The following is a 72,089-nucleotide window of genomic DNA, read 5'->3' as shown; positions in this document are numbered from 1 at the left end:
GACGAATCTCAATTCTCTCTCGTCACTATGCCCTCCGGTAAAAGGATTTTTACTACGGCTTCCGAATTTGTGAACTCGATTCTGAAAAGAACATGATGATTATGACCTCCATCATTCACGGCGAAGCTAATCCTTGCAATTCCCAAGGTATGTGAACGCTTTTGATTTTATATTTTGTCTTTATGTGTTTGTGCTTTGTTGATGGAGAAGCCTACATGCCATCTCAAAAAATTCAGATCTATGCTTGTTAGGTCCTCTTCCTCGACGAAGTCGGAGTTTAATTTCCATCATTTGTTGATGATTTTTTTCTGCTTTTTTGGCCGCTGTTTCTTCTCTTAGGAGGTCTGTTCTGATTATCCTTGAAAGTTTGTTAATTTCCGTGTAAAACAACAAAAAGTTGTCTCTGTAACTAGTAATCTTAAGTTATGTTTGATTCATTAATTTGGGTAAGATAACGAAATAGTAGTCAAGTGGGTTTATGTATCACTCAAATTAGAGGTTAATGCATTACTGCTGCAGATTTGCTTTTACGAACTCTTAATCTGAATTCTTTTGTATTGAGTTTTAAGTGAGGTTAATGCAATGAAGTTTAGCTTACTGCATTACTGCTGAAGATGATGATCTAATTCAGGTATGAACTCTGCCTTTGAAACAAGACTTCTTTTTCTTGTTAAGCATGTTTATTAAGAATTATGTTCGTTCGTATATCAGCTTCTCACATCAGTTTTCTTTATAATGTGTGTTTCATTTGGTGTTTGGGTTCCTTTAGTTGTGTAACCTTAGGGTTTAGTGTTCTATTTAGAGTGCTTTTATTTTTTTTTCTTGAGCTCTTCTACTAATACTCCTTAGGGTATAGCTTTTTCCTTGATACATGTGTGTTTCATCTGGTCCTTGGGTTCCCTTGCATACAATCTTTAGGGTATAGTTTTTTCTTAGTACATTTGTGTTTCATTTGGTCTTTGGGTTCTCTTAGTTACAATCCTTAGGGTATAGTTTTGTCTTAATACATGTGTGTTTCATTTGGTCCTTGGGTTCCCTTAGTTACAATCCTTAGGGTATAGTTTTGTCTTAATACATGTGTGTTTCATTTGGTCCTTGGGTTCCCTTAGTTACAATCCTTAGGGTATAGTTTTCCTTGATACATATGTTATTCTCTTTTGCGTTCTTTATGGCTTATTGGTTTACTTTAACCCATGTATGTTGTAAGTAAAATGGCTTCTAGCCGTAGTCAAACTCCTCATTTAGTCGCATGGGTTAATATATACATTCATGCTCTAGTTCATTACTTTCTTAATTAATCTATGATTGCTTCTTATATGTTAACTTATATGAAATGTTTATTTCAGGGTTTTATTGATGGTAAGTATGATGATCTTCTTGAACAATTGTCTCACATGGTTTTTGTCATAGATGAGATGGTTGGAAAGTCAAAGAAGATCTTGAAGGAGTTAGTAGCTTAAGGAACTGATTCTTGTTTTTCATGTTCATAATTGATATATCGTTGTCTTATAAGATTGAGAATGTGGTAAGAGAAATCTACGGCATAAGCTCTGCAAAAACTTTCTCCAAGCATCACCATCTGAATCACATAATGTTAAAATTCCCAAAGCACCAGCACCATTAACATCTGAAGCAAACTTTCTCAAAGCACCATAACAGTATTTGTGAATCAAACTCCCCCAAAGCAAACCAACTCTCCGACTCGTCTAAGAAATTCAAGCGCCATAAATCACCCTCGTTTTGATAGGGTTAGTTTCGGCAGTTTGCGTCATCCAAAATGCCTAGTTTTATAAGCATGGAAAGAAATGCCTTATTTCAAAGTTTTGACACACAAAATGCCTATTTTAACAATAACCCCGTAATTTTTAGCATATGTAAAATTGTTGTTGAACGATTTTTACTTCATGGGCTGACTAACGAAAGTTGTTAAACGATTTTTTGAAGTAATTCTCGATTAGGGTCATTGGGCCTTACAGACCAAATAATCAAACGCCAGATTTATATAAGAAATACTTAAATTAGTTACCCCATACAAAGTGACAGATCTTTTAAATGGCAGCCCAATCGAAAACAATATTAAATGAATGAAAGATCGTTTTGTACCTGGATCGAACGCCGCTTGCGTGTGAAACAAATAATCTGGTGCTGACGCGCGGGTTACGTTAAACCGGGTCGGAGCATTTGAAATTTTTCCCAGAAATGACTAAAAATTCCTTCCTCAATTTTTAAAACTATTTTTCCTTGCAACTAATTAAGGGTAACTGAAGGAATTGTAAATATTTCTAAGCCATGATTATATCTGTACTTTTCTTTTAATAGTAGTAAGATAACACAAATCTAATTCATAACACAACTAAGATCATATCAATTAAAACTAAAAAATAATCGAATTCACCTATCAATTATCAACTAAAAGCTTTTACATTTACTATCCAGATACTATAAATAATACTATAACTAGCTAAGAACAATCTTGCACATAATCGAATTACAGAAAGTATAAGAGATTGTACTACGAACCTGCGATTAAATTGTAGACTGTAGAGATTAGAGACGGAGGAGACGATGGAGAATACAAATCGAGAAATTTGGATATGGTTCTCTGAGAGAACTTCTCTCCATGGGGAATAATGGGTTTATATAAAGCTTCCATGGAGAAACACGAATCGAAAAGGTGGTAGATGCCTAGATGGTACTTGATTGCACTAGACAAAGCATGCAATCGAGTGAAGAAGACGAAGAGAAAAGCAAAATTGGCGACCTTCGTATTTGGTTCAGTCATGAGAACATGAGGAGTCGCCAACTCATGGGAAAAAGAGAACTCGTGGGTAGCAAAACTTAAAAGGCCAAAGCCTAAAAGGCCTAATGCTTAGAGGATCGGTGCAAATGGAGGCCTAAAGTAACGTATGGTAAAACCCGGCCCGAACCGATACCCATTTTACTTTGAGCTCGAGGCCCAATCGGTAATTTTCATAGATCCAAAGCAGAACCGATACCACCCTAACCGGGTGTCAACCAGAGCGGTTCTTCGGTACCCATAACTTTTTCCCAAGGCTAGTGACACGTGTCAATTATATTAATGAGATGCTAACATGTGTGAAAATTTTAATTAACCAGATCGTGGCACATGTTAATTATATGAATGAAATGCTCATATGTGTAAAAACTTGATTAACTAAACCGTGACACGTGTCAATTATATTACTCAGCTGCTGTAACTCCTTGACCTTCATCCATCAAGCGGGCTTCATGTTCACCACCAGCCCATGAGCCCACTTCTCTTAATGGGCCTCATGTCCTCTCACTAGGCTCGTGAGCATATTCATATCCGACGATCGATTTGCTACGCCCAGGAGGCTTAAATACTTGTTTACCGATCCTACAAATCACCACATGATCTTTTCCTGTATTTTGGTCTCACTCACACAGTTCCGACAACCACTTCATAGAAGGTCACCCATCATTTGACTGCTCCGGCATAAGCACGCTTAACTGTAGAGTTCTCCTAAGACCTTTGACTGAAACAATAAATGCACTTTGATGAAATATGTGACCAGATCAATTCATTTAAGCATCTAAGCAAACTAGGGTTCCAAAACTGCGGACATGCGTAAAAAATATATTTATTTTTTTCTAATGTAGTAAAAAACTAATTACGAAAAATTGTATCTACATATAATTTGACGTTTTTATCTATTCCTACCCTAAATCGAAAAGAATTATTTACAAAAAAATATATATATATTTAGTAAATTTTCCATTGTATGATTGTATGTAAAAACATAAAAACTTGAAAAAAATAATGACCTTATAAAATAATTTTTTGAATACGAGATGAGAATATGTATTAGTATAGGTTTATATATTTTAATTGAAATATTTTAATGCATGTAATTTATGTGAAAACAAAAAAAAATTGGAAAATTTAAGCACAACTGAATGAATTTTATTATTCCTTGATCAAAATTGATGAGAATGTTAGTTAAATAAATTCTTGGGGTGGACTCCTCTTATTCCTGATTGGCTAATTAAGAGAAGGTGAATAAAATCGGTAATTAGCCAATCAAAGGTGTGATTATTAGCCAATATTAAATATATTATTATATTGAAGAAATATAAATTAAAATATGAAAAACAAAGCAAATTAAGAAAACGAAATCAGTAGATTTTTAATTAAGGATTATATGTCGATTTGAGTTTATAAAAAATGATTAGGGTTTACATTTTGCAATTAAACAAAATTATATGTCGTTTTGGGTTTACAAATGAGGATTATAGTTCATATTTTATAATTATATATTTTTATATGTTGATTTTGGTTTCTAAAAGAGTGGTTAGGGTTTGGGTTAAAATTCACAATAATTTTTTTAATGGTTTGAGTTTATAAAGGAAGATATATAAGGGTTTGGATTTTATAAATTAAAGGCAATTATTTTTTGGTTTGAGTTTATAAAACAATGGTTAAGGTTTAGATTTTATAAACCTATACTAATACATATTATTCGTCGCTTTGGGTTTATAAAAGAGTAGTTAGGGTTTACAAAAAAATACCCTTATTAAATCTGAAATTTTGAAGTTTTGTAAATTTTAGAAGTTATTTTTGGTTAGTAACTACTATTCACAGTCTCGATCCAGTCCGAAATTTTACCTTTTAAAACCATAAATGTTTTGATGACGTTAGGGGGCACAGTAGTGGTGGTAACGGAAGACTTCGACGGGTAAGGATTCCACAATTATTTAACTATTGAACAGTTTCGGAAGTTTGGAAGTTGATATTGATGGTGCGGAGTTAAGGCAAGAGCACGAGAACCTAGGGGAATGAGAATTATCTCATTCAATGGAGAAATGGAATGAGTGGCAAACAAGATACATTCGTGGTGTTTGATGCAATGAATTTGGTTAAGAGTGATAGATCGTGAGATGGGCTTACGGAGATGAGGCCTGGGAAAAGAAGAAGGGTGTAATTAATGGGCCAAAGCCTAACTCCCTAAAAATAACAAGAACGATAAGAGGCTTAGTTTTTGGCCCAGTACGAGGGGAGACTCAGATGTCTCAAACTGGGAAGAGGATGAGAATTGAGAAAGGAAATTGGGAGTCCTGGTGGATTCCGTACGGTGGAGGATAGAGAGAGGAGCTGGAATATGTTGGTAAGTAGTCGAGTGTGAAAGGATGCGAATGTGGTGGATTGATCGATCAATGTGCACTGCTGGGTACATGGGCACTGCTGATGACAGACCAAAGGATTCGAAGTGGAAACTCGGTCTGATTAGCAACGTTTCCCGGTAGTTCTCTTTACTTTTGTGGATTGAGAATGAATAGCATGTTGTGGAATTTTCGGAGGGTAAGGAATGGGGCAAATAAACCCAATTTCAGACTTTAAATTCCATATCTTTTAAGAAAATCTGTTGAGAGGAGCGATACTATGTTGGTAAGTAGTGGAGTGTGAAAGGATGTGAATATGTACATAGTCAAGACTATGTACGGCGGAGGACGAAGATAGGAGCGAGACTCTGTTGGTAAGTAGTTGAGGGTGAAAGGATGCGAATGTGGTGGACTGGGTATCGAGTTAGTCAGGCATAAGGGCACTGCTGATGACATACCAAAGGAATCGAAGTGGAAAGTCGATCTGATTAGTAACGATTCCCAGTACTTCATGTGAAGCCAATATAAAGGGAGAAGGCTTATTATAAAGTGAGATGAAATTTTTTTGGAGGATACTCTCAAGGAAGTAGGCTTGTCTCATGTGTGGGTAAAATGGATTATGCAGTGTGTGGTGGGACCATCTATGAGTTTTCTATGGAATGGTGAGAGGTAAATTCTTTCTCACCTTTAAGAGGTTTCGGACAGGGCGAGCCTTTTTCCTTATACTTATTTGTGTTGTGCTTTGAGCGTTTGTGCCATTTGATCGAAGTCTCGGTAGTGATGAACAAGTGGAAGCGGATTAAATTATCTCAAACGAGATCACAGTTACTTCGGCTTATAAGCTTGTGACATGAGATACAACACTAAAACATAACATGAATCATTTTTTGGACGACTTTGGAGAGTTATTGCACTAGAAATATTGAAGCTTTACATTTGGTAAGTTGTGCAACAAGTGATTACGAAGAACGTAGTGAGGAAGAAGAGATATCTTTGTGATTCTTATGTTCGTCAAGTTGTAAGGGAGAAATTGGAACCACCGTACATGTTCTTTGCGACTGTCAAGCCGTAGCCGGTTTAAGGGTTCAAATATGTCCCTCAACTTTAGGGCTAGTTTTCTTTAATACATCCTTACTTGAATGGGTTTATGCAAATTTGGCGAGTAAGATAGTAACGAAGGAAGGGGAATGGTCCACGACGATGTTCCATAAGGCCTTATGGTGGGGTTGGAAATGGCGATATTGTAATGTGTTTGGGAAGAAGGGTACTTGCTCTGATAGTGTTCGGTTCATAAGAGATCTTGCGGTTGAGATGACACGGGCAAACGCAGAGAGATGAGAACAAATGACTAAGTATTCGAGAGTGGAATTAGAGATTGGTGGGAGGTCCCATTGCAGGGATGGTTTAAACTTTATACTGATGGAGCGATTAAATAGAATTCGACTTTAGCTACTATAAAAGGTGTGTTGCGAGATAATGGAGGAAATTGGTGTAGAGGTTTTACAGTGAATATTAGTTGGTGTAGAGGTTTTACAATGAATATTAGTGGTGTAGAGGTTTATAGTGAATATTTAGCTGGTGTTCGGCTGAGTTAGCCGAGCTATGGGGTGTTTACTATGGCCTCTATATGACTTGGGAGAAGCGAGTCACAAGGTTGGAATTGGTAGTGGACTCGGAAGTGGTGGTTGGTTTCTTAAACTAGGTATAAGTATGAATGATGAAATGATCTTTCATGAGATAAATACTTGAAGGGTTCAAGATATTAATGAATAGATTATAAAAATATTAATAACGAAGCATGATGGTGTCTTGGTGAGACGACTTGTGGATGCAGGGAATGATTTTTTGTAGTCTCTTAAATATTTTAAGTTTTTGGAACGCCGCCGTTTTGATTGTTAATATTAATGGGTCGAATTCAACTAGGCTCAAATTGCTAGATTTTCTAACCCTAGGCTACAAGTTACGAAAACGCAACGTTTTCTAGGAAATGTGTTTGATAATATTCTCCTTTGAAAATGGAAAGACGCAGCGTTTCTAAGAGTCACTGGAATGTTCCCTTAACATTTTTATACATTCCTCTCTTAAACCCTTAGAGCAAGGGCAACGGCGGCTTATTCGTCCGTCTCCCGTATTTCAATGTTTTAATTTAAATGGGTAAGTGAAGAAATACGAAGAAACGTTCGTTGAAACGTGACGATTTATTCCGTCCCTCTTGCCACGTGTCACGTCCAGATTGGATGTGGGATAAGTGAAGGAAGAAATTTTTCGGGGGTCTGGTCGATTTGTTCTTTCTCTTCTTCTCTGTCTGTGGCGTCTGTAGCTGTCGAGAGAAGGCGAGTGGAAGGGCGATTTGAATCGATAGCGAGCTTCCGTCGGTGGTGAGTCTAAATCGTGTTCCGGACCGGCTTAGATTTCTTCCGGCGGACGAAGCCCCAATCGGAAAGGCTTTATGAAACCCTAATCAGTAAGTTTTTGAAATCGGAAAAGTTTATGGGTTCTAGGTTTGTATAAACATCGATTTTATTTGGGGATTTGGTTAATATAAGCATGGATTTTGAAAGGGATTTGGTTTGTATAAGCAAGGACTTTGTATGGTTGGTTGTAATAAATCGATTAGGGTTTAGTAGCAGCGAATCGATATTTGGATCTAGATCAGTGTTATTGATATCGGTTTGTTTCCAAATTCCGATTTACTTAATTACATGATGATTGTTGTTAATTGTTGTTAATTACATGACAGAGTTTGATTGTTGTTAATAGTATGACAGAGTTTTACATATTATTTGGCTGTGATTGATCTTTCTGTGCTTCGTTTAACTCACCAAGGTTTAAATTTCATGGATATGATTTAGTTTGATAATTGTCCCACGATTTATAATCTGTTATTGTTGTCTGTATGCATTGGATATAGGTGAGGACTGAAAAGCATAAATAAGGAGTGGAAGAAGCAGCAATTTCATATAACATTCGAAGGTAATTCTTGATTCCTTTGCAGCATTTGAAAACTGAGATGATTGTTGCTAATTAGTTGATAAAGATGAAAATTCTTCGAATGGTTGGTGAAATAGAGATACTTAGGATTGATTGAGTATCATTACCTGTGTTAGTTCACTGACTGTTGAGATGCTATTCAATGTAAACACCTTTGTTAGCTCAAGTACTGAAATAAATGGCATGTCTAGTAGCTATTTTTAGCTCACTGTATGAGTAAGTTACATGTGTACTAGGTAGTTATGATTGTGGTAGATTTTTTAGATTGCTTGACCTTTGTTTTTGGCTGTTATTAATAGAGTGTATTATGAATGTTAGGATTTAGTTGAAATCAAATTTGTTCTGGTTAGATTAGAACAATGTAAATTACTTGATAAAGATGAAACTTTTTTAAAACTGTTTGAGTTAAATTATTATCTGTTCTGATTGGACATTTGTTGTTTAGTAGCATGTCAGTTATTGTTGATTTCTTTCACACTTATAAACATAATAGCAACCTTCTTACACACCACGTTCTATTCTCGACCATCTTATCTCACCTGTATGTTGAAGTAGCAAACCAGCATTTATTTCCTTGTTGTTTTCCATTCTGAAACCCTTTCTGTCTCTTTCATTCTTAAACTCTTTCTGTCCTCTCTATTCCTTTCTAAAACCAGCCTTTCTAACACATCTCCACTCCATTCTTCAAACCAGCCTTTCTAACACATATGTATTCCATTATGAAACCGGACCTTTCTTTTTCTTTTCCATTCTGAGACCCTTTGTTTCTTTCTTTCTCTATTCCATTCTTAAAACCATATTATTCTTTCTCTATTCCATTCTTAAAACCCTATCTTTCTTTCTCTATTCCATTCTCAAACCCTTTGTTTCTATATTTCTCTTTTCCATCTAACACATCTCTATTCCATTATCAAACCGTTTGATATGGATTCTTATAATCCATATCCACACTCATCTTCTTATTTATAACTGCTAAACAGTCAGCTTGATAACCAAAACCAAGAAAACTCTAATGAGAGTTTCCCTCCACAAGCCTACAATCTTGCATCTGAAGGACCTGCTTGGAGCTCACAACCATCAATAGGCACACCAACTGATGGCACACCTGCTAGGAGCTCACAAACACCAGTTAGTGTGAAAGAGAGAAAGAAATGGAGCCTCTGTGATCATGAAACGTTGACCATTGCGTGGCTCAATACTTCTAAAGATAACATTGTCGGGAATCAACAGAAGGGAGGAAGTTTTTGGCATAGGGTAGCCCAGTATTATGATGCTTCTCTACGTTCGACAGAGAGTGGTCAAGAAGGCCTCAATGTCAACTGTAAGCAGAGGTGGCACAAAATAAACGAGTTCACAAACAAGTTTTGTGGTTCATATGCTACTGCAGAGAGGCAAAACAGCAGTGGTCATTCACAGAATGATGCCCTGAAAGTTGCCCATGAGATTTACTACTCAGACTTCAAAACTCGATTTACTTTAGAACATTGTTGGTGTTTACTAAGGTATGAACAGAAGTGGCTAAGTATAAACACTATAAACTCGGGTAAACCTAAAGCCAGAACAAATAGAAAACCTACTGAAGAAGGATCAGCATTGAGGAAGAGTGTGAGGTCAGGCCTGAAGGAGTAAAGGCTGCAAAAGCAAAACGATCAAATGCTCAAGGGAAGGCTCTTATAGAGTATAAGAGTATGTGGGAAATAAAGAAGGAGGAAATGGCTGAGACAGAGAAGCTTCAAAAGCTTGCCATACTTGACACAATTCTGGCAAAGAAGGACCCATTAAGTTCAGCAGATGAACTTATCAAAAGTAAGATAGTTGCTCAGTATTTCTGAGACATCTTGCTTCTATCTAATAAGTGTTATTTCCTGCTTTTCTTTCCTGTGAGTTAAGTTTGTATTGTGAGTTCACTTTGTATTCTAAGTTCCGTTTGTATTCTAAGTTCAGTTTGTATTCTAAGTTCAGTCTGGTTGTGTTTTTCAGTATCTTGTGAGTTCAGTTTGTATTGTGGCTTCCATTATGTACTCGGATAATATAAAGTATTTCAGTTTCTGTTAATGTTGTGCCTCAGATATTGTTGTTTGTCGTGTGTCTTCTTGTTCACATAACCTATATTGTTGTTATAGTTATGATATGATCATGCCTAGCACAACGAACTTGGAACGTCACAAAGAGCTTGTAGCCGAGGAGGAGTTTGAAGCAGAGGAGCAGCTCGAAGCTAAGGAGCTGTTTGAACCAGAGAATGAGCTTACAGCGGAGAAAAGAGTATGGCAAAAATGTTATCTTAACCTCACTGGTTTTGATACATGATCACTAAATGGGCATGTGTCTCATTTGTACTCTTTTTCCCTTGTCAAGTTTTGTCCCAATGGGTTTTCTTGACAAGGTTTTTAATGAGGTAAATGATTCACATTCAAATCACCCATTTGTTGATCCAAACCATGACAATGCATTCAGAACTTGGCCCAATGGAATATATATCAAGTCTAGCTTGTTTTATGCCTATTACAAGCCCAAGAAGAGCCCAAACCAAGTGGGTAGTTTGCTGGCCAAGAGGAGTGACAAAATAAGTAATTGAAGAGTCATTTCTATTCAAACTTTATCTTTAATATTTTGTTATTTCCAAGGTAGTCTTGTGAGTGTGTTCCAAGACTTCCTTCTTCTTTATAAACCCCTTGTAATCTCTTATGAGAAGACAACCTTTCTTTTTATCAAAACCCTTTTGTTTCTCTAAGGATATCTTCTTGTTGGTGTGTATATCCAGCAAAACCCTTAGCCTCTTTGGTGCGTATATCCAAAGGATCTAAGTTCGGTATCGTGAAGCTATTCCGCAAGCTTCTTGTGATATCCATCGACCATTCAACTTCTATTCCGCTCCACGGCTTTCCAGCCAAATCTATCCTTTCTCAACTTAAGAGTGTCGAATCCTAGGGAGATTCTCGTCAAGTTAGCTACTGTTGTTTGCAAGGTTAATCTGAGTAAGTATTGATCAATGCTCAGATTGAGATTTGAGTATCTGGGTTTTGGATTTTGTATATTGTTTCAAGATCAACATAGTGACGTACATTGGTTTTTGTGGCACTTTAGTTGGTAACGGGAATGTACTCATATGTTATGATTTTCCCAGATACATTTCATGAGGTGAGAAGCAAGCGGGAGAGAAATAAAGAGGTATGTTTCACCTCTTTGTATTGTGAATCCATTCTTTTTTTTTGAGGTGTTTGCCTTGGTTCTTCTGTTTAGTTCTTTTTGAATTAACCTAACAAACCTTATATTTCTGAGTAATCACGTCCTCTAGTAGCTTACATTATCTTATATTTGTTGAGGTGTTTGCCTTGGTTCTTCTTGTTTCCATCTGTTATTCTTTACATCACACTGATGGTTATGTTATTGTTTGGTTTACAATCTTGATTCTCATCCTGACGATACCGGGATCACATTAGTAGTTCTCTTATTCTTTGCATCACACTGAGGTTGTTTGATATTGTTGTTTGCTTCTCAGGTCATACTTCTAATGGGGCATGATTACAGCTACAGTCAGCCAAGTTCTTCAGAGCAATATGAGGAGCATGAAGACTGTGAAGAGATGGAAAGAGAAGCTCTGATACGCATGGATGAAGGTGAGAGTAGTATGAGCAATGCTCATGCTATTCTCATGGATGAAGAAGAGAGGAGATTCATCCTTGCACAGAATCTGCAATACCCTCCTCAACCTGAGGTAGAGTACTAAGGGTTTACTAAGGTCTGCTATTGTGGTGGCATCCCTTTTCTCTCTACTTGCTACAACAGGAATAATCCAGGAAGAAGGTTTGTGGTCCTAAGTCTTGATAAGTATTGTCCAATGTTTTACACATTGCTGGTATTGAAGAGACTGATGTGATAATTTGTATATGTTCATGAAAGTACTTCACATGTCCTAATGTTGAGGATGGAGAAATGCACATACACAAGTGGTGGGATGAAGCTGTCATGGAAGAGATTCAGGGCCAAGACAGGTTGTATGAAGTTCTTTCTTCCCAAGTAGATAGCTTGAACTCGGTAACTGACAATGAAACTGAGGAGAAGGTGCTGATGTTAGAGAAAAATTTAGGTGAACTAGTTAAAAAGAAGAATGCATTTGGTTTACTCATTGCTCTCATGACATTTAGTTGTTTTGTCTTATTGTTGTCCTGTTGTTGTTGCAATTCTAACTTTGAGATTATGGACTTTGTCTTCTTGTCTCTCAAACTTTGTCATTTTTGTTGTAATTCAAACTTTATGCACAGAGAAAAATGTCTTCTTTGGTTTATATGTCCTCTATTATTTGGTTTATATAACTGCGAAAAGCATCACAAAGAAATTGTATTTGGTCACGTGTAAAGAAAATTTATATGTCCTCTATTCTCATTGTTTGGTCACGGGTAAGTTGTAATGGTCACAGGTTTGTATAACCACTTCAAACTACCCTTTATGATATATAACCATTGGCTAACTCTTACAAAAGCATCACAACTTCAAATATTCTTCTCACTTATCTTATGCTTACATTTCTTCTTCTCGCTTTTCTTCTTCTTCCTTATTGTCTTCTTCTTTATCTTCTTCACACTTATTCTTCTTTGAAATAGTACTCTTCCATATAATGAAGAATAATTTTCTAATTTTATGAATTCAATGTTGTTAATTTTCATCTTTGTATGCTTGATGTTTTATATTAATAATGTAATAATTGTATGTTTTTCCTTTTTTCAACTTTTTAAACTTTGTAATAATAAAATGGTATGAATGGGATGATATATGTTTTATTTCCATGTTTTTTATGTAATTAAAAAAATTATTTTTGTAAATTAAAAATATGATTAATTTAATAGAAGGACAAATAACAAGAGACACCAATGCTCCTACACTAAAATTTTTAAAAAGTCATATGATCTTAATATTCAAAAAATAATGGAGGGACAAAGATTGGTCATTCACCAATGCTGATGCTTTTAGCTCTCTCTCTCTCTCTCTCTCTCTCTCTCTCTCTCTCTCTCTCTCTCTCTCTCTCTCTCTCTCTCTCTCTCTCTCTCTCTCTCTCTCTCTCTCTCTCTCTCTCTCTCTCTCTCTCTCTCTCTCTCTCTCTCTCTCTCTCTCTCTCTCTCTCTCTCTCTTTTAAAATATCCTTGTAAATAATTTTTTAATATTTACTAAATTATTGTAAAATCTTGTAAATCTTTAAAATCCACTTGTAAATCTTTTATTGCCCTTTTTTAAAATCTTTCATAAGCCCTTCTAAATCATTTTAAAAATCTTATAAAATATTATTTATTAATCTTGTAAATCCTTGTTAAAACTTTGTAATTTTTGTAAGAACATCTGTAAATTTTTAAATTCCAAGATCATTGGTTGAAAAATAAAATTTTGTGGGAAAATGTTTTTGCGGTATTTTGTTGACTTAAATAATTTTCAAACAAGAGTAAAATGATCATTAAAAATTAAAAGAGGAATAAAGTGAAAGTGGACAAGAAAGTATTTTTACAAAAAGGTGTCTACGACAAAATATTTGTAAACATTTCTCTATGTAATATATATATATATATTTAAAATAAGCCACAACTCAAGGGTAAGGGTGAAGCCCCTAATGAATAAATATGAGAAGTGTGTCCAACGGGCCGAATATTTCCCTCATTTGGATGGTCATTTAGATGAGCTCCATCCATCATCGAGCGTGGTTTGTGAATAGTCCATGTCTAAATAAAACCTTATGATCCTTTGGAAAATACTCTGCACACATTATTTAACAGTGTTTGTAAGGTCATGAAAGTTTGATAAAACGGTTTCAGTCACAATATAATTCATTCACAATATAAATTGAATCCACTCGAAATATGGTTCCATTTGTTGTTATCTGCGTGCTTGTTCGAATTGGCACAAAATATACCAAAAATATTGATGGGAATGTCAAAAATGGTGTTCAACAGATGTGTATTGTCAAATAAGACAAGTCACTCCCCAGCTATAAGCCAATTCAACTTTAAGGTGGCTAAAATGTCTTTGACCACTAGAAACAAACTTGGTGAATAAAATCAATAGATCAATTATGATGTATAACTTTTAGAAAACAACAAACAAACAGAAGAGTTTAACAATATTTATGCAGATACACACATTTTTCAGATTTTAATAGAATGATTGACTCAATATCTATTTGACATAGCCGTATTATCCTACTGTAATTGGTTGTCTAAGGTAATTTCAGTTTATGGGTTTATTTTTTCAATTTGTGGGTTTACTCCAAATGCTTTGTTCCTTGTGATTCTTATGTCTTGGGTTATGGGTTTTAACATATTTGTGATAAAGTGATCCAAATTTTGATATACAAAATTTATTAATCAATGTTCTATAAGAATATCAATTGAGATGCGTGATGCTCTTTGATTGCAAGATAAAGATGAACAACAAAAAGAAGAACAAAATTTATTAATTAATGTTTATAAGATGAAGATGAAGATGAAGAAAGAAAGAAAGAAGATTCGAGTTATAAATCAGTAGGTTATGTATATGTATGATTTTGCAAAAAGATCAAAAGAACATGGAAAATTGTTTGCCAGCTACATAGACAATTCACGTACACATACGCACACATGCATACATTTTTAATGTTTGGCTAGCTACACAGACTATTGACATCACATGAGCACATATCTGAACAAACATTGGTTATGTACGCAGCACCATAACCATAGCTTCCAGTACCTTCCCGTTTGAAGGAACGACGGAATCCAGTGACGGCCCTTAATCCCGATTATGACCCGGTTAATAATTTGACCCGCGAAATTATTATTTTTTTAACCGGACCAAATTTGTAATGTCCCAAACCCGGTTCAATTGAAATTTCTACATAACAAACACTCTTTTACTCTTCCTAATACTTTCACGATCTGTAAAGCAAAAAAAGAAAAAAAAAATCCCCTTTTACTTAGGGTTCTTGAGGAAGAGGAATTCGAATCTCATCACGATACAAGGTAATACATATCGTTTTGAGTTCACTAATATGTGAAATAGAAATCGAAATCTTGAGAGTAAGGTTCATGGATTATAAATGTTTCTCGATTATTTCTGGGTTTCTGGGTTTTGTGGGTTTAACTTTTGTTTCTTGTTCGTTTATGTCTGGTTTTGTTGGATTTAAAATATTGGATTGGTCGTTGGTTTTTTAAGACAGGGAAAGAGCAGTGTGAATTTAGGTAAGATGGATTTAAGCACGGGTTCATCTAGTACTACTAGATATTTGGGAGGTTTGAGGAAGTGTAATTGTGGATTGCCAGCCAAGATATTCACATCAAAGACCAAAAAGAATCCATGGAAAAGGTTATTTGGGTGTCAATTGTATAAGGTATGTTTAATGTGTGTGTTTCTTATGTTGAGGTGAATGGAAATAGCAAATTCTGAGTTTTATTATGAATGTAGGATGGTGGAACGGAGCCTCGCAAGTATTTTAAGTGGTTTGATGATGAAGAGTCTAAACGATTGTCGCGAAATGCATTGAGTCAAGCTATGGCAGAGATTGAAGAGAAGGAATACATTATCCATGAACTAAGAATGACCGTTATAGAACTTCGTACTGGTTTGGAGAAGCATGTGGAAGACGCAGAAAAAGTTATATATAGGCAACGATTGATCATAACAGGATTATCCGGATTGCTTGTATGTGCCATTGGAGCCATTATTTTTGGTTGATGGTTGTTGATCTTTAAGTGTCTGTGTCTTTCTCTTAACGTCATAAACACATATGTGGTCATCTAAGAATTGTGTGAACTGTTTTGTTAACTACTAATGAGCAAACAAGTTTGTCATTCTCTTCATTCATTTGTGCTCATGTGATGTCCATAGTCTATGTAGCTAGCCAAACATTAAAATTGTCTGCATGTGTGCGTATGTGTTCGTGAATTGTCTGTGTAGCTGGCAAACAATTTTCCAAAGAACATCTCTAAAGTAGGAGCTATGAACGTTTTTGATGTATGAACTTACACATTGTTTTTATGTAATGGACCTTATGGACAGTCGACTTGGTCATGGTCCTATTTGGTCTGCTTTTCATTTGGACATGGTCCTATTTGGTCTGGTCTTCATTTGGATATGGTCCTTTTTGGGCTATAACCAGAATTTTCAATAAAATATATATGTACATGGGCGGCCCAATTGATATCTCTACACCTATGGTTATATGCTATAACATCTTTACAATTAGATAATGTTTTTAACACAAGATGTTAACACAAGCAGTTAAGTGTATCTAATCACATAATTTTCATCCTATATTATTTGTTTCAAGACTCTTGCTTTAATTTGCAAAGGTTTTTTATAATCTCTTGATCTGAAATCAATATTCAGTTCTCGATGGGATTTCAATATTTTATACACAATTGGTGACTATTTGTAGGGTTTATTTATTTATTGGGTTTATAATGGTTTAAGGTAATTAGTACAATGTCCATTTCAATAACCAGTTGGTATGTACGGTTGATCCTTTCAATACACTGGAAACTTTAATCCATTATTCAGTTGAAATTTAATATCCATATCTCCCGTTTATTATAAATCCCACCTCTATTTCTCTTTTCATTTTAATAATATTTTATACAAAGACTAAAATAAGTTTTAAACACCTTTATATATTATTAAATGGTAAACAACATAATATTTTTAATTCATAATATTGAGTTAAAAAATTCATATTATAATATAGTTTTATCGTTATAAATCATATTATAAATCGAGTTGGAGTTAATGGACCTTATGAATGAATTTAAATAATCAAAATATTAGATATAATTTTTTTATGATTTAACGATTTAAAATAATAATATATTAAAAATGCATGTTAATTAATAATAAACTAAAATTATTTTTCATAATTATTGTTAATACATTAAAATATGTATTTCTTTTTGTATTTCACTAATGAAACATTATCTTGTTCCAATTTTTATGTATTAATCGTAATTTTCTCACAAATATATTTTTCTTCTTCGTACCGCAATTGAACCATACCACACTTTTAAGCCATTTTTGCATTGTTGTTAATTAGGCAGCGATTAAACAAGATTTTATTTTTTTCATCAAAACCGCACTGCTAACAAGCGGTAATTTTTTTCTGAAATTTGCCTTTTTTATTTAAAAAATAAATCCAAATGAGGAATTACACAGAGAGATTTGAACTACATGTTCGAATGGATACATCTATTACCCAGTTGTTTTCAAACATTTATAGTAACTGTATATTTTTTTATTTTAATATATATATATATATATATATATATATAAATTAAAAACTTATTTCTCTACTTTTCTCTTCCATTTAAGTTATTTTCATTCTTCCACTTAAGTTATTTTCATTCTTCCACCTAAGTTATTTTTTATAAGTCTTTTTCCATTAAGAATAACTAGTGATGGACCCGCACGTACGTACAGAGTTATTTTTACAAAATTACAATTTTTTATGTAGATGCTATTTTTGTAAAACTTTGTTATATGAGTTTATTTGATAAACTATATATAGACATACAGTTGTAAAATATAGATATTGTATTACATAATATAATTTTAAAATAATTTAAATGAAAATGATAAGTGATATTACGTGTTTACTTTTTAGACTAATCAAAACATATCTAACAGTTTGATTAGAGATGTTAAATTGGATTTGGCTTTAGTTTGAATTGTTTTATGTGTAGTTTAGAATAGAAACCCCGTCATGTCCATTTCTGTCTCGTCCCGACCCATCTCGTCCCGCCCCACCCCGTTCCGCCCTGTCCCGTCCCACCCTGCCCTGTCCCACCCTGCCCTGTCCCACCCATATTCTTCGTTTAAATATTTATTTTTATCAAACTAATACCCATTTATAAGTCACATGCTCCCACCAATTTTATTAACAAGGCACTGTCTCTAATCCTAGCATACACCATCCTTGTTCGACTTTTAATGTTATTGATCGTTCAGTTTCATCTTTATTTCTCATTACTTTCTTCAATTCAAAGATTCATGTTTTGGTCTTTTTGTTTTCTAAAGATTTAAGTATTATTTTTTTTTTTAATACATGGATTTACTGTAGTTTTGTTATCCGAAGTATATGTTATCTTCGTGTACCCGTCATTTCATGTCTCAATATTTAGCAATTTAAATTACACGTCCTCGTATCGTACTCGTAGTTTTATATTTGAAAGTTGAAAATGAATTTAAATTTATGATCGTGTCTCGTAACAATTATATCTAATCATGTTTTTTTTTATGAGAAATAATTCAGATAATGTTTGTTTCGAATTATATGTTCCCGTCTCGTATCCATTTCTATAAGTTTATATATATATTTTTAATAAATAACACCATTTACATGTAACTAAATATAATTTTAATATGTGTAAAATTTCATATAACTACCAACTTTTTTTTATTTCAACCGGTTATCCAAAATTTATATATCATATTTGTCAAGGATAGTTCAAAATTGTACGTATATGTGAGATATTATTGTTTGTAGATATTTATTTACTATATCATTTACATCATACCAATTTGACATTTTATTTGTTTTCAATTAGATTAAATCATAAAAATATAATCCATTTATTATTTAAAAATTGGTAATAAGTCGGAAAAATCATTTAAATGTGATATATCCACTTGTTATTTAGTTTTAATCTTAATAGAAATTCTATATGTTTATAATCTTAAAATGTAGTTTATGATTTGATAAAACAATTATTTAATATTTGATAATAGTAATGATATGCACATTGCCAATGGATGAAGATTTATTTTGTTAAGATTGTGTGAAATTAATAAGAAAAAAGAAATTTAGAATAATCATTAACTAACTGTTTGACCAAATAAAAATCATTAACTAATTGAATGAATGATAAATTTTGTAGATATCTTTTGTGCTATAATTACTAGATTGCTTTTTGAAGATGAGTATTTTTTATGTGAAAATAAGAAATTTCTGTGATCTATAATGTTTATTCGCATGATTTTAGCAAAACAAATATTTAATTATTGATTTATTTAAATTTTATTTATATTTTAAAATTATATAATTTTTAAAAATTTGATGATATGATCAGTTATATATATACACTATGTAGAATTTGATTAGTTTATTATTTCAAGAGAATTTTTGAGAAATACCCCTTTTGGTGTACCCCTTTTTAAAAATACCCCTCTTTTCTATCCATTTTCAAAAATACCCCTTTTCAAATATGAAAAATTATAAACTTTTATATGGTTAATAAGATACATCGAGGTCATCATTACTACTGGGAGACTAAATCCAAATATTTATAAGGTTTTAAAAGGTTCTAAACGGCATTTATAATGTTTTTATAAGGTTTTTAAAAGGTTTACACAGTTTTATAAGGTTTTTAAATGGTTTTTAAAAGGTTTTTAAAATATATTTATACGGTATTTATTAAATATATATATAAACTTACACACATATAAAGATAATTTGTGTCTATATATATATAAGTTTACACATATGTTTTTGATAAATTTCAAATTTTATAGTGACTTTTTGATAAATCTAGAAAGAGGGGTATTTTTAAAAAGTGGTATTGGAAAAGGGGTATTTTTAAAGCTAACATATTGTTTTTTTTTTGTTTTTTCTAAAAAATATATTAGCTTTGTCTTTTTAGATATATGATGATTTTGTATTATTAGATTTTATTTTTTTATAAATTATTAATTTCGAAATTATATTAAAATATTAAATTAATATTAGATATTTTTACGTATATTTAAAATAGAGATGTCTACATATATTTAAATAGATATGTTTATATATATTTAATTTTGAATTTAATTGTCTACTTTTTTTGATAAAAGATTATTATGATTTCCATAAATATAGATAGTTTTTTTTTTTTTGGCTGTCATTAAATTTGTTTGGCAACTTGTATATCTTTCATGATATTTTTTTTTTTTAATTGGGGGGCTGTTTGCCTGCTCTTTGTGCTCCCCAATTAATATTATAGATTGATTAACTCTCTCTTTTATTTTTTCAAAGAGGGTGCGCACAACTTTAGAAGTATCATTCATGTGCGTAACATTGGTTTCGTAATTTTCTCCATGATACAAAAATAGTCAAAATATAAAGTATTTTTCTGTGTTTAAAATTTAATTTTAATTTATAAATGAAAATATTGTAAAATATGTATATAATTCTAATAGAATTTTTAAAATATGTATATAATTCTAATCGGAAGTTTAATGTTCTACATTTAAAAATATTAATTAAATTTACATATGAAAATAGTTAAAAATAGGTTAATAATTCTAAACAGAAAAATTATTCTTAAAAGGATATAAATAATCAGTTTTTATAAAACTAATAAATAAAAAATGAAATTTATTTATAAGGAAATTGATCATAAACATTTTTGAAATGATAATGATTTTATAGGAAGACCAAAAATGAAAAGAAATATTTGAAAATAAGGAAAATAAAATATAAATGTTTTTAGTTAGAATACATGATATATATTTTTTTCGAAGTATTTTTTGTTTTATAAAGGTTTTTAGTTGATACTATAAGCTTTTTAAAGCCCAATCGAAATCATCCATCTTAATATCTCAAACTTTTAAGTCATTTTAACTAGCCCTGAGACTTATTATCCGATATCCAAGATCCGCTCGGACATCCGCTCACATTCGATCCAAAAAATAGGATATTCGAGGTGGCCAGATCCGGATCCGGATAGTGGTTTAAAGTAATTTTGTCATCTGATCGCACTCATTAAAAAAAAAGAGTATTGTACATGGATCATATTCTTTTCAATTGCAAGACGTGGTTCTACTAGGCCTGGCAAAAAACACTGAATCAAATATCCGAACCAAAAATGATCCAAAACAAATGATCCAAATCCGAAACTGAAAATTTAGATTTATTCTATTGGGTCTTAAACTCTCCGACAAGAAAACTCCAACCCGAACCCCAAAATACACAAAATATAAAAACATACAAATAATTTAATACCTGAGTTTTTTTCGAATACCCAAATTATACTCGAAAGCCAAAGTTTTGTCCGAAAATTTGGATATTTTGTTATAAACTAGAGAGAATAGAGAGGGAATTGGGATGCTTTATTAATTAGCTTATGTTCTTTTCTATAGATTGATACAAGGGGTTATGAGTAAACCCTAATACAATAGGGAAAAGGTTAAACGGTCTTAACATAGACGGACCGGGCTTGTGATGGGCCGGGCCGGACTGGGCTTGTTATGACAATCCATCATATGATTTATAACACCCCCCTTGGATGTCATAACCATCGTGAGCTAGTAATACGCTTGGGGATGTTGCCTCATTAAAACCTTACCAGGAAAACCCATTGGGATAAAATCATGGTGAAGGAAAAAAAGAGTACAACACGTATTACTCCCCCTCATTTGAAGCTCACTGAAGATCTTTCAACCGGCGCATTCCAATTTGCTTTATAAGTTTCTTGAACGTTGAGGTTGGAAGCGACTTGGTGAATAGATCCGCCGAGTTGTCACATGATTGAACTTGTTCAACTTGAACCTCTCCGGCTTTCTGTAATTCATGAGTGAAGAAGAACTTCGACAAGATGTGCTTTCTCCTATCTCCTTTTATATATCCATCTTTGAGCTGAGCTATGCATGTAGCATTGTCCTCATACATTATTGTTGGTGCTGCCTTCCCTTCGGTCATCCCAGAATCGATCATAATATGTTGAATCATGGATCTCAACCAAACACATTCACGGCTGGCCTCATGCATCGTCAAAATTTCAGAATGGTTGGACGATGTTGCTGCGATCGTTTGCTTCTGAGATCGCCAAGATATTGCCGTACCACCGTGTGTGAAAACATAACCAGTTTGAGATCGACCATTGTGTGGATCCGAGAGATAACCTGCATCAGCAAAACCAACTAATCCCTCCTTGGTTTGGTTAGTATAAAATAAATCCAAATCTTTCGTATCTTGTAGATAACGAAAAATATGTTTAATCCCGTTCCAGTGCCTTTGGGTTGGATATGAGCTAAATCTAGATAATAGATTTACGGCAAAACATATATATGGCCTAGTGTGGCTCGCCATATACATCAAAGCTCCGATGGCACTTAGATATTGCACTTCGGGGCCGAGGACTTCTTCATCCTCTTTCTTAGGACCGAATGGATCTGTATCCAAGTCAAGCGACCTCACAACCATGGGGCTAGTCAATGGGTGAGATCGGTCCGTATTAAACCGCTTGAGTACCTTTTCTATATATGTCATTTGATGCACAAGGATTGATGTACTCAAACTGTAATCCCAAACAGAATTTTGCTTTTCCGAGATCTTTCATCTCAAATTCCTTTTTCAAATATTCCACTGTTTGGGTTATTTCACCAGTGGTTCCCAGGATATTCAGGTCGTCTACATAGACCGCGATAATTACGAACCCCTTATCAAATTTCCATATAAAAATACAAGGACTTATGGGGTCGTTCTTATAGCCCTTTTTCACTAAGTACTCGCTTAGTCTATTATACCACATACGACCTGATTGCTTTAATCCATAAAGGGATTTATCCGGCCCGCCTGACACCTCTAAGCTCAATGCCCTCTGGGAATTTCATGTATATTTCATTATCCAGTGGACCATATAAGTATGCGGTTACAACATCCATTAACCGCAAGTCTAAATTATTTCTTATGGCCAGACTTATTAGGAATCGAAAGGTAGTAGCATCCACCACAGGGGAGTACGTCTCCTCATAATCTATTCCCGGTCTTTGTGAGAATCCTTGTGCAACAAGCCGTGCTTTATATCTCACGATTTCACAGTGTTCATTCCTTTTCCTCACAAAGACCCATTTATGTCCAACTGGCTTTATATCGAGAGGTGTCCTTATTATTGGACCTAACACATTCCACTTCTTTAATCATAGTTCGATCCTGCGAGTGGGCACCACCTTTTCCTTATTGTATTAGGGTTTACTCATAACCCCTTGTATCAATCTCTATATAAAGGAACATAAGCTAATGAATAAAGTATCTCAATTCCCTCTCTATTTTCTCTAGTTTATAACACATTATCAGCACGATTCTCTAAACCCTAAAAGCTAAAGCTAAAATCGCCCCTAAACCTTAAACCTAAAAGATCTCGGCGGTACTGTTCATCGTGATACTGTTCATCGCGGTTCATTGAAGAAGCTTGTGTTACCGAGGTATTTAGCTCCCGGTCCAAATCCATTCAGCATTCAATATGTGTTCAAGAGGTAAACATCATGAACCCTAAAACAATTGTTTCATATTTATAATCTTAAAACCATAAATACTTGAATATGAGATTGTTGTATGGATTACTTTTCACATGAAATTATGAAACCCTAGAGCATGTGATTGTTGTTTGAAGTACTTTCATATGAATTTATAAAACCCTATGAATATGAGATTGTTGTTTGAAGTACTTTTCACATGAAATTATGAAACCCTAAAACATGTGATTGTTGTTTGGACTGCTTTTCATGCGATATTTTGAAACCGTAAAATATGAGATTGTTCTTTGAACTGCTTTTCATGTAACCCTAAAATCGATTATAAACTTGTTTTTCATATGGATTGTTACTTGTTTATATTAATATGAATTTATGAAATCCTAATATATGATTAACATGAAAATCGAATATGAAAGCATGTGCACCTAGAACTGCTTAATAAATTTTAAAGTCTTAAGATCATGAAATTATATGCTTGAATTTGCATGATGAGTGTTTGATCTTATAGAAATCACATGCTAGGATGCTTGTTTAAAATCTCATGAATACTTGGTGAATATGAATGTCGTTTGGCATATATGAGATTATAAGACCATGAGATATGGGATAATGAGATATGAGATATGGGATCATGAGATATGAGATATGAGATATGAGAATCATGATAATCATAAGACATTGCATAGACCTTGTCCGGGATAATTGCTCGGAGAAAAGGGGACGCGGCTCGGCGAGTTTATACTCGTCTGAACTGATGCGCGGGCTACCTCTCTACCGAACGGTTGGAACGGGCAAAGGTAATAAGTAGTTTATAATGAAATCTAAAGATAAGCATATGTCCTTCTTTTCAAATGTCGAAACTGAATAACTTGGATTTTACCGCCCTTAATCTCTCGGGAGATAATTACTTGCAATGGGCGTTGGATGCTAAGATCATCCTAAAATCAAAAAGGCTCGGTGAATGTATTGTTGATGGCAATGACGAGCCCGATAAGAACAAGTATAAGGCAATATTAATTATTCGCCATCACCTTACAGAGAGTCTCAAGGATCAGTACTTGACTATTGAGAATCCCTTGGGTTCTTATCCATTGTGCGGATCAATGTGTGTGGGCACCACCTTTTCCTTATTGTATTAGAATCCAAGAGATTCTCAATAGTCAAGTACTGCTCCTTGAGACTCTCCGCAAGGTGATGGCGAATAATTAATATTGCCTTATACTTGTTTTTATCGGGCTCGTCATTGCCATCAACAATACATTCACCGAGCCTCTTTGATTTTAGGATGATCTTAGCATCCAACGCCCATTGCAAGTAATTATCTCCCGAGAGATTAAGGGTGGTAAAATCCAAGTTATTCAGCTTCGACATCTGAAAAGAAGGACATATGCTTATCTTTAGGCTTCATTATAAACCACTTATTACGATTGCCCGTTCCAACCGTTCGGTAGAGAGGTAGCCCGCGCATCAGTTCGGACGAGTATAAACTCGCCGAGTCGCGTCCCCTTTTCTCCGAACAATCATCCCGGACAAGGTATATGCATTGTCTTATGATTCTCATATCTTGTATCTCATGATCCCATATCTCATGGTTTTATAATCTCATACATGCCAAACGACATTCATATTCATCAAGTATTCATGCGATTTAAACAAGCATCCTAGCATGCGATTTCTATAAGATCAAACACCCATCATGCAAGTTCAAGCATATAATTTCATGATCTTAAGACTTTAAAATTTATCATGCAGTTCTAGGTGCTCATGCTTGATCGATTTTATTTTAGAGAAATATTAAGGTGATCATGTATTCATATTCGATTTCCATGTTAATCATATATTAGGATTTTATAAATTCATATTAATATAAACAATCAACAATCCATATGAGAAACAAGTTTATAATCGATTTTACAATTCCAAAATATCGCATGAAAACAGTCCAAACAACAATCACATATTTTAGGGTTTCATATTTGCATGTGAAAAGTACTTCAAACAACAATCTCATATTTTTAGGATTTTATAAAATCATATGAAAGTACTTCAAACAACAATCACATGTTCAAGTTTTCATGGTTTTAATTTTATAAACATGAAACAATGGTTTTAGGGTTCATGTTGTTTACCTCTTAAATGGATTATGAATGGATTTGGACCGGGAGCTAAAGACCTCAGTAACTCAAGCTTCCGCAACAAACCGCGATGAACAGTACCAACGATGAACAGTGTCGGCGATGAACATTGTCGCGATGAACAGTACCGAGATGAATAGTACCGCCGATATCTTTTAGGTTTAAGGTTTAGGGGCGATTTTAACTTTAGTTTTTAGGGTTTAGAGAACCGTGCTGATAACATGTTATAAACTAGAGAGAATAGAGAGGGAATTGAGATGCTTTATTCATTAGCTTATGTTCCTTTATATAGAGATTGATATAAGGGGTTATGAGTAAACCCTAATACAATAAGGAAAAGGTTAAACCGTCTTAACATAGACGGGCCGGGCTTGTGATGGGCCGGGCCAGACTGGGCTTGTTATGACAATCCATCATATGGGTTATAAAATATTTCAAGAAAACCAGTTAGTTATTAAAATTTTGGGTATCCCTATATTAGTAAAAGAGAAGTACAAAAAGTGCTTCCGGGTCGGATCAATTTTAAAAAATTACCCGAAATTTATAATTGGATCTTTTAAAGTTGGATAGATCAATAGGTTTGGATACATACACCGGATACTTTCCAAATCTAATTTTAGAATTGTATTATTTCCATAACTAATTATAGGATTTATTAATATTTCTCTAATTAATTTAATACAATCTATTTAAAAAAAAATCTTCTTTCACGTTTATTTGATATTACTTTTAATTTATGATATTATTTAATAATAATTTAAATAATACTCTACTTGCACTATATAATATAATTATTTAATAAAAATTTAACTCTTTTTTGCATATGTTGCAATTTGAATTTTTCAAAACGGACATATAATACTCAACTACACTCGGTTAAATATTTTGGACAATGGCTTAAAATCATTATAAGTATGACTAATATTTAAAATTTCAAATAGTTTCAAAATATTATAAATAAAAGGTTCAAATATATAAAACTTTTAGAGTTTTAAATATTGAAATATTTTTGAAGACATAAATGTAATTAAGGAGACATCATTTTTATTGATAAAATATATTATATATCAAACTATGTAAATTTAGATAATTCACAGGTAATTTGTTTTTTTTTTTTTTGTTATCATTACAAATTATACGTTTCTCTTTGAGAGGGACCGGACTCGAACCCGGATCTGGTGAAAAGGCAACAGAGGTGAGAACCACTAGCCCACTTGTCCTTCTCAGTAGTTTGTTAAAATCACAATTATAATGATAAAGCCAGTTACGAATAATGTTTTTTACGAATGAATTCTGTTACGGGTTGGACTTTCAAAAAATATATTGTAAATATGTAATTTTTACGTATATTCCTAATTTTACTACAAAAATGGTCAAAATGAATAATTTATCGACAAATATTATTTCGTGCTGTTAAATTTTCACCGTGTTTTTAGTTGTATCAAAACTCAGTATATGATTATTTACTTGCTTTTTCCTTTATTATTTTATTTAAATTTATTATACAAATATATGATTTACCGTAATCGACTGCATTCTAACAAAATTAAAATGTAACATATTCTAATCCGTTAAAAGTTATATATATGTAATTATTTCCCCCGCGCTGTAGCGCGGGTCCGAACCTAGTTAGGATAAGATTTCGGTATTTATCAGTTCTAAAATTTTAGCTTTAGTCTATTCGGTCTAAAATGTTCTAAAATTTTAGCTTTAGTCTATTGGGTCTAAAATGTTTTACCCAAGAAATCAAAACTCGACCCGAGTAGCTACTACAGTTATGACCCTGGTGAATTATTGTTCTGCTTTGGCCATTATAAATCACAAACATAGAATGATCTGAACTTAAAGCTATATAGATATATCTTGATTCATTTTACGAAAAGAGATTATTGATATCATATAATAGTACAAAAGAGAACCAAGATCAACTTGACATGTGATAACAATGGGAATGCATGCAAAAAAAAGCAAGAAAGAAAGAGAATGCATGCAAACTACTAAAGGGGAGTACGTGCATTACAAAACTCACTATTGTTTTCCGACGATACCCAACGGCCAACGCCACCAACATTTCCAAACATTTACGTTTCCAACAATATTCGTGGCACCGCCTCAACACCACCACCTCCGACAACGTTGTTTCAAACAACATTACCAACAATCTTATCACCACCTCCACCAGAATCGGCACTTCCACCAGCGCCACCAGAACCACTTGCTCCACCAGTACCACCAGCACCACTAGGACCACCCGCACCACTAGGACCACCAGCACCACTTGCACCACCGGCACCAGTAGCACCACCAGCACCACTTGCACCACCACTACCCCCGGCATCAGTACCATTAACACCACCACTAGCACCAGCATCAACACTACCAACACCACTAGCACCACCACTACCCCCGGCATCAGCACCACCAACACTACTAGCACCACCGGCACCACCATCGCCACTCGTACCACCAGCACCAGTAGCATCGCCATCACTACTAGTATCATCACTATCACCAACAGTACCACCAGCATCAGCACCACTAGCACCACCAGCACCACTTGCACCACCAGCACCCGTAGCGCCACCGGCTCCACTAGCACCACCAGCACCACTTGCTCCACCGGCACCGCTGGCAGCACCAGCACCACCAGCACCGCTAGCACCAGCAGCACCACCAGCACCACTAATACTACCACTAGAAACATCGGTACTAGTACCACCATTTCCACCAACACCACCGACATCATCTCCAAGAACATTGTTTCCATTTGCACCACCACTAGCACCACCAACACCAACATCACTAGCACCAGCAGCACTAGCACCACCAGCACCAGCACCACGAGCACCATTTTTACCACCAGGACTACCTGCACCACTGGCACCTCCGGCACCACCAGGACCACTAGCACCACCGGGACCACCTGCACCGCTAGGACCACCTGCACCACTGGGACCACCCGCACCACTAGGCCCACCAGCACCACTTGCACCACCAGCACCACTTGCACCACCACTAGCACCACCAGTAGCACCACCACTAGCAGTACCACCACCACCAGCATTGGCGCCACTGGCACCACCTGCACCACTTGCTCCACCAGCACCAGTAGCACCACCAGCACCACTAGCACCACCGGCACCACTAGCTCCCCCTGCGCCACTTGCACCACCGGCACCACCAGCACCACTAGCACCGCCAGCACCACCAGCACCACTAATGTCACCGCTAGAAGTATCGGAACTAGTACCACCTCCACCAACACCACTATCACCGACTCCTACGACAATACTATCAGCAACTCCTTTGTGATCAATTCTTCTAGCTCCACTTCCTACAATTCGCCTTGGAGCAGCTCTTCTAACTCTACTTTCAACAAAACCATTGATACCATACGTAATGCCTATTTCACCTTTAAAAGGACTAACACTTTTTCCACCTCCGCCACCACCAACTCCGCCTTCGGCTTTGATATTAGAACTTGCACCTCCATCTCCGGCTGTAATACCACCACCTAGAGCTTTTATCCCACCGTTGGCACCACCATGAGCTCCTCCATTTATATAATGTCGGATTTTGCCGCTGCCACGGCCACCTATACCAGATAACTTTCCCAACACTTGGATTGACATCAGTAACATCAACACACATGCCATTACCCAATCTCTTCTCATGACCATCCCCATATATACTCTTACTATCTCTCACTTTAATAAAATATTAATACAGTCACAAGCAGATTCTGATCAAGACAGATTATGAAACAATATAAGCTCAATCAGAACCTGCTATTTGAGTACAGAACTTGGCGGGAAGTTGTGTATTTATAGCAAAAAATCATTAGTAGCAAGCACACACACATACGTGTCCACTAATCACTGGTTCATTACTAATATGAAAACCCACCCAACAATTGATCAAACGCGTCGGCATAGATAGTCTTTTGTAGTACGATATTATATTAAAGCTGATAATGATGGTCACTTGTAAGAACACTAACTCATGCCTTCTTGCTCTATTCATGTAACGTCAAGATATTAAATAAAACTGATAATGATGATCACTTGTAAGAAATTATCAGACAATATTCTTGGTCCATTCATTTAATTAACAGTACTTCCTATAGTGGACTATTATAAGGATGTCATTGAAGAAGAACATTTAGAATTCTACTTGCCTAATGTACTAAAGTTGCATTCACGAAAGAGGTGTGGCTATGATTTTTCGATATAGCCTGGCTACTACATTAGGAGCATTTAGACCTCAACGGTTTATTATTGGTATAATATATGTTCTAATATGTTGTTAAAAATATTTCTATTTAGCTATTTATGAAATTTTATAGGATTACTATTTTCTTATTTAGTTTTCTCGTTGGGTTTTACTTCTACTCTTTATTATAAAGAGAGATGAAGTCTAGGTTTTAAGGCTCATCCAAGCTAGAGATCAGTGCTTTGGAGGTTTCAATCGGGTTAGGCCGAGGGAAGAACTTAGTTCTCTTTAGGATTTGGTCTTCTTGTTCTTGTCTTCTAAATCTTAATAAAGAGGATACTGAGTTTTAATTCTAGTTTGTGACTCTTGTTCTCTAACACTTGTTCCAACATGCCTAAATAATTGCTATGTAAGGGCAAGTCACATTTTGAATCTAGCCTTGAGGACAAGGCCGGTTTGGAGCGCTCCACAATGTTACAAAAATTTCTATTTAGCTAATTTGGAAATTATATAGGGTTGCAATTTTCTTATTTACTTTTCTTATAGGTTTTTACTTCTACATTTTATTATAAATAGAGATGAAGTCTAGTATAAGTTGTAAGACTCATCCAAGCTAGAGAGTGCTTTGGAGGTTTCATCGGGTTAGGCCGAGGGGGGAACTTAGTTCTCTTTGTAATTTGGTGTTCTTGTTCTTGTCTTTTAAATCTTAATAAAGAGGACAGAGTTTTGATTCTGGTTTGTGACTCTTGTTCTCTATGACCCTAATGTATGAACGCGTAAGTATATAACCTAATCGAAACTGCTTCATAGCGATGAATAAAAAGGAAACCCAAGTTTAAGATGACAAAAAAATGTACTCTAGTGGGAAAAAACATGATAAAGTGAAATAAACAATATACTTGATAATTGTCAAATAAACAAAATAATAATATGCTTTGAGCATGCCGACTTCAAAAAATGCTTTCAATATACTTTGGGCATATATGTAATCAGCGAAGTTGTGACACTGTGACTGACTAATCCCTGCTCTCCACTCTCTTCCTCAACTTGAGATTCTTCCAAAAAGCTTGTTGACTTTATTATTTACAGTTGCATAGCACAAAATAAATTACGGAATTGAAAGATTTGAGCTTAATTACGGCATCTTAGATTATTACTTGGTTAAGGTTTATACGTTGCAAATTTGTTAAAGATTTTACATAGGAATAATTAGAATTTTGAGCATGTGGAAGTTCTCTTGGTCTGCTACTTTTATAGTTTCACTAGGTTGTGAACCCACGCTACGCATGGGTTTATTTAATATATTTTGCTAAAATTATATTTGATTGATGATAGTTATAAAGTTTTTATACAGAAAGTTAAATTATTATTAAAGCATAAAAATTTATTTCAAATACACATCTAAAAAAATTATAAAATCAATTTTTATAGGAATCAAATAAAATCAAAAGAATCATGAACCAATCTTGTTTTTTTCATATTTAATTGGGCACAATTACCTATGTCTTCTTCTTTTTCCCCACATTCATCGTTTTCATATTTTTCATATATATATGGGCAAAAATAGTTTATGTCCACACAAATCACTTTGACTATGTATCTATCAAGTCGTTGGTGAGCAAGAGAGGATCTTGGGGTGGGAACTATAGTTGATCACCAATATTGAGGGTTTGATGCATTTCCTTGTACTTTTAGGTTTTCTTTCTTAAGCGTTTTTCAGCCTACTAATGGTTTACTGAAACAGAAGTAAATCATGTTGTTTCCTTTTATATAAGGTTTAAAACTGTCACAAGTGTTTATCCTCACCACCTCACATGTATAATGGTGCTCTTGGTTGTCTTCAATCTTTGCAACATCTTTCATTGTCTCATTAGTTTGAGACCTAGAAGGAACGACAAACATGGGCACCATAAAGGTTAATCATAGCTTCATAACTTTATCTGACAGTTTCACATCACATATTTCTTCACAGAAATACTTAATAAGTTGATATAGGTCAGCATGGAATTATATATGAACTCTACATCTAGGGTGGAAGAGTCCGTAGTTTCAACATCAATGGCACGAAGCAGATCTTCTTTATGCTTTCTTTCACTGATATCTTTCATTTTCTGCCACTAAACTTGTATTTGGGCCATAACAACCATCTATACTTGATATACTGTGCCTTTCATAATACTTTTGCATTTAGTTTTGGCCCACAAAATTACATAGCAACCCTATTAGTACCACCAGTGGAGCTGGTCTAAGAGATGCTTAGGAGCACCGGTGCTTAATGAAATTTAAGGTGGTTACTTATGAATAAAATTGATTAATTAAATGTAAAAACACTAAAATCAGCTAAACATTGTTGCTTAAATAGGGTGCTTAAGATTTTCAAAGCACCGCCTACGTGTCGTTGTGTGATTGGCTGATAAATAAATATAAAAGGAAAACAAATTATCTTCATCATTTTTCTTTTTCATAACTCTATCTCTTCTCTCCTTCCTCTCTATTCTCTTGACAGAAAAAGAAGAAAATCATATCAACGAAGCAATTTCCGGTGATTTTCTCAAATGGAGTTTCTCATGCTAAGTAAATCTAATAATTTCTATGTAATTGGGTATCTTTGTTACAAAGTTTGGGTTAAAGGAATTGGGAATTAGAAATTGATCCGTATTTTTTATAACTAGTGTTGAATAGTCTGTAAGTGTGTCAAATAGGTGTGTTTGTAATAGTTGAACAGAGGAAGAGAGATTAAAAAAAAAAAAGAGAACAAATTTCAAAAAGCCATGTACTTTCTTGGTTCCACTAGGGTGACGGTATGTTAGCAAAAAGCAATGGACTTTCCTTAGATGTTTTTGGTTTCTTACACGCGGTTTTGTTGCTGGTCATGTTTTGCTCATGGGTGGGTAGTAAAATTAGGGGAACTAATGGTTATTAGAGCTTTAAAATATGAAGGGTTTTGGGTTTAAGTTTGCTATGTTTTGTAGTTTAGCCTTGCTCTGCTTAACTAATCTCGTGCTGATGTCGTTGAGTGGTTTCTATTGGTACGAGAGTGGTTGGTCAGATAGTGGCTAGCTTTCTTCCCTCAGGTTTCTACATGGAGTAGTTTCTTGGGTGGTTTTGTCGATTTGTTTGCATCGTTACAGGGACTCAGTGTTCTACTCACTTTATAAATCTGTTTTGATGTCATGATGATGATCTTGTGTGTGAGTATTGAGAAGTTCTTGTGTGTCACTTTTGCAGGCAAAAACAAAGATGAAGTTGAGGAAAATTGATCAAAAACCAAAGAGAGCCTTGGTTAAGCTAAGCTTGCTTTGTATGTTTTCTTCCCTTCTTTAATGACCATTGTATTTTTAGGTGCCATATGTGTATGGTAATTTTTTTTAAGCACCCTTCCATTGGACAACAAAAACTATTAAAACTAATCTAAAGATACTAAAGTTAACAATTGTCAAATTTATTAACAATGGAGGGTTCTTACCATTGCTGGTGGTCTAAGAACACAATTTAAGTAACTATGCTTAACTATTTTCCATTATTTTGGATTAAAATTTATTTTATTTAAGATTAAGCAACCATTAAGGAACCCATTAAGCACATCCACTAGAGGTGTTCTAAGGGCAGGGGAATAGGCAGTCCTTGCCATGTCCCCCAACCCAAAAAAAAAAAAAAATTATAGGCGGAACGTACGTCCAAGAAGGACGGTCCTCTGCCTTGTTCGCAGGCCCCACTGACACGTGGCGGCCTGCGATTGGTCGTCTGTTTTTTTTTTAATTGTAAAGAAAAAAAAACAATTAAATTTTTTTTTTTGGACCGAATGGCAGTCCTTGCAATGCCCATCGTCTAAGGTACTTTGTTAGATACCAGCACTATATTTAGAATTAAATGCACTCATAGTCATTTTCTCAAAAGTAATAGTAAATTAAAGGGAATATTATTGAAACTGCCAGTTTCAAAGCCCAAATAATCGAAACTGCCAGTTTGGGCCAGGTTTTGTAAGGAGTGCCACAATGACAAGTTGAAATGACGAAACTACCCTCCGACCTTGGGGAGGGTTTGCGCGCGGCGTTCAAACATGGTTCAACTAGACAGATTTGTCTGCAGGACAACAGTTCGCATTTATTGTGGACAAAGAGAAGCTTCTACCCATAGGATAATAAGAAGCTTTTAGTTTAGTTAGTGTTAACCTAAAACGAAAAGTAGATCTCAGTTGTTAATGGAGGACAAGTGAGAGATTTTGAGATTTCTTAAGGATTTTGAGCAGAGAGAAGATCCGAGTTTAGTAAGTGACATTCTGGGTTTGTGGAGGAGTCTCTTTGTGGAGGGTAAACGCAGAGGACAAGATCGGGTAAGGTTAAAATTCGTCCATGGTTTGTTTACTGGTAGTGTGTAAACACCATTTATATCTAAGATAAATACATTTACTACTGTTGAAAAAATGTAGTTGGGAGGTTGAAATGAAATAAATGTTCTCTTTGGCAGGTTCTGGATATGGACAAGACCGTCTGTGTCATAGAAGGAACATGGGCGTATGATGGTACAGGTGTGTGGAAGTTTTCAGTACGTAGTGGACAAATGGGGAGATGTATGTCTATCAGTAAAGAGACAACATTTGATGTATTTGAAACCAAGGTGGCAAATGTATTGGGGGTTGACCTTTGTAAGAATAAGATATGGTTAAGCTTTTGGTACCCAGGAGAGTCAGCAGCCTTTACACAAGGGAAGATGCCTCCAATAACAATAACCAACGATGTGCAGTTGACGCAGTATAAGATAAAGCATACCGAGTACGGTGGACTATATTTGTACGCAACAGTGTTTGTCCGCGGAGGTTATGAAGGAATGTTGTCCACTATCCACAGTGGTGGACAGTTGGAGAAGGCAGTAGACAATAACACTTTGGGACACTATGTGGAACATGTCCGTGATGATGGACATATGCAGGACGAGACTTCGCCCAAGGCGATGGACAAAAAATATGGAGTAGATGTGACGTCTCCCCATTTGTCCGAAGAGCCTTACTGTGTAGCTGAGCATATGGTTACTTTAGAAGATGAAGTATTGTTAGATCATCTGGAGAACGTGGAGGCTATGCACAAAGCACATAGTCGAGAGGAGAAGGGAATGCGAGAGAAAAGAAGAAGAGATCTTATTGACGAGGACGACCAGATGGCGGTGGACATGTTAGCAGAGCTTTTTGATGAAGCGAATGGTGTATCCAAACAAACATGTCTCGGGTCGGGAGACGATACAGATTATGATTTTGACGAGTGGACAGATCGAATTAACAAAGAATACCCCCCTGACTGGGATCCTTTTGTTAATGTTGGGGGCATGCAAAGAGATGTAGGATCAAACGAAATGGAAATGTCTGCCCCAGTTGTCCACCGAGCGCTGAAAGTGGGCCAAGGATCTGGTGTGGTGAAAGGGATGGGTCATATGCGCAGGGATCGATGGAGGTAAGTGATGCCGATGTTGACTTGGTGGACAATACCGGCCAGGGTATGTGCAGTTTCCTGTCAGGAGACCTACTCAGCCATGCAGTGATAAAAGAAGATGATCCACTATTGATAACAGATGCGCCACCAGTGCATGATAATCTAAAGGTAGCCCCACCGGAAGAAAGGAACATGGATCTAAAGAGGCTTGATGATGGACTATATGTAGGGCGTATGTTCGCAAACAAAGACGATATGCGTAACACGCTTTCTTTGTATGCAATGAAACGTCTGTTTAGCTATAGAATCAACAAGTCAGATAAGGAGAGAGTGATTGTTAACTGTGTGGACAAGAAATGTGGATGGCGAGTGTATGCAACTACACATAAAGGGTCTGAGAATTTGGAAATAAAAACTGTGCAGCTTACACATAGTTGCGATGTTGCCTCAAGGTCAAGGTATGGGGAGAAAGCAACTGCGAAGGTGTTGGCGGATTTGCTGAAAAGTAAATTTGAAACAGGTAAGAAAGGACCTAGGGCATGCGATCTACCGGGTATGGTCTTATCCGAATTAAATGTGACAATATCTTATACGAAAGCGTGGAATGCAAAAGAGCTAGCTATTGCCGCAGCCAGAGGTGACGAGGAGGAAAGTTACAGATTCCTGGCAACGTACCTGCACCTGCTGAAGACAACCAATCCAGGGACAATAACTGATATGCACACGACGAAGGACAACACTAATAAAGTCCTTTTCAAGTACCTGTTCTTCGCGTTCGGTGCTTCAATATCTGGTTATAAGTATCTCAGGAAGGTCATAGTTATTGATGGGACAGCCATGAAAGGCAAGTACAAAGGATGCCTTGTTGCGGCTAGTGGACAAGATGGAAATATGCAAGTCTATCCGTTGGCGTTTGGGGTAGTTGATGGAGAGAACACACCGGGATGGGTTTGGTTTTTTAAGAACTTGAAGAAATTTGTTCCAGATGAAGAGGATCTTGTCTTTGTGTCTGACAGACATGCATCTATTTATGCTGGGCTACGCGAGGTGTATCCTCTAGCACACCATGGATCGTGTACCGTTCATCTAGTTAGGAACGTACGGCATAATTTTGACTGTGATGGGTTGGCGTCAATTGTAAACAAGGAAGCGAGGGCGTACACGGTGGGTGATTTTCGGGTATGGTGGGCTGAAATCAAGGGGCGTAGCCAAAAGTGTGCAGCGTATCTTACTGCCATAGGCCTACCTCATTGGACTCTATCACATTTCCCTGGCATCCGTTACAATATAATGAGTAGTAATATCTCGGAGTCATTGAATGCGGCTATGCAAAAGGCCATTGATTATCCAGTTGTTCCGATGGTTGAGTTCATACGGGCAATGTTGATGCGGTGGTTTTATTTGAGGAGGATCAAGGCAAATAAAGCAAGAACTAGATGCACCCCTGAGATTGAGGCCATTTTGATAGAACATTTGAGGGAAGCGTTGAACTGTGCGGTATTGTCCGCGAGTGAATGGGTATATCAAGTGAACGATGGATCGGGGTGTAGTTTTATCGTAGACCTTGAGAATAAAACATGCACTTGCCGCGTGTTTGATGTCCTTAAGGTTCCATGCTGTCATGCATTGGCTGCTCGGGGAGTGAGGCAACTCGATGTTTATAGTTTTGTTGATCAGAGTTACTTTGTTGAGCCGTGGCAGAAAAAGTACGAAAAAGTCATTATGCCGGTGCCAAAGGAAAGGGATACGGACATCCCACCTGTTGTTAACGAAGTTCCTATCAACCCCCCGAAGGAAAGACGAGGGGGTGGTAGACCTAGAAAGAGAAGAATTCCGTCCCAGGGCGAAAAGCGTCGGGTAAGCATAAACTAATATGTATATGTTACTATTATAGTGTTTTCCGTAGTCAAACTTCTAATGGGTTTTTAAATTGTATTCACAAAAAGGTGAGGAAACGGAAGAACCGAGCAAGATGTGGTAGGTGTTACGGCGTCGGCCACAATCGGAAGACATGTTCGAACCTCATATGAAGTAGACCAGTTGTCTGCAGGTCAAGGTGTGACAGTAGACAATTTTTCTAGTTGATAGAAGGTGTTGGTAGAAGAAAGTGATGTTTTTTGGAGAGGATGACGAGAAGTAAACTTTTTGGGGGTAATGTATGGGAAGTTTTTTCAGTGGACTAAAAACGGAAGTGTAATGTACCTAAAATGCTTAAGTTATTTGGTTTCAGTGGACCAGGATTGGGATTTTGGCTGGTCCATCAAATGAAGCGGATTCTGTGGTTTTTTGGATTGAATTACGGGACTCCCGATGATATGATGTTTTCAACATAAATCGTGTTTTTTATATCTCGGTGGACAACATAAGTTAATTTCTGTCATCCAACATGATACAATATTATTTACATGCTACCCATTTGCAAACGAATTTTGTCATCAAATGGTTTCACATCTACATGTTACTCCTGTATTTATTACCCAACTCAACTTTCATTAATACACACAAATACGAGGGGAAATTATTCCTTGACACCATCCCAACTAACCTTCACACCTACTTTTCCTAAAATTAATTGCCTAAGGACAAGATATTGAGGTATATATGTATGGATAGATTGTCTGGCTAGTTTAAATGCTTTTTTGCAATGGATTCTCGGAAACGAAATCTTAGAAATTTTCTTTTCTCTATCCCAAAAAGTATTTTGATCAAAATACTTATTTTGCTTTCTCGTGATGGGTTTGAAGATCTAGGGCCATTTATGGCTACTGGGAAATATGGAATGCAAATAGTTTGTGACGAAGAAGTGTTGAAGGCAACATCCCTCATTTCTTTCCTACACAACCCTGATTTGACTAATAAATGGTGGAAATATCGTTCCTTCTTTGTTCGGTGTGTGAAAGCTAAAAACCCCACAGCTTGCTTCTTGGAGAGTCTTCGTTTAACTTGCCGAGAAGGTCTCATCAACGAGGGTATACAACTTTTGAAGACAATATCACCTTTGTCCATAGAAATGGAGTTCTTACTAGGTATGTTTCTTATTACTCGTGGACATTACGACGAAGGTTTGTCCACAGTGTCTTCCTTTCAAAGGAGAGCAGGTTCATACGATGAAGCTGAACGGGCGGCTGATTTAGTTTTCCAATTCATTCGTGAGATTGGGCCAGTTAGGATATATTCAAATATTGAATACGCTGCAACATGGAGATATCGCCAAGTTCCTACATGCATCTTGTATTGTGGACCAGATGGGTTGAAGTGTAGTAATGAGTCTCGCTGCGAAAAATGCTTCCCATGGTGGCGGTCCATCGACTTCATGTGTATGTTTTGATGGGGCAACAATATGTTGGACGTCTTTGTTTCGATTGTCAAATCATCCTTCTCGGTTATGTATGTAGGTCCATGCGCGCCGACAAATAGCGTATGTTATAATATGTAGTGCAATCTATGCATGTCCACGTACAGGATTTGCCCATTGAACTATGGTATGTTTACGATAAACTAATAGTAATTATCCAACGCACGTGTAATTTTTCCCCACTACTGCTACAACAATAACACAACCGCAAGTTTAATGCTTGTTCAAAAACGACATACTCCATACACTTGTGGACCAAAACACTTCTACAAGACTCCGCAAAATACATACCCCGATTAAATGTGGTGGACCAGTTTAATTCCCAATTCTGGTCCACTAATAACATTTTGCAAATCCAAAAAAAAGATAGCAGACAATGGACCCCGATTATAGTCCATTGGTGAACTTATCATTCAATTCACTAAGGAATGGTACATTTAAAAAAAACACGAAGAGTTGACTGTCATAAAAAATGTGGACAAGAATACATCCCAGTCTGGTCCACAGAACTAATTACTTAGAAAGTAATAGTCTAGCCGTCAATTACATAGATTAGCAAACAAAAAATGATAAAATATTCGAACATGTCCACCAGCGAAATTTTTAACCAGACCTAGGGAAGAAAAATGCGAAGGCAAACAAAAGATATAACACTCCAGTTGAAATGAAAATTAAGACATTGGCCTTGAAAAGCTTGCGAATGTGGAGACAGTGTTGAGAGATGTGGATGGTTTTGTTTGAAACCTCCTCGATTTCGTAATTGATTGCAGCAAAAGCAATTTTCGTCTCTTCTTCACACACATGGAGATTAGCGAGTTGTTCTTCCTGGGCTTTAAAACGAGCCAGCATCCTCCTGGGTTCGAAGCATTCTCCTTCAGGGGTGTATGAAATGTATTTAAAACGTTCATCTTAGTCTTCGTACCTGTCTTTGATACGCTGAATCTCTTCCAGCATAGCTACATCCCACCATTTGGTCAGATGAATGCCTTCGGGCTGTGAGAAAAAAAAATGTTAGGGCGGGTCACGTCGTGGACATAGAAACACAAATTAGTCCATCAATAACCTCTTCGTCCACGCATTCGTAAAAGAGACGCCCTGTGTTTAAGCCTTCTGGCCACCGAACAATCCTTAGAGCAGACCCGCAATAACAACGGGGTGGAATGCCGGTTTCCAACATGGGCCGTGGTCGGTATGGCATCTAAGACGCGGAGGAGGAAGAGGGAGCCGAAGGAAGAGGCTGCGAGTAGGAATTTTGATCCATTCAGTGGATGGATGAGAGTGGGGATAGATGTGGAGTTGGTGAGGGTGTGATATGACGAAAGTTAACAATCATTAAATAAGAGAATTGTAATTTGAAGAATTATGATCCACGTGGTAATAAAGAAGTTAAAGTCACCTAAAGTTAACTAAAAGCTTACGTGATATGACTACACACTGTGTGACTGAGAAGAAGGTGTTGAAGCTTTATTTACACGTGGACCAATGATAGGGCGAAACGTATTGATGCAGGGGGGGGGGAAAGATGACGGGAGTAACTGTGTTGAAATGCGGACCTATTACGTGTACTGTTTTTTGAAAATGGACAGTCATCTTTTAAAAAAAAGATGGACAGGATTCTAGTTTAAAAGAAACATGATGGACAGTAGTATAGTTTAAAAGATGGTCAGTACTCAAGTTTATACAGATGGACAGAATTTTAAAAGATGAACTACTTGTAAGAAAGAAACAATAAAAGTTCGGTGATTAAAGGATTGAGCAGATGAAATGAGTACTGATAGACAACAATCTAAAAAGTGTACTTAGGGAGTGATAGACAACAATCGAAAAATTAAAAAAAGTACTTAGGAACCATTTAAACATTTTTTGGTAAAGTCAGTGGACAATAATTAAGGAAACAAAGAAACAACACAATCTTGGAAGACATCAATGGCATATTTCATCCTCATCGTGTCAACCATGGCTTCTGTTATGCAATCGTCCCCTCTAATTCCATGTGCGTGCATCTCGATAAGCTTCACAGTTAGAGGTCCGCAATCTCCGGGGCTGACAGATTGATAAACATCAGCTACCCTGTTGGCGGTGAACACGGTAGGCAGGGGAGAATCAATGAAACTTTCTCCGACGAGATCTTTGATTATATGTGGGAGCAGATTAACTAAAGGCTTCATAATCTTCTTCACCATTGCAGGGTTGTTCTCGGCTTTTAGAGTGTCGAGGATCCAAATAGAACCATGCTTGAGGCGAATTTTAAGAGCAACCCAATGACGTTTACCCCATCTCATTGGCAGGTAGATGATGTCTACGTCGGTGAACCAAGCAAGCTTTCCCTGGCGATTGGGGACATTCCCACGGACGTAGTTCTTGATGACACTGTTCCACCCGAAAGGAACACCATTCTTTTTTAGGCGGTTAAATCGGGGGAGCTCATCGCATACGATGCGAGAAAACCATGTGTCCAGGACAGCAATGCGTTCGTCGAAGAAATGCTCACCATAGCGCCTCCATGTATAGCTGAGCAATGCTTTCATATGCTGCATGTTGAGTAGAGCTTAATAAAGATTGTCCAGAGGACAACAAAAAAATATATGACAAAATGGTAAATATACACAGCTTACCTGATTCTCAACCCACTGGGAGCAGGTGTATAAAACCTTGAAAAAGTTTGGTTTGACAGCATGCCCATCGATGATATACTCCCTGACAAGTTTCAACATGGATGTGCGATCAAAAAAGTTTGGTCAACGGCGTATGATATGTGGTCGACTAATATATAACATGTGAGGTACTTACTTTCTGGTATGGGAGGCTAGCTTTTCTAGAAACATTTTCTTTAGTTGTGGTTTAACCTCCTTGAAAGGGTCATACTCGTCATCTTGAGAAGAGTCAACCTCGTCCTTCTTTTGGGACGATTGGCCATACCTTCTTGGACCTCTCCTCCGTCTCTTAGTTGGCCACGGTGTGAGAACTTGATCTACAATGGGGTTCTTCCTTTTTTTGGACAATATCTTGGTCTGTTGAAGCAACATATGCGTTTAGTCGGATACCTTGGGATCAATATTATTTTTTAAAGAAATGATAAGTCGTATATCACTACTACCTTGGGATCATCAGTTGTGTCCTGTGAAAGAGACTGCTCATCATTGGTAGATTGTCCGCCATCCACGTCCTGTAGTAAGGTCACAATTGTAATCCCTAAATGGTGTAAAAACTTATAATATTATACGGACATAATTTATACCTGGTCCGAGCTGTGTGACCCATCATTGGTGTGCGAAGACTGTTCAGAATCTGATAACTCATGGACGTCCTAATGCAAAATGGACGGTAGACAAGATAAGTATATTGGTGGACGATAAATAACTTGTGTTCTGATTGAAAATTTCCACACCTCATCTAGCTCGGTTACAACAGGTTGCGAGCAGTGGACAAAATTATGTCCTCCACCGGGGGATTCTTGTTCCTCACCGTGGGATTGTTGTTCCTCACCGGATTCCTTGTCAAATAAGAGAAAAGCAGTTTTATGTCAACAAGGTTTATTACAAGGTAGGTGAACAGTTATAGAAAGAGAGAGGTTTATTACCTCGGTTCGATGAGATGATTCCTCAGTGTCCACAGAAGTAGTGTCCGCTTTGTGGTCGGCTGAAACATGAGCTTCATCAACCTTGTCGTTGGAATGGTGATCCTGCTCGTCGTTAACGCCAGCTCCCTAACAGGTATAAAACATGAAAAATGATTGAAAAGTTGAAGGATTTAAAAGGTAAGGGATGTAAAAGCAAAAGCTAAGGACCTTGTCTTCTGATTTATTTATGTCCCGAAGAATGTCTATAATGTCATCACCGTAAGCAGGCCATGAGGACTTGTTAAGTTCATCCAAAAAATTTGAATCATTTGAAGTGGGTCCACCCTTGCTTTGTCCTTTTTCACACAACCTCTGGATCATATCATCAACAATCTCCCTCTTCAACGACGCTCTTTCGAGTACCCACTTGCGCTCTATTTCTGATAACAACTCAGCGTTGCGTTTGTCGACTTCTGCAAGTAGCTCCCTGGAAAGATTGCTACCAAACCAGTCGGTTTTTGGTGAGTCCTCAGCTACAGGATGCTGAATGGGACTATTAGGGACATCTACCCTCCGTTTTGTGAGACGGGGCTTCCTACGCTTGCCACCTACAGTTGGTTCCGCTTTCTTGGGGGACTGTGCAATCGATGGGAGATTAGAGACACCTCCATGCCAATCATCAACCTTAAACCTGTGCCCATGTCTGAGCTTATCAAGGATAAAAGTAACCCCATCATCTTCCACCTCGTCAATCCATGACAGGGTTCCTAACTCAGAATCGTCTCGCGAATTCAAGAGACAATCAACCTCGAGCTACACACACGTAGAAAAAAAATAAGGAGTTAACAATCATGCTTCTTGTGGACATTACTATATATGTCCATCAATTATCATGTCTATAAAAATTAAAAAATAGTAATGGACAAACTTACGTTCTTGTCCATCTCTGTCTCCAAAATGTTAGAGTTGTGGAAGGTCTTGAGCATAGTGAGCTGGGAAACCGATCGCACGGTGAATGTCTGCTTGTCATCAGCATCTATTAGATATCGCTGAAGCAGGGGGACTGTTTGAAGGATTAGCAATTGGATTGCAAGGGTGAATCCATGTGTGGCCGTGTGGGATTGCATGAGTTTTTGAGCAAGGATATCGGCAGAGTCGATGGCTGACCCAAAAGATATAGTCGCCAATGTACGCGCAAATGACATCCGTCCCCACGGGAAGCTATCAAAGGTGTCAACATCCTTAACCATCTGTGCAACCTTCCTAGAAGCTCTGACATTGGACGAATCGCAGACGAGAATACCCTCAACTATAACAATGAGTGCTAGCTTTAATCGCTTCTGCCCATCCATTCTTTTGTTTTTGGGGAATTTTTTGTCACGCTTCAGCCAATCGACAATCTCGCGTATCGTCATGGAGCTGTGTGGACCAAATAAAGATGTCCAGTAATGTAAATCCTTGCCACATGGGTTTTGCATCCTCTTAATCTCATCCTCGGAAGGGTAGGGATTACAGTTAAGACCAGTGAGTATTGCGAACTCTCTCATTGAGAAGCGAATTGGTTGCCCGCCATATATGAACCACAACTCATGGCGTTTCTTGGTAATCAGAGAACGGCAAAGGACTTGATGGACAAGTTTACCAGACAAAGAACTTCTACGAAGAGGTAGCTGGAGAAGACGGCCGAAAGATGACTGCTTAAGCCACTCAAACTCCAATGAACCATCCAAGACATCGACAATGTCGAGGAGATACTCCGGCCTTGAATATGAATTGATACGTCCACCCGCTGGATATCGATTAGTCGCAAATAAACGATGTGGGAGCAGGGAAGAGACACTGTCCTGCTGGGGTTGTCCACCAACATTTTCCGCGCGCGGGTGGCTGTTTTGAAAGCAAAAAGCGACAATTAGCTTCTAAGACGACAAACAAAGTTAACCTAAGAATATTGAAAATACCTCTTAGCTCTCGAGATGTCCACTGGCCGTGAGGGATTTGGTTTGGGGAGGTACACTGGCCGAGAATCTGCTTTGAGTCCACGTACAATTTCTCGGGTCCTAATGAGTATAAGAGACACGATGTAAGTGACAATGAGTAGACAACAAACGATCTGGTCTACTTATAGGTGAAATGGACTAATAATATGCTTAAAGGACAAGAAATGATCTGGTCTACTGATAGGTGAAATGGACTAATAATATGCTTAAAGGACAAGAAATGATCTGGTCTACTGCTAGGTGAAATGGACTAATAATATGCTTAAAGGACAAGAAATGATCTGGTCTACTGATATGTGAAATGGACTAATAATATGCTTAAAGGACAAGAAATGATCTGGTCTACTGATAGGTGTAATAATATGCGAAATGGACTAACTCGAAGAAGGACAATATATAAATATTGAGTATAGTAGACAACAAACAATATGGTCTACTGATAGGTGTAATAATATGCGAAATGGACTAACTCAAAGAAGGACAATATCTAAATATTGAGTATAGTAGACAACAAACGATATGGTCTACTGATAGGTGTAATAATATGCGAAATGGACTAACTCAAAGAAGGACAATATACAAATATTGAGTCTACAGATGACAATACCGTTTGTTGGGACGGTTGACAATATCATAATTCTTGTCCTGTCCACCAGAACGCAGTGTAGATCTGTGGTGGACCAAAATTAGAAATTGGAAGATGGACAAAAATATTAAAAAAATAAATTCCACAGTATCGAAACTCACCTCCTCGTTAGGCAAGTACGAAGGTCTCTGGCGGGAGACTGCTCTCGGGGAGAAGGGGGGACGTCGCTGGCGGTTTCATCGGAGGGCGCGATAGGGCCTTTCTCGTTCTTCGATGGGTCTAAGTCTCCGGAACTAGCATTTACTCCGGGGATCTCTAAGCTGACCAAAGGATTAGCGGTTTCGTCTGGTGGCGAGATAGGAGATGTTCGGGCACCACATGCGTCACCGTCTGCCGTAGCTTCTCCGTCTGCGCTAGGTTCTCCGTCTGCGCTAGGTTCTCCGTCTGCGCTAGGTTCTCCGTCTGCGCTAGGTTCTCCGTCTGCGCTAGGTTCTTCTCCGCGATGGTCATCGGCTGGCGGCGCAGGAGATCTTGGGGTAGCAGAGGCGTCGCCGTCTGCTAGGGGTTGCTTGTCGGGGGATCCCATGGTTTCCGGTGCAGCGGCTACTAATCTGTTAACGGATTCGTCCGCCGCCGAGGGGGTAATCGACGCACCGTCGATCGGAATGGGCATAGGAAGGGGTTGAGGGGGTGAACGGGGTGGAATCAATATTCTCGAAAAAAAGTTTGAGAGGGTTAATTGCTTGTCCATCGGATAATAATGGAACTGTTGATAAAATTAATTGTTTGGTTATAAACACGAAACGGCGCAAAGAGAAAAAGCGACTTTAAGTCGTGTCATCAACAGTTCTCTTTGGCTTTAGCGAGTTCAGTCGTCGAGGGTAAAGAAGTCATTTCGACTAGGCGTTGTGGCAAGCGGGAAAACGGAATCGACAATATGGCAATGCTCATGAATTTTGATACTGTTCATGTCACTTAGTACAATTTTCTCCAAATTAAATCATTTTTCTTGTTTTCCCAAACTTGCACAACTATGGGTAAATAATGGGCATGTATAGCCTTGCTTTGTTTTTCTAAATTCACGTAATTGCTATCTAACTTTTTAGTTACATTCTTTCTTTATTTTTGTTTATTTGTTTTTTAAGTTTTTCTTCGAGGTTCTGTCCATATAATACTTCTCAAAATGTAATGCTTAATAATGGATTTTTGTTTTTTTTGTAATTTTTGCTTGATAATGGTCGACGATTAATGGACATCTACCTTCACTGAAAAAACACGATGTTTTAACATATGTACACAAATGATCAGTATTCATCAAACCTTATGTTGTTGTTGGCCTTTCAACCTTTTTTTAATCGGGATATGTATGTGCGTAGGTCCATCATTCCCAGCACATATATTTTTTATAAGATGGAAACTTCGATACAACTGTGACTCTTGATTTACCATTTTACTAAAAACCCTAATTTGTTTTGGGAGGTATTGTGTTACCTACGTGAATAACCTTTCGGGGACATGTTATTCAGTTTTTATTCCTTGGATTACATTTCAATGAGACACTGTAATAACAACACTAATATGCGGTTTATACTTCACAAACAATAAAGGACATAGATGGTGTGAACACGTTTAGAGAAAATAGTGCAGTGAAGAGCATAGGAAGATAGATATTTTCAACTATCCACAATCTCTTAGACATTTTTATCACCATCACAAATATTATGGTGTCCATTTTTAATGTCTTTATGGAAAATATAATTTTTCACATAAAATATAGAAAAGTTACAATTACAATGTATTGTACACAAAAAATAGAAAATATTTTCTTAATAATTATGTAAAGTTGACATAAGGAAAAATAAAAGAGTTAATACAACGAAAATGCACTTTTCCAAAAGTATTCACACAAAAAGACACTCTCTATTTTTTTGTAAAACTTTAACAACTATGGAAAAAATATAGTTGTTATATTAACAGACTTGCCACTCATTCTTTTCCAACTACTTAGTTACATTTTGAGTGAATTACATATACGCATATTTTTGTTAAGAAAATTGACATATAGACCTACTTTAGAGGGATGGTATACTTTTGTGAAGGTTATAATTATTTTTTTCTATATTTTAAGATCCATTTTGATATATTTTAAATGAATTTTTATATTTTATAATATTCATTTGTAGTTGAACATTTGTTCGCTAATATATGGATAGTCTGTTTATGGATACTTACTTGTGTTTGGTAATTTAAAAAACCTATGAAAAGCTTATTGATCAAAGATATTTTGTTTAGGTGAATTAATCATGAATAACACCAAAAAATTATTCAACATTGATGTCGAACTTTATTGACAAGTACTTTACATGGATCAGAGAATCGGTTTTTTCCTTGTTTTTGTAATTTTCATCCAAGTCTATCCACTAAACTCTGACCATGTGGTTATTAACTCAACTTAGATTAACCCAATTTAGACACAACTAAATGCTTTTTGAAATGGCAGCTTGTATCCATAATAATATGTCCACTTAGTGTTGACTACGAACATATTAGTTATAAAAAAACTTTAATTAATTACAAAAAATTCACGAGTACTTGAAAAACAACAACACACAAAGTATTTTAAAAAATTAACCAAATGGATAACTCTTTATGGATAACAAAAAAAATCCACGATGTGACCGTGAAAAAAGAAAAACGGTGGAAGGTCGTAAATCATCTAGAACTTCTGAACCCCCATCCATTTCTCTAAATGGTTTGTGTAACCGTCGTTTCTCCATTTTTTGAGATAATCACCATCACACATGTGTTAAAGTAACAAGGATTTCTCCCTCTAAACGCACCAGAGAATATTTCCCCAGATAAGAATCCTACAGTTTTGGTGAAGTATTTCGTGAAATTCGTATGACAATACTCTGGATCTCTGAGTCTCATAGTGCACATCTTTCTGGATCAGACAAAAAGTTTTAAACCGGAATCGATGTTGGGTCAAGGACGAGATGGCAAAGATTACAGAGGATGGGGTGAAGAGGCTCGCTTTGTTCAAAAGAAAAAAGAAAGAAAGAAGAAGAGGCTCAATTACTTTTTAAGAAAAAAAGAAGAAGAAGAAGAGGCTCAATTACTTTTTAAGAAAGAAAGAAGAAGAAGAAGAAGAAGAGGCTCAATTACGTTTTGTTCGAGTTTTTGTGTGATGTGAAGCAGAGTTAGTTTTATTATTTTCTTTTTCCTCTTATAAGGACTATACTGACATTTCATCACATAAAATTATGCCAATAGCTGAAAGTGGGTGTATGTGCTATAAGAAAGTGTGAAAGTGGGTGTAGATGCAAATTATTCATTAGCTTATACGATTTTTCCCTTCTTTGTGTGGTTTTAAAAAAAAAACTGACTTTTTTTGATAAGTTCTGAGCCCTTGTATTGTAACTAATGATCGAGATGAGTAGTTGATATTTATTCAGATAAATAACGTGAAAGAAAGACATTTTTGTATAAATAAGAAATCAATTTTCTCTCCATTTCTCTCTTTTTCTCCTTTTTCTTTGTTGTTGTGACTATAAGTTGTCATTTTAAATAGTAACTCACTTTATTTATATACAATAGATTATAATTATATTTTTTATACATTTTAATATGCATATTGCTATAGTTTAGATGAATTATTGTATTATACACTATCTATTTGTAGTTGAACATTTGTTCACTGATAAATGGATAGTCAATTATAATATCATTCATGGATACATAGTTGTTTTGATTACAAGAAGAGTCTAAACAATAAACCTTAAATATAAAACTAGAAAATCCTAAACCTAACCACTAAATACTAAATCCTAAACACTAAAACCTAAACTAAGACGTAGAAGTTTAAACCTATATCCAATAACAATAACACTGAACTCTAAACTCGAAACCCTAAACAGTGAAGACTTTTAAAATCTAAATAATAACGTTTATCATTAAGAAATGCCAATGGATAGTATATATGTGAACAAATATATTATACATTCTTCATTGAGTATATTACATGATATCAACGAAATTGAATCTATCCATACTTGATAATTGAATCTATCAATAACGTTACTCTCAGTCTAATTATGTATTCTATATCTTCAGCCTAACAAATTAAAATGATAATTGGCAGTGCATATGTGAACAACTAACTATATCCACATTGATTGAAAAAAGCTATAAAAATAAATCATAAACCCTAAATATTAAACACCAAATCCTGAACCCAACCACTAAATTATAAACTCTAAACATTAACGCCAAAACACTAAACCATTCAACTTAAACCACATAATATTTTGTTCACCATTTTCAAAATTGAAATTATATTGTCTTCCTCTACTACTTATCCTTTATCCAATTAAATTTAACTCTAAAACCAAAACCAATCATACACTATATCCTAACCCCTAAACCTTAAAATTGTGCATTATGTTCGAGAAATAAAATTGTCCATGATAATTTATGAATCCATTTAAATTTGTCCATATGGAGATATTTTGAAATTTTTTCAAAAGTGTGTAAGTCGTTGTCTTTAGAGTGAGGATAATAACAAATTATGTTTCTAACCATTGGTGACTATCCAAGCAGTGTAGTCTATTTGGTCATGTGAATCACGTAATCGTTACATATCAATACACAAGTTTATAAGCATCTAGTTGTTATCCATATAGAATATGTGTACTGGACATGAGACCATAGACAACTACTGTACAAATTGTTCAAGCTAAAAAAAGCCTAAGGCCTAAGTCCTAAACCCTAAAATCCTAGCCCTAAATACTAAATTGTAAACATAAATTATGAACTATAAACCATCCATGTAATTTTCAATATATAAATTATTTTCTAAATTTCTTATATAAAAAATTACGTTCATGTGATCGTTACCGAAAGGGGGAGAAAAATAGAGAGAAAGAGAGAATCTCTTGTAAAATATGAAAAAGGGAGAAAAAGATAGAGAAAATATAACATTACAAAAATGGAGAAAAAAACGTGAAAAAGAGAGAAAGAAAATGAGATAATAGACTTAACTAGCACATAAATTGTGGATCCGAACCAATCTGACCCATGCAAATTTGGACCGACTAAAATAGCACAAAACTTTGTAAAATGACAAATACCCATATGGTTTTTTTTGTATTACAGAAATGCCATTAATATTTTTCTTTTTACCAAAAAAACTTACATATATATTAAATAAAACCTACTAAAAGTTGTTGTTCTTGTAATTAGGTCACTTGATATGAATTAGAGACAAATTTAACAGTAGCAAGTGGTATTTATCTACTCATTCAAATAAAACTAGCCATTCTATTATGGGGGTTTTTTATGATCATTGGCAATACAAAATTAAAGAGTTAATTTTATTAAAAAGATAGTCAAATGCATACCAAAAATATATAAATACCTTACCACCATTGGAATGAAATCGAATAGTGGAATAACTTGGGAAGCTTGACATTGATGATACATAACATAGTGTTAAACTGTTAATAGAGAAAGTTAACACAATAGTGGAGATTCTAGTTTTGATTGTAAAATAAGAAAATATATGTGACTTATCAGTTGAATAAATCAATCTATTTTTTTTTTACTTCAAATTGTTGAATGTGTCATATAGCATCTAAGCTGGTTTCATAGTAATTTTATTTGAATTTAATTTGGTATGTCCTAAACGATTTTCCTTATCTGTATGGCAGATGTGTATGTGTGTTGTTGTAATGAAATATAAAACACTAGAGAACTGCATGCCCACTATGATCGCAGTCTCAAAGCTACATCCATAAATAATTCAACACAAATTAAATGGAAATTAATAATGCAAATGTAAACATCTAACCTTTAACGAAATCTAATTTTTTTCATATTTCAAAATTGCTAAATGTGTCATATAGTAACATCTAAGCTTGTTCGAAGGGGATTTTATTCAAATTTAATCTGATAGGTCCTAATCGATTTTCTTTAAATGTATGGCGGATGGTCTTTGTGTTGTCGTAATGAAAAAAAAACAGTAAGGAACGCATGCCCAATATGATCGCAGTCTCAAAGCTACATCCATGAATAATTCGATTGGCAAACCATCACTTGCATTGGATTCCTTTCAATTAGTCTTTACAGAGACTCATATATAAAACTCTATTTTCTCTAGTTCATAGAAAAATTCCTCAAAAACCTCCATGGCCACTTTATTTTCCAAAATTTATACTTAGCACATATTCATGATGGGTTGTGTAGTTACTTGGCCATAAAGCAACACCATAACTCTATCACAACTATACTAGAGTTAATAGTAACTTAGTAAGTCTGTCGTCACCTATTAGGTTTTCGAGGTAATATAAAAATTTTGTAAGGGTAAAAACGACATTTTGAGTTATGATTCGTCCTAACAAAACCCTAGATAGGTATAACTCTACCATACATATCTATCCACGTTGCGATAGAGTTACTTATGATAGAGTAACTTTTCACCAATAATCTCTCACACAAGTATAACTCTACCTTACTTTTGCTATTCTAGTCATATTAACTATGTCGTAACTAGATGAAAACTCTATTTTTACTTTATAACTCTACCATCACCACAACAACTCTACCGTCAAAGGGTTGTGCTCACAAAAGCAGTTTTGGACGTCAAATCTCTATCGTAACGTAAGTCAAGTCTATCGCAAAACTTTGTCAACATCATAACTTTATGTGTCTACTGATAAATCTAACATCCAACTCTATCAACCCCATTAACTCTAAGGAAGTTTCCTCCAAAGTCTACCACCATTGCAGGGTTACTCTACGTAACAACTCTATCTATTTCCTTACTCTATGCCTTAATTATATCTCTACCACCATGTGTGCTAAATGTACCAAATAAGTCTACCTACCTTCTTACTCTCCCACCACTACGGATGACTCTACTAATCAACTATACCAAAATCCATTTACTCTACCACACAACTCTATACAATACCCGAAACTCTACCATAACCACCTGGTAGACTTATAACATGGCGGGAGTTTTTCCCCCCAAAACTGTGCCGAAAAACGCCTTCTCTCTCCAACGTGGCATTTCTTTTTAATGGCATGTTTCGTAATTACCTTTATTCCTATAACTCTAACATAAGGGCAAACCTGCCATTTAACGATTTTTTTCTCTCCCATCCATTTTGGTACTTAACCACTATACACGTGCTAGTGTCGTACTTCACCCAAAGAAAATTGAGAAATATATATATTTTTTTATTGTAATGTTAAAAGAAAAGAAAAAGAATGTGAGTAGTTATAACTTAGAAGAGGGAGAGTAGAAGTTGTAATGGGTTGTTTGTTATTTCAAGTGTAAAAAGTATAGAGGCAGCATAAAGTGGGTGTATTGGTGAATATTTTATGAGAAAGTGGGTGTAGATGCTATTTACTCATACAGTTTTCATTTCTTTTTTTGGGGCAAATAAGTCTTTTTTTGGACAAACAATATAAAAAGTTGGAGCTGCTTATATTTTGCCTTAGTTGTTATATCTTAAACATAAAGTGTCTTTTCCTGTCAGTGGTCCAAAATAAAAACTGGGAATGGAAGAAAAAGAGAAGGAGAAAAAATCAACAAAAAGGATGAGGTTTATTAATTCCAATCTCTATGGAATTCCAATGATGATTGTGGTCATGGCACCAAACACCTTGTCTACATATAGACATCCATATGGTAAAACTTAGACTGATCTATATTTTTTAACATTCAAAACTAATTTCTAAATCCTAAACACTAAACCCTAAATATAAATAGTTAAAAGTAAAAATTACTACCATATTACTTAAACATTAATAGTTAATTCAAAAGATATTGGTAGAATTGAAATTTTATTTTTGGTTTGAAATCGTGGGTAGGAATTTTCCAAATGTTAAATAAACAACGACTTTTATATAACAAAATTAAATTAACAAAGTTTTTTTAGTCCAACTAAAAAGTACATGTATTAATCGTCCAAAAAAGTAATAGATGGTGAATTTTTAGACTTTATCCCGATTGATATGTTTTGATGGTCACCAGTTTCCTCTTTGAACAAAGAAAAAAACACGAACGTTGATAAACATCAATTAGAAGTGTCTTGGATATAATCTCTTTTTGAAAATAATTCAAAAGCTTGTTTTATATTTTTTGAGCTATATGCAATGGAATAATAAGTGAAATAAGTTTCTAAATAAGTTGTGAGTCCATATGTTTCTAACTGCATCAATCACAAACATGTTTCTAGCGAGTGAAAACATAGAGAATAAGAGAAACTTAAATAACCATGTGCACCACAACCAAAACTCAAAAGATTAAGAAATCCACATCCATAAACCGATTTCCAATCAACACCACCACACCATAAACAATACTGCAACTGATCATTTATTAAACAATGAACAAATGTTCAAATACAAATATAATGGAAAATGTATAATATAATAATATACATAAATTATAGCAAAATCCATCTTAAAATGTAAAAAAATACAATATATTATATAAAAATATATAGAAAATAAGTTGTTAGTAACTACATAAATTGACAACAAAATAATAAAAGGGAAATATGGAAAATGAAAAAAGGAAAAAAAGAGGGAGAGAAAGAATCAAAAGGCTTCTAGTTATATGTTATATGCTGTTGACGGCCCATTTGCGGACGCCCATTGCAAAGCTTCTAGTGATAATAGACTTTTGCATTCAGGCTCCTTCTTCTTGCAAACACTCTTCATCTCCCGCAGCAAATTAAGGAAGAGCAATCAAAATAGTCATCGCTTCTTGTAACTCCTTAAGTTTCAATGCTTTAGTTGAGTGGTTGGACCAAAATCAAATTAGAAATTATGCTTCCATGTTTTTATCTTTTTTACCATGGGACCATGTTTATAGGTTATGATAATTGATTGTAAGCCTAAACTATTTCATTTTCAATAAAACATTTACTTTCTTAGCAAAAAAAAAGAATCTAGAGAAATACATCATAATAGAGCTAACTAAATATAATTACTTGCTGACTAACTTTATTACTTACCAATCTACAAGAGATCTCGCTGGTTAAAGGATTTAACTTTAGGATTAATAGGAATTATAGTACATTTTCAAAAACTAATAAGGGAAGTAGTACATACACTATTTATAATTGTAAAAGTAGTCACATGAACCCACAATGTAAGATATAAAAAATATAAAATACGAAAAAGAGATGCAAAAATGACATGAAGGGCAATTTTTTTCTCTTGATTTTAGTTATTTTTTATTTTATTTTTCATTTTATTTTCTCTTAGTTTTATCACCCCAAAAGTTTTATAAATAACATACAAATTTTTGTAAAATCAATATCAATAATATTTTTGACACATAAAATCTTTGTTTTTTTCTCTATAATTTGATATGCATTTTGGTAGTAAATTTGAAAATTTTTCATACATAAATATTTATTTGTATAGTTTAGCATATGTACAAATGTTTTTTGTACAGTTTAGTACGTGTACGTTCGTATGTACAGACGTATCCATACATCAATATGTACAGACGTATCCGTACAACTTACTAATTGTACGAATATATGTAAAAAATTACTCATTTTTATCCGTACAAAGTATTATGTATATTTGTATACTAATACGCTGTACGGATGTTATTATGTATTATTTTTATTATTATACAAAAACATATTTTTTTACGTCTGTACAGTAAATATGCGGTACAAATTACATAGTTATTTCAATGGCAGACTTGTAAATACTATGTTGTTCTGAGTGTTTAAATGTCAATGAAATAGTATCAAATAGTGATAATGTGCTAGTTTTCTAATTGTAAATAGTGATTGTACTAGTTTTATAAATATGTTTTAAAAATGTACTAATTCTCCAACACACCCTTAACTTATCGAATAAACTACCTGAACTATCAAATTTTTACCAAAAAACAATATTGACCAAAATAAGGTTTGGTGAACTATGTTGTGTCATTGCCACGTGTACAGATTATGTTGAGTCGGATGCCACGTGTACAGATTCTGCTGAGTAAGATGCCACATGTCAACAATGTATATATATATATTTTTTATTTTTAAAAAAATTTTGTAACTAAATTTAGAACATCCATTATTTAGACTTTTAATTTTAATATTCTTATTTAATGTGTCTGTTTTCTTTATTCCATCTTAACATAGTATTTCGAATTTTGTTTGGTTGATTTCAATACCTAAAATTTTCAATTAGAACCATTTAAAGTCACATACCTAATGCAAATAAGTCCGAAAAAAGGATAACTCAATTCAAAATACGGCATTAGGACTAAAAATATACAATCGAAAATAGCATATATGTTTTAAATTTAATTGCAATTGTTTAAAAAAAAACTGTATATGTGGCATCTCACTCAGTAGAATCTGTACATGTGGCATCTGACTCAGCATAGTTGACCATTCCTATTTCGGTCAATGTTGTTTTCTACAAAAAAGTTATAGTTTATGTAGTTTATTTTAAAATATATATATTTGAGGTAGAAATCAACACTCTATCAAAGTTGAGGTATGAATATACACTTTCGAAATTGTTCGGGTTGAAAATAGGCAACCTCCTTGGTAAGTGTGTTATATGTAATAAGTAGTACCCAAAATTGTCAATGCCACCCTCAAACATAGGAGTGCTTATATTGTGACCACTTACTTATCTTATATATCGCAAACATAAAATAACTTATTACAGTAAAACCTCTATAAATTAATAATGTTGGGAACATGGAAATCTATTAATTTATAGAGGTATTAATTTATCGATAAATTAATAATTATTAATTTATAAAGAGATATTCCTAATTTGGAAACTATTTTCAAAACAATATTTAAAAATAAGATTTTATCATGATAATTAGTATTTTATATATTCAATTACAAATAAAATAATAATTATTATGTATTAAAAGAGAATGCTAACTATTTTTCATATAGTAAAATATTAGAAATAAAATCTAACAAAAACTAATGTGTCTATATATACATGTATTTTGAAAATTTTACCTAATTATTAATTTATAATATTGATGGGACCATATATTTACAAAGGATTTTCAAAAAAAATATTATCTTATTATTTTATCGAAATATGTCTAAAATTACACTAGTCCCAACTTGGGACCGGAGAAATTTATTAATTTATAGAGATTATTAATTTATCGAGTATTAATTTATAGAGATTATTAATTTATCGAGTATTAATTTATAGAGGTTTTACTGTATGTAAATCACTCCTATATTTTTGTATATACTTTTTTTTTATTTGCAAAGAGTCCCTAAACTTTTATCTTTTTCTTATATCTATGATCCAAATGAATAGAATAGTATTTTTAATTATTAATAATACCAAATATTGTTTTGCAAAAGTTGAAGTAAATGGGTTAGTTTGCAATTTTTATAAATAATAGGTCTCAATATTAAAATAAAAAAAGATTCAGTTTGGCATATTTCTGGTAAGAGAAAAAAAGAGGATTACATTGGAGTTAAATTCACTTCTATTATAGACTTACTCTATTTTAGAGATAGAAAATAATACAACTGTTGTAAACTATGGTTTTTAAACTAGAAACACCTCACTAATTAAGACTATCTCCAATATATTTCAGAAATTCGACATGCATGTTAAACACCAGTTTAAAAACCATTCACATTAATGTTTTGTAACATCAATTTTAAAAATATTTTTAAAGATACTCATCTCATATGTGGAATGAAAATACTATTAGTGTATACATTACTTGATACTAGTCATACGATAATACTTGTACACGATAAGTCGATAAATACTACTTTATCACATAACTCGTAAGCTTATCATAAAATACACCAAAAACTAAACTTTATATATTGAAATATATACGACGTAAATTTTGTAAGAGGAGTTTTACGCGTTTTATTCATTATTCATAGTTTATACTATAATACTATAGAACAAAGATATAACAATGATAGCATAAGCTAAGCATGCATGCATGCAACGTGAGTGCTTGCTATATTGCCAATGCCAACGGTCACTGCAGTTCCCAATTTAGTGTCGTCGGTTACTAACGGAACCGCTACCACCAACTCCTCCACCTGCACCACCTCCAATAGCGCCACCGGCCCCTCCTCCAGTGCCACCACCACGTCTTCCTCCACCAATGTTGCCACCTCGACTTCTACCGGTTCTTCCTCTGGCTCCTACGCTACCATTAGCTCCGCCACGACCATCTCCACCACGGCGTCCTCCCCCACCGCCACCACCACCACCACCTCCGTCTCCACCTCCACCGCCACCTCTTCCACCTCCACGGCCACCTTCACCGCCATTACCTCCTCCACCACCATTGCCTCCATTACCACCAGCACTGCCACCTTCACCTCCTCCACCACCAGCTCCTCCTTCCCCACCACCCCCACCTCCAATTCCTCCACCTGCACCTCCATCACCACCATTACCGCCGGTGCCACCTCCGCCACCACCAGTACCACCTTCTCCGTTAATTCCACGTCCAACTCCAGTGTCCTCTCCATCATCTCCACCTCTACTAGCACCAGCACTATCTCCGTCATATGCGTCATGTAGATGACCTCTGTTTTCGCCACTGCCATGACCATCTCTACTACATACTCTCGCCAAACCTTGAGTCAACATCAGTAACACCATCACACACGCCACTACCCAACCCCTTCTCACGAACTTCCCCATATTATACATACACACACACAGCTCAATCAGTACTAGCTAGCTTTTTGATTATATATATACTTTGGCGGTCAATTCTATTTATAGCAAAAACAGAAAAAAGCCCGTAAACACACGTGTCCTCTAATCACAAATTTCTAAAAATGTCAAAACCCACTATACACTATGAAATCTAGAAGACTCTAGAGTAAACTCCTTGGTCGACATGAAAAGACATATAGTCTTCGATAAGCACTAACGTATATATCAAAGCTAATCATTCACTATTTGGCTCTATTCATAGTGATTTCACTTAGTGAAATATTATACGTGATTACGTGCCTCCTTTCATCTCTCGCCAACACGCATTTCCACATATCATTACGCATAGCCGTGATTCAGAGAAAAGGTATATGACTTCAGCCACACAAAAATAAACATACAAAATGCCATTTTTTTCTAAATTGGACTACCTATTTATTTTTCTCTGGAAACAAAACTTATACCATTAACATTTATAGAAACTTATGTTGGTTTTTTTCCCTTACATTAGCTAATACTTTGTATGGTCCGAGCGCACTACAAAAAAACAATCCATTTCTGAGGGACAGAATCATCGGTAAGCCCTCGGAAACAGCATGACGGGTTTCCGAGGAAAAAAAGTCCTCGGAAATCGCTCGTCGGAAATAAATTTCCCTCGGAAATTCGTCGATAAATTCTGAGGGATTTCCAAGGGATATAAATTTCCGAGGGATTTCTAAGTACGTGAATTTTCCATGGGATTTCCAAGGACGTTATGCTTCCGAGGCATTTCCAAGAGAAACAATTTCTGAGGGATTTCCCAGAGAGTAATTACCAAGGGATTTCCAAGAGACGTTTCTGAGGAATTTCCAAGGGACTCTTATTTCCGAGGGATTTTCAAGAGACATGAATCTGAGGGATTTCCGACAGTTTATTTCCAAGGACTTACCGAAGACGTGAATTTCCGAGGGAATTCCGACGACGACGGAGTTTTTAGCAAAATTCTAATTTTGATTATATAATTATGAAAATATAAATTTTAACAATTAATAAAATTAATAAAATCTAAAATTAAAATATCCAAATAAACAACAATAGTCACAAAATTAAAATAGTTTTGAAAAAAAAACTAAATAGTTTTAGGGAGGCGGGAATTTTCCCGGGAATTGAGAAGAAATGAAAAGTTGAAGTTGGGAGAGTGTCGTTTGAGTCTCGGTGAATTGTTCCGTAATCTTGAGATTTTGTTGCTTCAACTCTTCGACCGCCTCATCTTTTTCTTTCACGATTCGGTTAAGATCTTGAACTTGTTGAATGAGTTCATTGTCTCGGGGAAATGCCGAAGAGATACTCCCGTCTTGTGACACAAGACTTCCTAATCCACGTCTCCGACCTTTGGTTAAAGGAATTTCCTAAACAAACAAAAAACTTATAATTAATTGTTTAAAATAAATAATAAAGTAAAACTAAAAAATATACAAATATACCTCAATACACAAACGGTTGATTTCTTCACGAGGTAGATCGATTGAAGATGATGAGCCATCTTGAGAGAGTTGCGATAGACGTTCCATCTTCCGTAGCTTAATCCTTTCTATGCATTCTTCGACAACCGGATCTTAAATTTGTCCGGTTTTCTTGCTTGTGTGGGTTGTTTCCATAACATCTATCCAATCCGGCGCAACACCTTTGTTTGCGAGCATCTAAATTTAAAGAAAAATAAACAACATATCAAATGTAAAAGTATAAAATTTCTTAAAATAGAAGTAATTAATTGAAAACTTACCATTTTTCTCTCATGCTTTTTGAAGGATATGGAACCTCCATTGTGGGTAGTGGCGGATCAAGCAGATCAAGCTGTTCAGACAGATCAATTATGGATCAAACGTATTAGACTGATCAAGTAGAAAAAGTGCAGATCAAGCGGTTCAAAATATATATTGAATGGTGAAATAATATAAAAAACAGTTTAAGTAGTAAAAAAATTAAAAATATTAAAAGTAAATGTTTAAAAAAAGGGAAAATGTGACGTATATATTTTCAATATTATGTAATGAAAAAAAAAAATTTAGTAAAAGATAAATATAATTATATTTTGTTAACAACAACACATATGAAGACGATGAAGATGAAATTGATTGAGGCAAGGCCGCGTAGGAAGACAAAGGAGAAGAAGAGAAAGTTAATCGGTCAAAGGAGACAAAGAGAAAAGGGAGAAAAGAGGAAAGATATTTTGTCCGTTGGATTAATTAAATCAATGGTTCAGATTGCAATCCTTGTGTTTACATACCATCCAATGAAAAAACTTCATTCTTTAAAGAATTTTATATTTGGTAAATAATGTTAAAAGAATATTTAGTTCCATTAAAATATTATAATTTAATATATTCTGCAATTTAAAACTCATAATTCAATAAATGAAATTTAAATTTTAGGATTTGGGAACTGGGGTTTTAAGATTCAAAAGAATATTATATTTGATTTAGATTTTAAAAATAATTAGTTTTAGGTTTCAAACTGACTAAAGTAAAATATTTTTTAAACATTAAATTAAATTTATAAGTAAATTTGTTTTGGAAATTATCTGTAGATACTAAATAGTTTTACGTACTGGTTTGATACATATATAATGGTTATATTTTGGTTGAATGGTTTATGATTTTATTTCTATATATGCAATATATATGAATGGTTGCATTATATATAAATGGTTTAAGATGTGGAAAATTATTTTTTCATATAAGTATTAAAGCTTGGTTATATGTATATATAATAATGATGGTTCTGACTTTTCGTTTTATGGTTTATTAATTAACTTCTTAGATTAAAAATGGAAAGTTATTCAGATCTTGTGATTTAGGTTTTGGAGTTTGGTTAAAACTTTTGGGGTTAAATTTTAGCAATTAAGATTTTCTGAAATATCGACTGAAATGCGACTTCTTAGTGACCTTTCCAAAGAGTCGCATATTAGTCGCTAAATTAGCGACAATTTAGCGACTACCTGTTCCGAAATGTAATACAGTCACTAAATAGTCGTCAAAGTACGACTAAAATATCGACTACTATATGTAGTCATAAAAAGGCGACTAATTTACGACTAAACATATGTAGTCGCCAAATGTAGTCGTAAAATCCATATTTTCTTGTAGTGCGCTAGTGAGAGTATGTGAGGCCCATTAAGAGAGGTGAGTACATGGGCTGGTGGTGAACTTGGGGACCACTGGAGAGATGGCGGTCAAGGTGGTATCAGAGCCGAACCTTGAAAAGTGTGGAGTGGTGGGCTCACACTCTCACGGGGTGATGATCTTGGTGCGAAACGAGGATGTTGCGGCCTGTTAATGGGGGGGGGGAATTGTGAGATCCCTGTTTGCGGAGCGATTTAAATTAATTGATTTGGCTACCTATGTCACCAAAGTGCACTTATCTTTTCGGTCAAAGTTCATGAGAAAACACCATAGTTAAGCGTGCTTATGCTTGAGTAGTCAAATGATGACTGACCTTTCAGGAAGTGGTTGTCGGAATTGTGTGAGTGAAGCCAAAACATAGATGACAGATTATGTGGTGATTTTTAGGATCGGTAAACAAGATTTCAAGCCTCCTGGACGTTGCAAACCGACCATCGGATATTGATGGGCTCATGGGCATAGTGAGATGACGTGAGGCCCATTACGAGATGTGGGCTCATGGGCTGGTGGTGAACATGGGTCCCACTAGAGAGACGGCGGTCGGGCATTTACAGATTCTCTCAACTCGATCAATAAAATATTTACGTCAAAATCTTTCTTCTTTAAATGCATGACTGCATGCCCAATAAAAATCCATGTCACTCCGAAGCTCCAACGATTCAAAAAATTGACAGCATTATCTAATTCTTCTTAATCATCTTGGTCGAAAAAAATTGGCGCATAAACTCTCTGAACTCATTCCTTGTATCTGTTAGAGTTGATTCAAATTACTATTTTCTTCGATTTCCTCTTAAACCACATCTAATAGAGATTTGTGAGCTTCGTGTCACTCTTTGTGAACTACTTCCAAGTCTTAATCCATCTTGTTGCTGAATTCTTTAAGCAATCGTATGAAATGGAAGAGCATGTGGAGAATCATGATGTAAATGATCCTCGGTGAACTCATTTGAGAGACGTGTTTTATCGCTGATATTAACACGATACACCCTTCATTTTCTTGTGTGTTAGGATTTAGGAACTTAAGTTTCATCATCATTTATGCCCTCATTTCATTATCTTTTCTCGTCTTTGGTGCACAGAGTAGTGAGACTGTGATTGTACATCATGTAAGATGAAACAACGTTGCATCATATCCCAACAGTAAGGCGGATTTTGTTTAAATGTTCTTATAATTCTACATCCCTGTTAATAAGTTTATTAAATTTTAGTATAAAATTTTACTGTATACCAAAATTACTAAACATATTTTGGCTATGAATGATATTTTAAATACTTAGAAATTCACGGTCTTTCCACCAAGAATTAGGCTCAGATATGACAAATGTAGCAGGATCAACTGTAATTCCCGTAGAATTTTACATAGGTTGCTTGTACTTCTTGTACATTCTTTTCAGTTGATCAAGTTTTTCTTTGAAAAACCGATAGTTTATATTTTGATTGAACTCCTTGTTGATTTTTAACCAAAAACTCCCTTCCAAAGGAGTGCTGGATCTTTGAAGCGGTAATTATTCATGGCAATTGCTTGATCGTAAAACTCAATAAATATTCTTTCTCTACTAAGAGTTCATTTAAAATTGAGGCTGGTATCACAGACTATCGTCCACCTCCACCTCTTGACGGTGGAAGGATAAAAATTTCTCAATATTTATTTTACTTAAATTAAAAGATAAAATTTGGTAAAATAAGGTGTAAATACATACCCGTGCTGATGTTTTTGTAGGCAAAGCTTGCACAAGAATTTTCATTTTGCTGGCGGTTAGACATTCCTACAAATACAATATAAAAATAATTTGAAGTTAAAAATTAGAAATTTAGAAAACTACTATTTTAAAATCTTCAATTACTAAATATTGATCATAGTTGTATATCTTGGGGGAATTTCAAAAATACCCCTTTTTATATACCTTTTTTAAAAATACCCCATTTTCAAACTTTATCAAAAAACCCACTAAAAATGTTGAAATTTATCCAAATATGTGCGTAAGCTTATAAATATATACACAAATTACTTTTATATCTGCATAAAACTTTATATACCTTTCATAAATAGCGTAAAAATAATTTATAAAAACCTTATAAAAACCATATAAACCCTTTTAAAAACCTTTTAAAAACTTATAAAAACGATTTAAAACTATTGAAAACATTTTAAAATATTTGTATCGAATCTCCCAGTAGTAGTTATTATATAGAAGTACCTTATAAACTATATAAAACTTTATAATTTTTTATATTTAAAAAGGGGTATTTTTGAAAATGGATAGAAAAAGGGGATATTTTTAGAAAGGGGTACACTAAAAAGGGTATTTTTCAAAAATTCTCTATCTTATATGCATCTTTTATACTATAATATAATCCAATACGTTACATTCATCTAATAGAGTAATGTCTCTATGAGTGATACAAAACTAAAATAAATACATATTTATTTTATTAGGAGAGATAAATATATATGAGAAAAGACAAAACCAAATTTTAAACGTATTGACCATTGTGAAACTCAAGATAAAAAAATGTTTATAGCTAGCAAGATTTTTTTCATTTGTGACAAGAAAATAAATAATTTAATAATGACATCGATTGCTGGAGAATTGTCACCAAACTCCCAAGTACTTCTTTACAAACAACACTAATGCTCACCATAGTGAAGTATTCCGCTGGATAATCATTTATTCAGCAACTCCTCCAGCTGCGTCTTCAGCTCTACCATCTCCAGCAACCCAAATAGCCTCGCGCTGCGTGCTAGAAAACACGCAGAACCTCCTCTGCTCTGCTATATCCGATGTAACAAAGATAACACCTCCCACGACTAAGAGCAACATTATAGGTAGAATGTTAATTTGGATATCTTAGCATTAATTTAGTATTAAATTTGAAAAAATGGAGCTTAAGACATCAGATGTGTTTATGTGTTTATTCGTAGGATCTTAAGTTGTGTATCTTAGAAAAAATTACTTTTTAAAAATTAAATAAATTTTTAATTTTTAATTTTAGAAATTTTTTAATTATTGCAAATTTAGAATTTGAAAACATACATAAGATAGAAATTATAACATAAACTACAATGTGGTGTATCGACGGCCGGAGCTCTTTCTCGTTGGTGATTCTCCGATTTGACACGAAATCGAAGTTCATTGTCGGTTCGTCGTTTGTGTCACACAGCGAGAGAGAGAGAGAGAGAAAAAGAAAGAAAAAACTGAGTAATACACTTTTTTCATTATATATTTATCTTTAGCCAATCATACTGTGCCACATAGGCGTCTCTTAACCTACAAAATTTATCTTCTCGAACATACGTATCTTAGCAATAATTATGTTTTTTTTAATTAAAATTAAATTTTAATACAGCTTAGATTGTCCTTAAATCCTTGCGATAATGTTGGTCTAACGTCCATACACAAGCTTACACACTAAGAAACCCCAACAACCTTCCACTATTCTCTTGGGACAACTTGTCAATCTATGATCTATGCTACCACACCCGTAGCATCCATGACCACACTTGCTCCCTTTGGAAGTGTTGTCCCGCTTTGTCTTCTGGCTCGACGCAGGCTTACTGTCCTTGCTCGGAACCATATATTAGAGAGTCCTCTTCGGCTGGATAGCCAGACTAGCAAACACCATTTGGCCCCTTATGTCATCCTCGATACCGGCTATTGTGGCATAGGTCCTCACCTTGCAGCGCACTCTCAAGTCTGGCTGCAGACCCTTCAGGAAACGACGCATCTAAATCAGCTCTACATCACCCACCCGACTTGAGTACAATCGGAGCTTGCTGAACCGAGCATCATACTCCTGCACTGACCGGTCAATTTTGGCTAGTGCCAAAAACTGCGACTCCATCATGTCTAGTGCCTCCTTCGGGAAACATGTGGCTTTAAACTCTCCCAAGAAGTTTTCCCACAGCATTTGACAATGCTCTCTCCTGCAGCTTCACTCATCCACCAGTGAGCTTCTCCAGCTAGATAGTGACTCGCTATATCCACTCGGTATGCCTCTAGGCATCTCAAAGAAGAAAGAATCCCTCAAGCTTCAATCTCCACTTGTCAGTTATAGAGGGATCGATAACCCTAAGTAACGCACTCCACTGGTCCAACATCCTCATGTACTACGACTACTCAACCACCGCACTTATCCTAAGCTGCAAACCCGCAACATCTGGCTGCACAGCCCCAACAGCTGGCTACACAGCAACACCAAGTGGCTGCACTCCCGCAACCCCTGACTGCACACCCGCAAGCCTTGGTGGTCTCACTGGAGCATGCACGGACACCAGACCTGGTAACCACTCCACTAACTATGCTAGCAAAACCACGAGACGATCATCTCGACTCTGGACTCCACCTGCTGAAACACCCCTTACCGGGTTTCCAGCCAAACTAGCATCGCCTCCTGTCAAACATGACCCTACGACACTCACACTAGCCTCAGCCTACTGCCCCTCCTCATGATGCGCCTGCAGTCTGCTAACAATATGGGGTACTACCCCACCCCTACCGCGATAACGCACACGACCAGGACCACGACCATTACCTAGACCACTAGCAACTCTAGCCATCTAAACTAACACAATAGAGGCTAAACACACAAGGCAAAACAAATCACAACACATATAACTTATCGTGAAATCTCATTGAAGGCTCGTGAGAATGATCTAGGACTCCATGCCCACATAATTGATTAACTACTCACAATCAACAATGCATACAACAGTTCAAACAAAAATTCTACAAAAACTGAAATTCACACACCAAACCACAACCACCCATTTAACCTAGCCCTAGAACCGTAAGAGCTCTGATACCAAACTGAAAAAAACCCGACACTTTTTTTTAGCAACAACTAAACCAGATTTACCAACCCAAACCAACTAAACCGAATTAAATCAATATAAAGCAATTAAACCGGATTAAACCATCCTAACCAACTAAACCAAACTAAATTAATTTAAACCAATTAAATCGGATTAACCAAAATAGACCAGAGAATAGATTAAACCAACAAAAACCGGTGGATGAACAACGAAAGAAACAATCCAATAACCAATAACAATAATCCATCAATCATCCAGAAATAGCATAATCATTTTAGCATGCTTCTAAATTCCAAGTTTAGGGAGAAGCCAGATCATCAGCTTCCTCTAACAAAAACTAACTGATTTTTTAAACGCAGTTAAGACGGTTTTATATAAAGGAGAGATGATATTTAAGGTTTTCAATGCATGATTTGATCTACATCTTAACATAATCTTGTAATATATGAGTTTTATAAATATTGATATTAATTAAAGCTTGAGCAAAGCTTTTTTTTGAGAAATGCATAAGTTGCATGGAAACTCTTTTTGAAGTCTGATTCCCGTTTTCGAAACGTTTCAGAAACAGAAACTCTTGGCAACAGGGAAACTATCACGGAAACATGAATCATATTTTTTGTATTTGAAAACACAATAGAAACTAACGTTTCCAAAACTCACGTTTCCAATTTGGAAACCTAATGGAAGCTTACAGTTTTAATTTAGAAACTCAATAAACATATATTACGAAAAGATTTTGGTTTATCATATATAGATTGGTTACTTTTATATATTTAAAACTTAATTAATTTAAATTAATCTAATTTTTTTTATTTGAGTGTTTTAATATTTATCTTTTATTTAAAATGTTTAGTATTTATATATTTGATTAGGGTGTTATTTCAAATACTTTTTCTCGTATATGATTTTAATGTTTGATACTTAATTTTTCTCTAAAAAGTTTCCATATATTAATTTCATAAAAAACACGTTTCTCGTTTCTGAAACGTTTTGTTTCCGCTTATCCATTTCCGTTTCCATGCGTCTAAATATTATGAAAACTAATTTTAGTTTCTAATTTACCACCTCGTGTAAAGGAGAATGTAAATAAGAGGACTTAAATGTAATTATAAGAGACAATAACCCTAAGCTAGTCATGTATATATATATAAGTTGTAAACCATTTTAATGAATAACACTCAGACATTTCATATGGTATCAGAGCAGTTGATATCCTAAAGACCTAAAATTTTTTTTCGGCCGCCTCTCTCATCTCTTCTTCTTCATTCTCTTCTCTACTCTCTTCTTCTCCACGCTTCCTCATTTTCGGCCATGTCGTCTTCTTCAGAAGTTGTTGCAACCATTGATGCAACTACTCTTCTCAACGTCAATATGTCGAACGTCACTAAGCTTACTTCCACAAACTTTCTGATGTGGAGGCGTCAAGTCTTTGCTCTCTGCAATGGCTATGATCTCGCCGGATATCTTGACGGATCTATTGGTACACCAACTGCCACGGTTACGAATGATGGTGTCACCACTTCGAATCCAGATTACAAACACTGGAAACGCCAGGATCAACTCATTTACTCGAGTCTCTTAGGCACTATTTCTGTTGGGGTTCAGCCTCTTTTGTCCAAAGCTACGACGACAGCTGAGATTTGGACAACTCTTAACGAGACGTATGCAAACCCTAGCCGTGGTCACATTCAACAATTGCGTACTCAACTCAAGCATTGGAAAAAGGGTACGAAAACGATTGATGAATATTTCCAAGGTTTTACCACTCGGTTTGACCAGTTGGTGTTGCTTGAAAGCCCGATTCCTCATGAGGATCAGATCGATTACATCCTCGGTGGTCTCCCGGAGGAGTACAAGCAGGTTCGTGATCAAGTTGAAGGTCGTGACAGTCCGCCATCGCTTACGGTCCTTCATGAAAATCTTATTAATCATGAGCTGAAGCTTCAGACTCTACTTGATGCTGCTTCCTCCTCTGTTCCTGTCTCTGCAAACGTGGCTACTCACAAGCATTCCAACAACAACAACAACAACCACAATAATCGTAACAACAACAACCGCAACAACCGTGGAAACCAAACGTGGCAACAACAACAGAATTCACAGCCTCGTTCCAATGGGAGAGGCTACCAAGGGCGATGCCAAATCTGTGGTGTGCAAGGCCACAGTGCTTGATGGTGCTACCAGCTACAAGCTTCGGGTCGTGGTCACTCACCTCAAGGAGGTGGCTACTCGGCTCCAGGGGGTGGTTACTCGCCGGCCTCGGTTCCACCATGGCAGCCACGAGCGAACATGGCTATGATGGCTCCATACAATGCCGCTCCATGGGTGTGTGATACTGGAGCAACGCATCACCTCACTTCTGATCTTGCCAACTTGTCACTTCACCAACCATACAATGGCGGTGAAGAAGTCACAATTGCGGATGGTTCAGGTTTAAAGATTACACATACGGGTTCTGTTTTACTTCCTACCCCGTCTTGCTATCTTCATCTTAAAGATGTTTTATATGTTCCGAATGTGTGCAAGAACTTGATTTCGGTTTATAGACTTTGCAATGCTAATAAAGTCTCGGTGGAATTTTTCCCCGCTCATTTTCAGGTGAAGGATCTCAGCACGGGGGTCCGATTACTCCAAGGCAAGACTAAGAATGAGCTATACGAGTGGCCGGTTAATCTCAACTCTGCAACCGCATTTTCCGCTTCTCCATCACCAAAGACCGACTTCTCGTGTTGGCATCATCGTCTTGGGCATCCCAATTTATCTACTCTCAAAGCTATTGTTGCACGCTTTTCATTACCTCTTTCAAATTCTCCGCAAAACAATTTGTCGTGTTCCGACTGTTTGCTCAATAAAAGTCACAAGTTGCCATTTTTTGCAAACACAATCACCTCTTCTCAACCGCTTGAATACCTATATACTGATGTGTGGACGTCCCCAATTATGTCCACTGATCAGTTCAAGTATTACCTTGTCATTGTTGATCATTTTACAAGGTATACATGGATGTATCCTTTGAAGCAGAAGTCACAAGTTAAGGAGGTTTTTGTGGCGTTCAAGGCCTTGGTCGAGAACAGGTTTCAAAGTTGTATCCGCACACTCTACTCGGATAATGGCGGTGAGTTCGTTGTGTTACGACCTTTCTTAGCAGCTCATGGCATATCTCATCTCACGTCTCCGCCGCATACACCGGAACACAACGGTATCTCCGAACGCAAGCATCGGCACATCGTCGAAACGGGACTCACTCTTCTCATCCATGCTGCTGTACCGACACATTACTGGCCTTATGCTTTTGCAACAGCCGTGTACTTGATCAATCGTATGCCCACCGATGTGTTGAACGGAGACTCTCCGTACGTTAAATTGTTCAAACAGCGACCGAACTACTTGAAGTTAAGAGTTTTTGGGTGTGCTTGCTATCCTTGGCTTCGCCCGTATCGCAACAACAAGCTTGAACAGCGATCTGCTAAGTGTCTCTTTGTTGGGTATTCACTCACTCAAAGTGCATACTTATGCCTAGAGATTGCAACTGGGCGTCTTTATGTGTCTCGCCATGTACAATTTGCGGAAACAAGTTTTCCCTTCCAAGAAAATGCGTCGTCTCCGATCAGTGTTGAGTCTCTGGCGTCTCGTGTTGTGGGTCCTCCGGTTACTCGATTGCCCTCGTCTATAGCTCATTCGTCTCTGCCCCCATCTGCACCTCCTTCACCACCGCCAATGACCTCAACGCCACCAGTCTCGCCGTTGCATCAATCTCCTCTGGTCTCTCCGTCGATGTCGTCTTCGCATTCTTCTCCAACGCCTCGGTCGTCACAGCCACAGTCGTCTTCTCCAACCTCTGTTCAGTCATCTCATCCTGACCAAACCATAGGCCCCATATCTTCAAGTCCAACAATCAATCCAGGCCCATTATCAACCTCTCCTCCATCCAGCCCAAACACGAAAAGCCCATCACTCTCATCCTCCTCTTCCTCCACTCCCGTCTCGTCATCGTCTTCTTCTTCACAAAGCCAAACACATACAACCACCACCACAAATACGTCCTCACCTTCCTCCATCTCGTCAAATCAATCCGACCACTCACCACCACCGCAAAACCTTCATCCGATGACAACACGTGCTAAAAACCGGATCACAAAACCAAAAACTAAAATGAACCTTCTCGCTTCCGTCACTCCAACGATTCCGACGACTGTGGCCCAGGCTCTGAAGGATTCCAATTGGCGTAAAGCGATGTGTGAGGAGATTGATGCACAAATGAGAGAACACACTTGGGATGTTGTTCCTCCTCCTACTACAAAGAACGTCATCTCTTGTAAGTGGATTTTCACTCTTAAATACAAGCCTGACGGTTCTATTGATAGGTACAAAGCACGGCTTGTGGCGAGAGGTTTTAATCAACAGTATGGCCTGGATTACTCAGAGACTTTCAGCCCGGTTATTAAGTCAACCACGGTTTGGGTTGTCTTGGAAGTGGCGGTCAAACACAACTGGAGCATACATCAAGTGAACATTAACAATGCTTTCTTGCAAGGCACTCTCAAAGATGAAGTCTATGTTACTCAGCCGCCGGGATTTGTGGACCGAGATCGCCCTAGTCATGTGTGTCGTTTGAATAAGGCACTCTATGGCTTAAAACAAGCTCCACGAGCTTGGTATCAGGAGCTTCGTACGTTTCTACTTCAAGTTGGATTCACGAACTCACTCGCTGATACGTCTCTCTTCACATACACTAAGGGAAAGGATCACCTATACGTTCTTGTCTATGTGGACGATATAATCATTGCGGGTGTGCCGTCTCTAGTCAGAACCTTCAATACCTCTCTCGCTGCTCGGTTCTCCCTCAAAGATCTTGGTCCGCTGAGTTATTTTCTGGGCATTGAAGCCACACGTACACGTCGGGGGTTACACTTGATGCAACGCAAGTATATCACTGATTTGCTGGCTCGTACAAACATGCAGGATGCACACTCTGTTCCGACACCGATGACAGAGTTACCAAAGCTCACATTACGGCTGGGTACTCCTCTTCCGGATCCAAAGCAATATCGAATGGTGATAGGAAGTCTTCAATACTTATCTTTCACTAGACCGGATATTGCGTTTGCGGTAAATCGTTTGTCACAATATATGCATCAACCTACTAATATTCATTGGCAGGCCGCCAAGCGAGTCCTACGCTATCTTGCGGGTACAAAGTCTCATGGTATTTTTCTACGCTCCGATGCGCCGCTTACAGTTCATGCGTTTACGGATGCGGATTGGGGAGGTGATATTGGTGATCGTGTCTCGACAAATGCATATATTGTCTATTTTGGGGGCAGTCCGATCTCATGGTCGTCAAAGAAACAGAAAAGTGTGGCTCGTTCTTCGACGGAAGCTGAATATCGAGCCATTGCTAATGCTGCTTCCGAACTACAGTGGCTCTGCTCTTTGCTAACAGAACTTGGCATTGTTCTTCCCACACCACCGGTTCTTTATTGTGATAATATGGGGGCTACGTATTTGTGTGCTAATCCGGTGTTTCACTCCCGGATGAAACACATTGCCATTGATTATCATTTTGTCCGGGGTCACATACAATCGGGTGCTCTTCGAGTTGCACATATCTCTACTATGGATCAGTTGGCGGACCCACTTACAAAACCGCTGCATCACATTCGCTTCACGGCTCTTCGAAACAAGATTGGAGTCAAGTACTTGTCTCCATCTTGAGGGGGTGTGTAAAAGAGAATGTAAATAAGAGGACTTAAATGTAATTATAAGAGACAATAACCCTAAGCTAGTCATGTATATATATATAAGTTGTAAACCATTTTAATGAATAACACTCAGACATTTCATACCTCGTAGCTCGTACAACTATTTATCGGACACAAGGACCAATATACCCATGTGTTATCAACTCTCATTTTGCAAAGCTCTTTCTCATTGTTCTATGTCTCCGTCATCATCGGTCTTACCTTAATGGTCTCTATCGTCTTCGGCCAGTTCTAACGGCTCTTTGAGGACTTAGATTCTCTACTACGTCGTTTGTTTCTGTCTTCCTCTCAGTAGTCATTTGATTCTACTTAATCTATTTTGTTGTAGCCAAATATTTGTTGTCAATCAATGCACTTAAACAAATCAAAGGAAACGATGAATGGTATGATTACTATATCTTCTTTGACTTGTGGTCAAAATAGAAGATCATTAATATTGAACTCCAACATTAATTTAACAACCGTGAAAAAGATAGTGACGTAGAACAAGGAATGAACTAAGAGAGTTTGTTCATAGCAAAGGCGATTGACCTGTCTCGAATCTGGATTCCCAACATTTTGGTGCACACCATGATGTTATTAAGCCATTGCTATGTTAGTAAAAGAATAGCGTCACGGCGTGAAGCTTCCAACACCAAGAGAATAGCTAAGCTCACCATTAATCCTTGATAAACAAATAGGTCCCTAAGAAGACTAACACTATTGGTAATACAAAGATGATATCATCAATATACACTACGTCTACTATATAAAGCCACACACAACCAGCATTAGGTGTAAAGAGCAACTCAAGGAATAAAGCTAGTTGAGCTCCAAATACCACGCACAATGTATATATTGTAGTTTATACTAAAATAACAAGTACGGTATAGAGATTTTATATTGCAAGGTTGTAGCAAATTCGCACAAATATTGAATAACAATTGTATTTTAAAAAAATAACCAAATTAGATTTATTAGTTACATAAAATCTTCAACATATAGTGTAACAAGAAA

At 35.9% G+C, this 72,089-nt stretch overlaps 4 protein-coding genes and 2 long non-coding RNA genes across 7 annotated transcripts; 3 read left to right on the top strand and 3 right to left on the bottom strand.

The window, feature by feature from the left end:
• The first annotated feature begins 153 nt into the window (after positions 1-153).
• Positions 154-1,608, top strand: LOC111829590. 2 transcript variants are annotated; one of them, XR_002832958.1, is made up of 2 exons: positions 154-631; positions 1,411-1,608. It is a non-coding gene; the product is annotated as an uncharacterized LOC111829590 (long non-coding RNA). The 2 variants fall into 2 exon arrangements; XR_002832957.1 differs by having other exon boundaries at positions 1,347-1,608.
• A 3,514-nt stretch (positions 1,609-5,122) lies between these two features.
• LOC111829613 lies at positions 5,123-10,655 on the top strand. Its single transcript, XR_002832990.1, has 3 exons — positions 5,123-7,606; positions 8,054-8,115; positions 10,257-10,655. It is a non-coding gene; the product is annotated as an uncharacterized LOC111829613 (long non-coding RNA).
• Positions 10,656-15,337: 4,682 nt separating this feature from the next.
• LOC111829450 (uncharacterized protein At4g04775-like) lies at positions 15,338-15,825 on the top strand. Its single transcript, XM_023778534.1, has 2 exons — positions 15,338-15,481; positions 15,556-15,825. The coding sequence occupies exons 1-2, from the start codon at positions 15,338-15,340 to the stop codon at positions 15,823-15,825; spliced, it is 414 nt and encodes a 137-aa protein (XP_023634302.1).
• Positions 15,826-27,646: 11,821 nt separating this feature from the next.
• LOC111829449 (glycine-rich cell wall structural protein-like) lies at positions 27,647-29,191 on the bottom strand. Its single transcript, XM_023778533.1, has one exon. It carries the CDS (start codon positions 29,189-29,191, stop codon positions 27,647-27,649), a length of 1,545 nt encoding a protein of 514 aa, XP_023634301.1.
• Positions 29,192-40,381: 11,190 nt separating this feature from the next.
• Positions 40,382-45,310, bottom strand: LOC111829448. Its single transcript, XM_023778532.1, has 12 exons — positions 44,799-45,310; positions 44,659-44,721; positions 44,013-44,111; positions 42,987-43,938; positions 42,283-42,867; positions 42,076-42,201; positions 41,884-41,988; positions 41,734-41,802; positions 41,593-41,661; positions 41,286-41,506; positions 41,111-41,192; positions 40,382-41,026 (listed from the first exon to the last, which is right to left on the bottom strand). The coding sequence occupies exons 1-12, from the start codon at positions 45,308-45,310 to the stop codon at positions 40,382-40,384; spliced, it is 3,528 nt and encodes a 1,175-aa protein (XP_023634300.1).
• An 11,369-nt stretch (positions 45,311-56,679) lies between these two features.
• LOC111829447 (glycine-rich cell wall structural protein 1-like) lies at positions 56,680-57,339 on the bottom strand. The gene has a single exon (XM_023778531.1). It carries the CDS (start codon positions 57,337-57,339, stop codon positions 56,680-56,682), a length of 660 nt encoding a protein of 219 aa, XP_023634299.1.
• Between the last annotated feature and the right edge of the window lie 14,750 nt (positions 57,340-72,089).

The sequence above is a fragment of the Capsella rubella genome, unplaced genomic scaffold, assembly GCF_000375325.1.
Source record: "Capsella rubella cultivar Monte Gargano unplaced genomic scaffold, Caprub1_0 scaffold_7, whole genome shotgun sequence".
NCBI lineage: Eukaryota > Viridiplantae > Streptophyta > Magnoliopsida > Brassicales > Brassicaceae > Capsella > Capsella rubella.
Note: the sequence above shows the minus strand (reverse complement) of the source record. Positions and strands in the feature narration are given on the sequence as shown.

Bases quoted from the DNA above. Each gene is read 5' to 3' on its own strand.
- LOC111829447 (XM_023778531.1), bottom strand. From the start codon at position 57,339: ATGGGGAAGTTCGTGAGAAGGGGTTGGGTAGTGGCGTGTGTGATGGTG.
- LOC111829449 (XM_023778533.1), bottom strand. From the start codon at position 29,191: ATGGGGATGGTCATGAGAAGAGATTGGGTAATGGCATGTGTGTTGATG.
- LOC111829448 (XM_023778532.1), bottom strand. From the start codon at position 45,310: ATGCCCATTCCGATCGACGGTGCGTCGATTACCCCCTCGGCGGCGGAC. The intron at 44,722-44,798 runs GTGAGTTTCGAT...GGTCCACCACAG, and splicing joins CGTACTTGCCTAACGAGGAG to ATCTACACTGCGTTCTGGTG. The intron at 42,868-42,986 runs GTAAGTTTGTCC...ACGTGTGTGTAG, and splicing joins AGACAGAGATGGACAAGAAC to CTCGAGGTTGATTGTCTCTT.
- LOC111829450 (XM_023778534.1), top strand. From the start codon at position 15,338: ATGGATTTAAGCACGGGTTCATCTAGTACTACTAGATATTTGGGAGGT. The intron at 15,482-15,555 runs GTATGTTTAATG...TTATGAATGTAG, and splicing joins TTGGGTGTCAATTGTATAAG to GATGGTGGAACGGAGCCTCG.